The 71,318-nt window shown below is 50.0% G+C and overlaps 1 protein-coding gene across 1 annotated transcript; it reads right to left on the reverse strand.

Moving 5' to 3' along the window:
• Nucleotides 1–18,682: 18,682 nt before the first annotated feature.
• LOC135882503 (LON peptidase N-terminal domain and RING finger protein 1-like) lies at nt 18,683–46,453 on the reverse strand. Its single transcript, XM_065409432.1, has 12 exons — nt 46,147–46,453; nt 39,979–40,097; nt 35,644–35,766; nt 34,369–34,512; nt 33,382–33,532; nt 32,030–32,141; nt 29,057–29,171; nt 28,138–28,259; nt 27,491–27,649; nt 26,282–26,444; nt 24,410–24,556; nt 18,683–22,201 (listed from the first exon to the last, which is right to left on the reverse strand). Exons 1-12 carry the CDS (start codon nt 46,451–46,453, stop codon nt 22,004–22,006), a joined length of 1,860 nt encoding a protein of 619 aa, XP_065265504.1. The 3' UTR covers nt 18,683–22,003.
• Between the last annotated feature and the right edge of the window lie 24,865 nt (nt 46,454–71,318).

Raw genomic sequence — 71,318 nt, forward strand, 5'->3', positions numbered from 1 at the left:
TAATATTCTTCATTGATTCATTTCTATCTCCCTGAAGGGCAGGAGGATTTGACTAAGAGCCTACAAAATACCTTCCTCCAGTCTCTGCTGATGCCCCTCAGTCTTCGCTTCCTGTTTTCGGCCCTGGGCCCTTCTCCCAGCTCTGCCAATGCACCTCACTTTTGGCTTCCTGCTTTCCGACCCTGGCTGGCCATCTCTTGAGCAAAGGTGGCCAAACATACTCCAGTATAGAGGTGACAAAGAGTATGTGTGGATATTCCTTTAACTTCCATGGAACTCCATTGTGCTCCATGTCTGGGCCTTTCTTTGTTGGCTCTGCACAAACATTCATGAGCATCTGGTTTTGTTCTCAGGATGCTGGGGGAATAGCTGTTCTTCAGGGGGACATCCTTTTTCTATGTGCAAATGATATTGTTTGCAATGTTTTGCTCATCCAGTCATGGAGCAGAAACAATACCAGGTGACTCAGGTGACCAATCACACGCAAGGAATAATAAACAATAACAGCCAGAGACTGGTTTTGTCCTCGTGGACACCTATAAAGCCCCAGTACTTTCACTGGGGTTGCACAGGCATCAGTGATCAGAACTTAGTACATAATTCTGTTGTTGATGCACAAGGAAGAACAGACTGCAGACCAGCCATTCTCATGTGCGCTGGCTCTGAAGGGCTAACAGGAGCAAGAAGCAGTAACCACGTATATTTGTCAGCAGATCTGAGTGTGAATACGTACAAAAGGAGCCGAAGAGAAGCTGCTGCCATCAGTTGGTGCTGACTTATTTCATATAACAGGGTGCATAAGTTATACCCTATAACCATTTTCAGCCATGACTATTGCCATGTGACCAGGAATAAAGTCCAGGTTTTCCCCCTCGCATTCCTGTACACCCACTTGGTCTGCTGCACGTGCAGAGAACCCTTCAACCCAACCATGCATGGGGACTTCCTCTTCCGCTCTTCAGACTCTGAGTAATATCTGTCCTTGCACAGATACACACTTCTGTGCGCCACACCTGTATTAGGAGCAGAACTGGTGAGCAAAAAGGCATCCATTTTAGAGCCTGTTTAAGGGTGCAGCTCCTCAGAGACACGTTTAGCAGCAACAGAAATAATAATAATAATCAATAAAAGGCTCATATCCCCAGAAGAGCAGCCATGACTGGGCAGATTATCCTGCATGGTTAATAATTGCTTGTTCTCCTGATGCGCTTTCCACAAAACTCTCACTCTCTTCTTTCTGCTGAGTCATATATAGGCCAATCCCCACAACTCCCAGCGTAGTTCTCTGTCTCATCACTGTTTTTAAGGCCTTCGTTTCCTGGGCCCTGACGAATGCCTTTGGGGATCTCGCTTATGAATTTAATTTTTTCAAAAACTATTTTAATTACTTCCTAATGTTCCGAACGTGGGACCAGCACTCAGCATCTCTTCGGCGCTTTGCTTTGTCGCTCAAAGGTGCTGTAGGCAGCATTTGCTACGTGACTGCTAGGGAATACCATCGCTACCCTGGTGCTGGAAGACAGCACAACAGGAGATGAGGCTTCTCTGAGAAAAAGCCCTCAGAAGTAATCAAAGGCTTCACCCCACCCCATTTCAGGACTGTGTATAAGTGGGCAGTATCTTGCAATAATGCAGCTGAAAATGAGTGACTGTTGTTATTCTTTATTACAGTTGCATCTAAAGGCCTCATGTGAGATCAGGGCCCGTTTGTGCTAGGCTTTGGGTATCCATGTAGCAAGAGACTGTTCCAGCCCCAAAGAGATTACAACTGAAATAGACACATGGTGCGATGGGATTTGCTCAAAATTGTGGCAGAATTAAGACTGGAACCCAGGCCCCTAGATTGCCAGCCCAAAGCCATAGCCACTAGATCACACTGCCTATCCCTAAGGCAGCCTACTGTCCGGTGCCATGCAAGCCTCTTCTCTCTCTCTGTGATGCTTGGGCCCACCTGCAGCATTTCCTCCTACTATTTCTGTGTAAAGACCAGCTGACTGAGCGGAAGCTTTGGCAGTATGTGTAAATAGATGCAAGGGAAAGACCAGCAGATTCTCTTTCTCCTTTGAGCTTCAGCTGTTTATTTGAAGCTCCCTCCCTAGAGACTAGTTTATTAACCCCTTTGACCATTTCCTCTCGCCACGCCAACATGGAACTCCCCTAAAGGCAGAGATGGCTTGGGAATCCATAAAGCCTGCAGCCGTCCTCCCCATCCATGTCTATCAAGTTGCCGGTCGCAGGACAGTGATGCCGGGGCTAATCTCAGCTTTCATTGTCTAGTCTTTCTTCTCTGGCAGACAACGTTGGTGTCAAGCGATGGCTGGGTCTGAATGTCCGTTACTGATTTTTCAACAGGTCGTAGGTTAGTCAGTCACCATCTTCACCTCGCCCACACAGGCCTGGCAGTTTGGTTCTGTGCCATGGAGCAGGGCCCCGTGCTGTACTAATGCAGAATAAAGAGATGGTCCCTGCCCCCAAACTGCTTATGATCTGGGTATGTAAGTGGCTTGGTTCTCTTGATGGGGCTGTCAGCTAAAGCCTGAGTGTGACTTCTATTTGGGCTGGTAACCCAGCCACTTTGGAGTGGGAATGCCGGTTAAATCACTCAAGTGTGGATAGCTCCCCAGTGCCTTCCCACAATCCCCCCCACCCCCATGCCCAGAAGTGCAGACAAGTCCTCCCACAATTCACTGGGCAAGCATCATAGAGCGGCTCAGTTTCCTGCAGTGCAAAGACCCAGGGGATATGCCCTAGAAGTCCTAGCAACACACGTGGGGGAACACAGGACCAGTCAGGTCGCAGTAACTTGGGTAGGGCTTTGCAGTGGAGGTGCTCACACCCGGGCTATGCTAACCCAAGTGCCCAAACATGGAGCCAATCACCCGAGTTAAGTCTGTACTGAAGACCTACCCATAAACAAGTCAAACTCAGCCCAGCTGAGCGGGGGAAGTCAGCACTTTTGGACATGCCGAGCTCCTGTCTGTAAGCAAATTTTAGGCTTTCTGTGAATCTGTTATTAGCAGGGAGAATGGAAGCAATTCCCCCCTGTCCCTCGCCTCCAAAACAAATCACTCCTGGACATTCCCAGGGTGCATTGCTTTCTGCTTTTCAATGATTCATTCCCCCATCATAAGCTTTTCTAAGTAGCCAGCGTTCTCAAGCGGCTGTTACACTTATCTCTTGTGAGTGTCTCTCGCCCCCTGCCTGTTCTATACCTGCTATAATGCTGTGTTCATTAACAGGGACCTTCAGCCGGCAAGGTTATGAAGCAGCTTCCCTCTCTTATATAAGCTCTTATCAAGTCTAAAGAGTAAAAAGCAGGAGCAGTTGGGAAACTGGAGAGTGTTTATGCTTTTTGTTTTAAGTGAAGTCGTTTTCCATTTTCAGGAGTTAATTTGATCGAGGAGGAATAATAACAACAGGAGATAACGTATAAATATTGAACTATTAAGAAGCTCCTTCAAAGCGATCTCAGAATATTTTTTTCAAAACCCGTGGAAATATCCCTGCTAACTCCCTTATCTTTTCGGGTGCACCTGGCACTGTGAAAGATTTAAACTTGCAAATCCAAAGCTCAAACAGGGTAAATATTCTGGCTTCAATCAAACTGCCTTATAAAAAAAAAATGACTCACTATATTTGGCCTTTGGATTTGTTGCATGTCTGTGGGAGGGAGGGCTTTGTGGGAGCTTATGGATTTGTTTGGGAGCTGAAAAGCTTGCGCCTGCTTAGTAATCTTCATAGCAACGCGTTTAGGGGAGAGACGCTAGTCTGCTGCTTTAAGTAGGGTTTGCTGCTGTTTTCTTCAATGCCCTCTTTAGCAGAGGCAGCGCTGGCACTGACTGCGGCGCTGTATTTAAAGGGTCCCTGCTGGCACGGGAATGGTATGAAAGGGCACCCGCCCAAGTCATTCGTGATACTCCATGCCTGGGAAAATTGTCTTAGGCAGCACTTTTTCCAGTGCAATTCTGGCCTGCTTCCTCCTCTGTCTCTTCTCCCCATTGTCCTCCACTGGCTGCCTCCTGCCCCCTCCTCTGTTTGAGATAATGGGCTTGAGTCGTGCTCCTTACAGCCCTTCGCGCTACTGTAGAGGACAGCACGAGGGCCCGTGTTTCCAGGTGCCCAGCACCCAACATTTAAAGCCAGGTTTCCCTCAGAGCTCAGCTCCCATTTAGGCAGCTCACCAGGGGGCAGGTTTTCAAATGCTCAGCACCCAGCCCTTAGCTCCGTGCCCAGGCTAGCATTGGCCACTTGCTGCTTCGTTGGGTGGCCCTTGATGTGGGGCCACGGCGAATCAGGCACTGTTTCTCCCACATTGGTTATTTGAACGCTACCATCCCTCACCCACGCTCCACACGGATGCTTGCCAGGGAAATTTTGGCGGCAGTCCCTTTGGCTGGAACCTCAGGCTATTTTTGGAAGCTTTAAAAAAAAAACACTGTGGAGGGAGGGGTCGCTTTTTACTTTAATGCATAGATTTCTCCTCCCCCCCATCCCCCAGCCCACTCCCCCAAAAAGCTATAACCAGCTTCTGCATTTAAAAAACGGAAAGCCGGGTGATTCCAGAATGGGCCAGGAAATCACCCTTGTCCTTTGCCCAGTGCAGTCCCAGGAATCTGTTCCAAAGAAACCCTGTAACAAGAAGAGTTCACCCAAGCGCTGAGGCCGTGGGCCTGAGATGAGGTGCTTGGAGTGACTAACGTCAGCTGTGGAGCAGAGCTGGAGCTGGCGTAGACTGTCACGGCTGCAGTAAAGTGCTATGACGGTTTACACCAGCTGAGGATCTGGCTCTGTGCCTCCCCGAGGTGAGGGGGTGGGTCTGGGGTTGGCTCTCCTCTTGCTCGCACCACTGTGACTCCATTGCCTTCAATGGAGCTGCACCAAAATTACACCAGTGGGAGGTGACAGAGAATTAGACCTTCTAAGGTCAGAGTCATCCGGGGCAGGCTGCTTATCCCTCCCCTATTCTCCTGCTGGGGGCAAAGATACAGGCTTGGACAGCACTAACTTATAACTCCTACTGCCATAGTCCCTAATGGGGAATAGCAGGGGTGCAAGACTGCCTGGGCCAGGCCTTCTAACCCCATTGTGCCCTTCCCTCCTCTGTCCCACCCCTGCTTTGCCCCAGTCCAGCGCTAGAGCGCCCTCTGCAGCAGGGCAACTGTGGAGGTGGCACACAGCTGGGTGGGGGGTGTATTGTGTGTTGGGGGGGGGATATACCAGAGAGCTGATACACAAAGGGGACATAGCATGGGGGGGGGCATGTCTGCAGCCCACCAAGGATGTTTCCTCCGCCCGGTTGACCAAGGTTTTCTGCTCATTCCACTCCAGGATTAAACCCAGCTCAGTGCCTGCCAGAGACAGTCAGGGGTGTCAGACAATAGCCTCCCCAGCTAGAAATGGGGCTGGTGACCGAAGTCCCCCAAGACTCCTGGCCACCCTCACTTTTTGCAAAGCATTCAGGCAGCTTTTGCCACACTGCCAATTTCTGCACACATTAGCAAAGCGAAACTCCGTGCAGACAATAAATCATTCGGCTTCTGAAAGCTACTCTCCCCAAGGAGCCTCTAGGGTGTCCTTAATGTCCTATCTCCAGACGGGCAGACTTCAGGGCCCTGAGACAACATTCCCATCCCCATAGACCACAGCGGCACAGGCCCAAACCACTGTGAGATGACCCCTGAGCAAACATATCAGCCTCTTGCTGTTAAAAATACACCACCCGAGGGCTCGGCCCGAACAATAAATGTAATGGGATGCACTTAACGCAGCTAGATGCAAAGGGACTGTGCCAGCTGTCTTTACTGAGGTTAGTGGGACTTTTGCCATTGGCTTCAGAGGGGACAGGACTGGGCCCACGGTACTGGAAGCAACCTTGTCTCCACTAGGAAAATGACCTATTACTAATGAGAGTTGTGGACGAACCAGTGCTGAGCAGAGTTTAATTGCAGGCAAGGACAAAGGCAAACCACAATCAGCTCCATTTCAGAAACTGGGGTCAGACCCGCCCACTGCACCTGTTGTCAGCAATGGGTCATTTTCCTAGGCTGAGGGGTCAGGAAGCATCACCATGGCCACTGGATCCATATACCTTGACTCCTGCCATCGCAGTGGGACATGGGCCCTTTTGTAACCCTGATCCAGGTCGTATGACGGGAGCCAGGAAATGAAAACCGAGGCTGGGATTTTCAAAGTAGCTTGGGAGTTGGGTGTCCAACTCCCTTGGGCCATGTTTGAAAATGCCGTGCAAGCTCTCCTGAGTGTCAAATGGGATTCATGAGGTCTGTGTCTACACAGAGGACCATGCGCAGAGGACCATAAGGCATTCCAGGTACAGCCATCATGTCAGTCATTCCCAGTGGAATGACTCTCATAATTTGATCATCAGTCTTATGACATTTGGTTTGTTTCTTACAGCCCCAGCTCCTGGAGTCCTGTGAATACATAGGGATGCCAGCTTTCATTTTAAAAATAAGTAAGTTTCTAGCCCACATTGTTTCATAGATTCATAGATTCCAGGCCAGAAGGGACCATTGTGATCATCTAGTCTGAACTCCTGTATAGTACAGGCCAGAAGACTGCCCCGAATAATTCCCAGAGCAGATCTTTTTAAAAAAAAACAACCAATCTTGATTTCAAAATTGTCAGTGATGGAGACTCCACCACAACCCTGGGGAAATTGCTCCAGTGCTTAATCACTCTGACTGTTAGGAATGTATGCCTTATTATTGCTGAGAAAAGCTGGAACAAAAGTCATCCAAGTTCACCCTAACGGCCCAGAAACCTGAAGGCAAATAAAAAGACCCCTCCATGTATTGTTTTGTTTGGGGAGGGTGGGGGGCTGACTCATGAGTTTTGAATGCGTGGGGTTGGCAGTACAGCAGTCCATATCAATGGCGTGTCGGGGAGAACGGGTGTTTATATCTCAAAGGCGTGGAGTCCACAGGAGGGATAAGGCAGGTCCGGAACTGGATAGGAGAAACAACTGTTCCTCTGCAGCTCAGAGAATGGAGAGAGAGACAGTTGAATCAGAATCACAGCGTCTACCTGCTGCCTTTCAGTAATTACACAATTTAGTTTCCATTACTTTCTCCCTCTTCTTTTTAACATTGAGGTTTATGGGAAGCAACCTGCCCAGATGAATTTGAATGTAACAGACGTCTCCCTGTAGGTAGAAGCTGAACAGATCTATTCCTCCACCTTGTTAGCAGTAAGGAAGAAAGAGGAAGGTGGAAGAAATTCAGGGCGGCAAGGGCTTCTAATGCCTCACTCGTCATGGCTGAGTGCAGTGCTATTTATGATGCAATTATTACCAGGATGGAATCCTTTATGTTCCAGCTAACAACCTGAGCAGAAACCCCAGCCTCCTCCAGGCTTCCTTAGGTGTCACCAGGACGCAGGCAACCTCCAGAGCATGGGGTTCTCTTTGGAATCAGACAGTGAAAGAAATGTGTATCTTCGGGGTACCGAGACACTGGAATCCTGACCAGCTGGTTTATGTTATCTCCTGCATTTTAGACTGCAAGCTCTTTAGGTACTGACTGTCATTTTCTTTAGCTATATGCAGCGCCGAGCACATTGGGGGCCAAAATGGAGGCAGTACTCTAGGCACTTCTGCAATATAAATGTTTCTTAATAATAACAAGGATGCAGAACTAGATGGTGGTTCTGGGAGGCCTGACCCTGTGGGGGAGCTGGTAGAAAGGCAGGGAAGGGGAGGTAGCCTAGCTGATGGGTTGGTGTATTGATTATTGATTCATCTCTTAGATTGCAGTGGGTCGATCAGGGTCAGGTCCCCTGAGCAGCTACAGCATTAGGAAGATTATTACCAATATTATTAGAATGAACGAGAGACCCGAGGCGCACACGAGAAACAATTGCAATTTCACAAGGTCCTTTATTAACAAATCCATTAGGCAGATAAACAATCCTGCGAACACTGAAATACAACAGCAGATACAGAGCTAATACACAAGGTTTAACCCGCTGAGTGCCATCACGCCCAGGAACCCCGGAGTGTCAGTTATCGTCTTCCTTATCATCTTCATCATCATCATCCTCACGAGTGCTTGACAATCTGGAGTCTCCCATGGCCTACAGGCCAGGTTATACCTTTTTAAAGGCGTTACGCTGACGCCCACTGGAGTTCAGACATATTCATGAGGGTTTTAACCCCTTTTTCGTATCTGTACTTCCACACCCCACTAACTTTGGGGTGCCCCGTTTTTCATAGGCAGGGTGGGGAGAAGGCGTAAAAATGCAGCTTCTTTTTCCCTTGTCAGAGTTGCAGAAGGGGAAGCAATGGGCAATGAAGGATGCTGAATACCTTTCACAGGCCCCTCAGCTGCCTTTCCTTAGTTTTCATTGCATGGCGTTGGAAGGCATCACTTCTCCAATTGCCCCTCAACGGTGTGTTATTCCTGCAGAAAGGAACCAAAAATGATGATTGTTCATAGAGCTCTTTTGCCGTCTAATTGTCACTGATTCCGGCATGTTCACATTCCCAGCACTCCCGCAAAGGGAGGAGGTAAATCTAGGAAACATAATTAACTACCCCAAACATGCCAGCGTAATTGAAAGAAATTAATCAAATTTATTTAGGCTTTTGTGCGCTGACTTCTGTGGATCTCAATTTGTACAAGTCTCCCTCTCAAATGATAATTAATGGGAGGAAACAATTAAGGTAAACAGAGAGCAGCTTAGAGAGTTGTCCTTGCTAAAAGTCACATTTGATTTTAATAACATTATATTTATATAAGTCGCCCACTTTTAACGAGTTTCCCATTTTCTCGCCATTTAATCATCTTGTAAATATTTTGCTTCAGCTGAACAGTCTAGTGAAATCATAAATCAGCCGCAAGGGAGCTCTGGGGGAGAAGGAATGAACAGCTGATGGGTGCCTAATGGTACGTGAGCTGCGGGTTAGGGACTCAGGAAGAGGCAGTGTTAGACAATGGTCAGAGCAGAGTCCTAGCAATTGGCCGTCCTGGATTCTACTCCAGTTGATTTCCTGGGGCAAGTCACTAACCTCTTTGGGCTCCTCCTTGCTACAAAATTAGCCTTAATTAACACTTAATTGCACTCACATGTAGCCTCCGCCTTGCAGCACAGCATGTGACAATTTGCAGGCAAGAGGCCTGGTTGCTCACTGAAGGAAGAAAAGGGCAGGAGCTGAGGTAGGATTAGATATGTGGCTAAAGGGTTAATGGTCTCCCTGTGCAGGCAAGCAGCTCCATGTAAACTGCTGTGTTCCTCTTGCCTAGAAGGGGCTACGAACAAATGAAAGATATTTTATTGCAAGCAGTGTTCTAGCCTGCAGCTGTCATAACTGTGTCTGAAATCAGAGCTGTGAGAGCTACTGCTGTGAAGCAAGCTGGTTTCTCTGCTGGTCATGCAGCTGCTTGGATATCTCGCTCTTCGAAACCCTTGTTTGCAATTAATAAGGAAACCCACCTGGGTGCTTGGAGAATCTTCAGTGCAGACCAGCAAACCTCATTGCTCAGTATTAGTAAAGTCCCCAGCAGTAGAAACCTGAGTCCAAGCTTTCATTGTATTGGTACACTCTTTTGACCCAAACAGTTAGGTAGTATTTGGAGTCTTGGAGGTTGTTTCTGTTAGGGGAAGAAACTGATGATGGAAACAGGTATTTCTTTGATGAAATCCTCTTTCTCTACAACGAATGTTCACAAAGTTCTGTTTCCCTGAACATCGTGTGAATCAAACAGGAAACCATTTCCTTGGTCAATACTCCAAGCCTCTTTTTCCAGCCAGCACTCTGCCCAAAAAGCTCTCTCTCTTAGCTTTTTCCCAGGGTCTCACTACAAGTGCTTCTCTGGCTGTCCTTGGCTTTCTGCTTGCCTTCTCTGTCTGCCTCTCCGGTGTGTTTGGCTGCCTCTCCTCATACATGCAGCGCCTCTCCTCATACATGCAGCTCCTCTCCTCATACGTGCGGCTCCTCCAAAACAATACACAGCCCTCTGCATTTGCATTCAGTCCCCAGTGAAACCCCTCTGCCTATGTAGCTCAGTTTCTGACTCCCACTCCTAACGGAGTGTAACTATGTCTTACATTTATTGTGAATGAAGGGTGGTTATTACACCTACCCGCTTCAACAAGGTTTCACCTGACCCCCAGAATAACAATACTGTCAGCTATTGCTCTGTGCTGGCTCTGGACTGAAGCATTCAGTAGGATTTAAATGGGCTCTTTATTTAAGCAGCTGCTCCTAAATCTCAACTCTTTGGCATGCTGAGCTCTTCCTTTTGTGTTCCCTTCCCAAGGGTCCCTCTGGTGTTCTCTAGCATGTTTTGCATGTACCCACTACTCTACTATTCAATGGCATTAGCATAATATCATGGACTTCTAATCTGTCTCCCTGCCTCCTGCAGCCAGGAGAAGCCTGGCCCTGGATTACTCACACCAATACATGACCTGCAGTTTTGCTTGGTCCAAGGGAGCCGTGACCATTCACGTTATGGGGCCAGACCCTCAGCTGGTGTAAATGCATGGAGCTATGCAGATTTACACCAATTGTGGAGTTGGGCCATGAGTTCTCAATTGCCGGCACGGATAGAAATGAATACCAGAGAACTATCCGATCCTGGGCCGTAAGGTCATGTCATTCTGCTGTCTGTCTTGCCTCTATGCACCACTTATCTCAGTCAAAACCTGATGTAAGCAGCCTGTGCCTCACCTGTCCCTGAGCCCCTGCAGCATCCAGGAGCAATTGAGGGGTGTGTGTCTGGTAAGTCAATAGCCTCCTGGCCCCTGGGCTAGCCCCTGTCTCAAATGCCCAGTGACTGGTCCATTCTGAATCACGCAGCCAGCTGACTCTTCCATTGCCACCATAGCGGTCATGGTTCCCTCTTACTGCAACATCCAGGTGCGGAGGCCCTGAAGCATCACGAGAACAATGAGACTGACTTGTAAAGCCGTCCCGCCGCACGCCCCTTCTCGTCCGTTTTGTTCACGCCCAGCTTGGCACCCTCTGATGAGCCACATGACTCTGCAAAGGGACGACTAGTGGTCCAGCAGCTTCGGCTCATTGGCATTTCTTTGATCCTGAGGCTGGCTTGTTATGGGGTAGGTGCTTTGGGCTGCAGCCTCTGTCATTGGAAGGCACCCTGATGCAAGAGAGCAGTGTGAACTAGTTGAGAGGACCAGAAACTCCTCTCTGATACAGCCTACTCCTTTAGACCAGTCACTGGCAGCCAGGGGTGCTGGCACTGAAGGTGCTGGGGGTGTGACAGCACCCCCTGGCTTGAAGTGGTTTCCATCACCTACAAGGTTTACAGTTTTGTTCAATGGCTCTCATCACCCCCCCCCCACTATAAAACCTGTTCCAACACCACAGCTGGCAGCCCCCTGGACTGGTAGGCTTCAAATCAGTTGTTATTACTATTTATTATTTCTATTGCCATAGCATCCGAAGGACCCAGTCATCTGGGTCCCCCTGTGCTAGGTGCTGTACATACGCCTGCACCAAGGAGCTTAGTCAGACCTTCCTTGTTCATGCACGTCACTCCGGGCGTTCGTTCCTTTCCGTGCTCTCGCGGCTCCGATACTGTGCCTATCACCCTTGTGTCTGAGGGTTCCCAGCATGGCATCTTGTAGAACCGCTTCCCTGCCCCAGGACACGAGAAAACAGGAGGAAATGGGATGAGCTCTACACGCCCCCCTGAGAAAAATCACCTGATCAGGAGCCTCTTCCTGCCCTCTCCAACTCCCCGTGTTTTTGCTATCGCCTCAGAAGCCCCTAGCTGTTCCCTTTCCCCCTGAAATGCCCAAGTGAGGTAATTCATTGGTGTGTGAGCACAGGGAGGAGAAGGAGGCTGCTCTGTAATTCTAGATAAGCAGCCGAGCGTGCCAGGCTATTAACAGCTGCCTGGCTCTAATATGGGGAGGGAATGAGAGGCTGGCTTTTTTAAATGCCTCTTACAGGCACTTCTCATGTCTGTGTTTTCGGGTTTTTTAATCAGCCTTTCCCCAGTCTGTGGTGACCTCAGCGACCAGGGGAGCGCTTTGGCCAAGAAGCTGTGGGAAGCTGAAGCAGAAGAGCAAAGTGACAGCCCTCGAGTTCAGTCTTTCATGTTCTCTCTGCCCAGGGCTTTCGCCCAGCGAGCTGCTGTCCCTTTCTCACAGGAAGGAAAGCGCCACAATTGGAGAGCTGGCACAGAGAGGTGGGCCTCTGATGACAGAGGCAGTGGCTCGAATCTGAAAGGAGGGTTACGGACGGACACCTCGTGCGAACCGAAGCACTGAGGCCATGCAAACAATGGCATCGCGTCACTCTGTGGCCTGTGCATGGAATTGCCCTCACTCCCTTGAGTCTCACATGTAGGCTTTAAATACAAAACAGCAAGTGCCAGAGAACATTATGTGGGATGAGTCAAATTCTGCTCTCTCAGCCACCCCAGGGTAGCCCCATCTGACCTCAGTGGTGTAACCTTCGGAGATTGTTTGCTTTCCACCATCTTCATGGCTCTGGTATAAATAGCTCCTCCTTTCTTCAGCCCCCTTCTGCCAATACAAGACTTTCAGTTTGGTTCTGTGACGTAGGCACCTGGTGGGGAGTGCCCACTGCAATGCTTTGATACCTCCACGCTGGGCAAGCCGGAAAGCCGATAGATAGAAAGAAGCTAGAGACGAAGAATGATCTTATGGTGAAGACACTGAGAATCAGGAGATGTCGGTTCACATCTTGGCTCTGGCACAGGCTGACTGTGAGACCTAGGGGAAGTCGTGTGAAGCTGGATTTCGAAAGGTATTTAGGCAGCTAAATAAACAGACAGGAAAGCGCCTAACTCCCACAGAAATCAACAGGGTGGGATGCACAGGGGCTGGCTTAAAGGAACTTAGTCCGGCCCCTGCTGGCTTGGCCAAGGTTGGCATTTGTGAATCATCTGACACGGCAGCTGCCTGAGGACAAGCTGGGGCCTGTTGTAATGTGTAGGATGCCCAGCCCGGCCCCCGGAGGGGCTCTGCACTGCTACGGACACTAGAAGCGCAGGCTCAGAAGAATACGTCATTTTCAGAAGAGGGAGGTTTCATTTGTCAGTGGCTGGTGCTCTCTCTCACACACATCTTCATTGACATTAGCGCCAGGATAAAGCCAGAGCTGTTACCGCTGCCCTGTGATGACTGGCGTGCCCGTCAGTGGAGTTACTCCTGATTTACACTGAGTGTAAGCGAGGTGAATCAAGATCAGGGAGTGAGCCCCATTGCACCCAGGCAGTGCCAGCATTTTAATACCCCCGGACAAAAGGGAGCCGTTTTTTCTCTCTGGCCCTGGCAGACAGTCGCCCTGGGAAGGAGGGGCGGGGAGTCTTGCCCTTAAGGACAAAGCCACTGTGTTACAACATTGTGTGGCCGTATTGCCAGGACGTCACAGAGCAAATGCTAGCTGCTGACCTGTGACCTCAGGGTGCTGTGGGTATCCAGGAATCCCACCTCGCTCCATCAGCCCGGGCCCATCCTGGCATCACTCCCAGGAGATGGCATTGCTGGAAGTGTCCTAAGGAGCTGGCAGGTCCCTTCAGTTTGGAATCCCTCATAATATTAAGCAAGGACCCGAGGCTGCAACCACTCGCACAGCCAGACCCAGTGAAGGCCAGGAGTGCTCAGGCAAACGGTCCCATTGTGTGAGGCCTGCTCACGTCCGGTCAGGGTCTGAACAGCGAAGGGCCCCCAGCACATTTCAGCCGCACTCGCTAGACGGATGTGTGTGAGCTCTGGGACGTAGCCAGACCTAGCTGACTTCGGAGCTCCCGCTACATACGTCTCCATGGCCCAGATTTCAAACCGCCACGCCCCAGAGCTTCATGCAACCCGCAAGCCGCCTCACGGCAGCTGCTGCCTCCTCTGAGCTCTCTGTTTGCTTCTTGGGGGTTCCCTCCTGAAATGGTAAGGCAGCGGCAGAGATAAAGCAAGCCTTAATAAAACCCAGTAGAAGGCGGAGGAGGGACGTCTCACTGCGGGACTCCCGGGACTCAGCCCCAGAGGACAGCAAGCCCCTTCAGTTCAGTGGGGGAATCAATGGGGGCCATTTCCCCCGAGGGTGCAGGCAGCTTCTGTTCAAACAGCTCCAGCAGGGGTTTACATGGCCTTTCCGTGGCTGGTGGTTGCTTGGGTTTGAGTCTATTCCAGGGGTGGGCCTGCTTGGAAGTGAAGACACATCCAGTTGATGTTATTTCCTCTTGCTTACGTAAGGTATTTCAGAGCACTGGAGGCCAAGCTACATCTCACCGCAAGAGATGTACGCTCAGTCTTGAGTTATACTCATTTTTTTCCCTATGATACATAGGAAACTAGGTGGCGGTTTGGTTTTGGTTTTCCCCTCTGGTTGCCTCTCTTAACCTTAAAATGCAATCTGGTTCACGTTAGGCAAAAGCTTGTCTTTAACAAGCAGCGGATCTTAACCTGAACAATCGTCTGTTTATTTCCCTCTATCTCAAGAACTGGCCAGTCTAATTAGTTGGGAGCCATGCCAAACACTAACGAAACACAAGACCCAGCCAGACACCTGCTGTATTAATTACTCACCTGCTTAGCTAATTTCTCGCCCAGCCTCTTAGACTGGGGAAGTTGCTATTGAGGTTTCTTCATGAAAGCAGCTGATGGAAGAAAAATAAAAGTTCCAGTTTAGGTGAGATGGAGAAATCCAGTTGGGGGGTTTTCTAATCTCTTTATTATTCCAGAGTGAGCAAGAGACCTCTACGGGTCTGGTAGCTCATAGCAATAGTGTTATACCTCCAAATTGCCACATGGTGGGAGTGTTCCAGAGTTTTGCATGCCAGGGTGTTGCAATTCACATGCAGTTTGGCATTAAGGTTTTTTCCGATGTAAAACTCAGGCTGCAGAAGGAACATCTCCCACCAAGATTAGAGGAGGAGAGGAATTGGGTGCGGTGCCGGAGGCAGGCGAAAGGACTCAGGAGATCTGGGTTCTGATCTCAGCGCTGCCGCTGGCCTGCTGGGCAATGTAGGGCACTTCTGTGCCTCAGTTTCCCCATCCCTGAAATGGGGAGACTGACACTGACCTCCTTTGTGAAGCACTTTGAGATCTACTGAAGAAAAGTGCTACCTAGGAACTAGGGATTATTAGGACTATTTGTTTTGCGGGTTAAAGGGGAGCCTCAAATCACCACGAGGAAAAGACATAGAAGGAAGCAAAGAGAAAGGAAAAATGCTGGAGAAGTTAGGAGTAAAGCAGGAGAAGAAGCCCAGAGTGCCAGTCCTCACCACACTAATTAATCTTACTTGGACTGTAAACTCTTTGGGGCAGGGACCATCTCTGTGTTCTGTGTTTATACAGCGCCTGGCACAGGGGGTTCCCCAGAACGTTAAAAATAAGAACATGGCTGAGCTGAGTCACTGCCGTGAAGGGTGCCCAGATCTTCACTGTCAGCTCTTTGGGGCAGGGAGCTTTTCTTTCCTGAAAAGAGCCTGGTACACACATAGTGGCCGGCACAGAGCTGCGGGGCAAAGCGGTTGGTGCTGCCCGTGGCCCCTGTAGGCCTTCCACTAAATGCCTGCAGCTGGGTGTGGGGAGCACATTGAACAGGGATGGAGCGCGGGGCTGTGCCCACCTCCCCAATGACCACACCTCCAACTCCTTGGTGCGGCGGTGTGTGCGCCACGCCCATCCACGGCTCCTGGTACAGGGGGTGAGCAGCGAAGTACAGGCAGCTTGGAGAGGTTGGCCTGTGAGTTGCCCCTTTCCTCCCTGCTGTGCGCCTACTCAGCTGTAGTCTCTGCCTAGGCATGTGTACCCGCCCCGACCCCATCACATCTGAGCCCCATGCACCAGATGGGCTGATCAATGCAGGGACTGCAAAACATACCTAGAGACTCACGTTCAAGTCAGAAGAGAGCGCGGTAACATGGCTCCGGGTTGTCACTGCCCTCCTTTGCCTTCCCAACCATACCGGCTCCGTTTGCTAACAAAAACAATTGGCCAGGACTACACCCCAGGCAGGAATAGGGAGATTCATTTTCAGATCACATAAGAAATGTACCATTAATGACATGTAAAGAGCTGATGTGTGTGTGTCTGTTGTGTAAATATATAAACATGCATATCTCTACACCCATATTTATTGAACTGTATATATAGTGATGCGTACATGCATAGACATCTGGGGGACTCCTTCATCCTTACTGTGACTGTACTGTTGATTTGGGGGTCGGGGGCACTGATGTTTTAGGGGGACAGGATGCAGAAAATAGGGTGACCAGATGTCCCAATTTTATAGGGACAGTCCCAATATTTGGGGCTTTGTCTTATCTAGGTGGCTATTACCCCCCAGCCCCATCCCGATTTTTCACCCTTGCTGTCTGGTCACCCTAAGAATGAAAGGAGCAGGCATACACTAGAGCAACTTAGTGTACCACTTCTTTTCTCTCCCACCCTTCCCTTTGGCCTGTCTTCAGCCCCCTCGTGCCACCTAGTGGAAACAGGGCAGCACTGTAGGGAAACAGGAACTCTGAAACTTGCATCCGGTTTGGTGACACGTTTTCAGCGCTGTTTTTGAGGGGAAACCAGGCAGAACATAGTGGAATGTACAGCCACTCATGCCAGCAAGGACCGGCTGCAGCTGGGGAAGTGGCAGATGAAACTACAGGCTCCCCCTATCTACCTCTCCCCCATGCAAGAGTGAGACTTGAACTCAGGCCCTGCTCCAAAAGATGGAGCCCCCACCCACGTGTGCTAAAGGAAAATCCCCATCATCGCACACCAGGGCATAGATCCTCTTTGTAGGTTGCAGCCCCTAGAGGGCGACAGAGTCGCAGGGCGTGAGCAAGTCCGACATTCCACCCAATAGGGGGCAGAGGGACAGACACGCTGCCGTACAGAGAAGCGAGCTTGCAAAAGCTTTAATATTATTGTTAATCCTCCATCGCTGAGCTTCCCTCCTCCCTCCCTAGGCTGAGGGAGAAGGGGTGGCTGTACACGCAGAGTAGTTGAGACACTTGGGCTACCTCAGCCTCAGGGCTGATTATGCTTAGATTTCCGCAGCAAGTGGCGTACCCAAGGCACAGCATCCTTGTGCAGGGAAGAGAACTTCCCCACCGCTTGCCTTTGCGTTGTACTGTGGCAAGTCCTTGCAAACAACCTTTAACCGGCCTCCCCTCCTTCCTCTACAGCGCAGGGAACGCTCCCAAGTGTACCTAACCCGGCGTTCTGCTCCCAAAGCATCCACCTGGTTGTTCCTCTTCTCTCACTGGAAAGTCCTGGGGCCCACCCAGAGCATTTAGTGAGAAGCCAGCTCCTGGGAACTGCCCCACTCCTCTCCTGTGGCAGGACCGTCTCCACCCGGCTGCAGGCATGTAAAGGCTCAAACTATGTCATTATTTAACTAATGCCAAAGACCCTAACTCAGCAATGTACTGAGGGTCAAGGTCAAGGTGGGGGCTACTTGCTGAGTCGAGGCCTGAGTGAGCTGCCTTTGCTCCTCCTGCCCTACCCAAAGGGATTCTGCAGCCCTCAAGCCCTTTGATGAAGATTGCAGAGAGCCTCCTGCAGCGATAAGCCTGATACTACAGGCCAGGCTTGGGGCAGGAGTACCTGTCCCAGGGGACATTTCCTTAGAAACATGCTGCAGCACAGTGGATTCTCCCACCCTTTGTGGCGTTTCTTTTTAAGCTTTTACCTGAAAAGCCCACACACGTTTCCCGCTCTCCCCAGTTGCTGAGTGGGAGGCAAGCCCTGGGCTAGCGCTGCTCTCTGCACCAGGCAAGACAGGAATAGGTTTTCTTTCTCTTTTTCGTGGTTGGATTTTGTGGGTGGAGGATTCCAAGAACATCGCCCTTGGGGAATGGGTGGGCACCAGGCCGCCACATGCCATAACACCCAGGGTGGCATTCCCTGGAGATGGCATTTCTCCTGGAGCTTTACTAAGGGAGAGGTTGGGGGGTGGCTCTTTATCAAGCCGCTTCTTAGCACACGATCAGTGATCGCACTGGGCTAAGTGGTGACCCTTGGTCCCGTAGGGGGCGCTGTGGCACCTAAGCCCCCAGGAGCTCACTCCCACCACAGGAAGGTGTACAGAGGATGTGTGCAGGCAGGACTGCCAAGTTCTGAGAGCTGGTGGATCTGGATGATGCTGTCTCCCTCCCACTCCTCTCTGCCCTCTTTGGGGCAACATGTGCCCCAGCATGCATGGACTACCATTGTCTCTGGCCCTTTTGCAGGGCACCTAAGGTGCAGGGAAGCTCCTTGCACACCCTCCCTCCTGCATTGGTGGCACAAGAGCTGGGGAGCTGTTTGCAACTGCAGCTCTGGCTTGGGAAGCAATGGGGACGCTGTGGGCACGGGGCTGCCCAGCACCTTGGTTGGAATCAGTGGAACGCCCCCCGTTTCCCAGCAGCCACCTCCCTCAGAGGAGCTGCAGCTGAACTGAGCCCAGGACACAGCTCCAGAGCGTTTATAGCTCTCCCTGTGTACCAGTCCTAACACTTCCTCCTTCTTTGAGCCAACCTCCCTTCCTATCCTCCCAGTTCTTCCTCACTCAGCCTCCCACCCCGATCCTCTCTCCTGCCTGTGCTGTGTCTAAGCCAGACTGTGAATGTCTTAGGGCAGGAGCGTTACCGCTCCATGCGTCTGTCAAGGGCCCAGCTGCCGCATGAGGGCTTCTGCTCAAGCTTTGGTTGAGAGGGACTCAGAGGAAGGAATCAAACCAACCCAGTCAGTGTTCAAACAGGCACAACACAAAACACCCTCCTTTATTTCTTTGACAATATGGAAAGTTTTGTTCAAAGAGAAAAATCCTGCTCATAAAAATCCAAATGGACTCCAAGCAAACTGGAGCGATTCCAACGAGTCTCTACCAGACGCAGACATGGAAGGAGAAGAGGCTCCGGTGGTCACCCTCCATGGGGCTTGCCAATTCCTAAGCTAGATCACTACTGCTAAATGGCAAAGTCTTAGCAGCAACTTCCAGACACTGCCCCCGCCACATCTTACCTGTGCTGCCAGAATAGGCATGACAGCAAACCGGGGGGGGTCCCAGGGGATGAACAAGGTGTAGGGTGAACACGCTGGCCAGTCGAATCTGCAGCTTGAGGCCACAGGAAGGGGCTGGGGTGGCGAATGGAAACCCCAGTGCTTAAGAGCCTTCTGATCAGCTTGGTGAACCGATCACGCCCGCCACAAATAAATTAAAGGCACTTCCCGAAGTTCAGTGGAGACAAATCTGTGCGTTTGCCATTGGCTTTCAAACCCCCTTCATTATTTCCATTCCCAGCAGCAGCAGTAGCAGCTAGTCCCTTCAGGAATACACTGCGGCCCCCCGTATGGTCACCCCTGCCCTCATCCTACCCAAAACTCTGGGGGTTCCCCCACAGGCCAGGCAGCCAGAGCCCCTCAGTCCCAGTTGTCGCGCCACTACGGTCGCCTTCGGGGATCACCATGGGCCCAGTGCTGTAGTAACAGGTGCAAAGCATGAGAGGGAAAAGCCAAGTCCAGGGGTGAAGACAAAAATCCAGCTTTGACCCATCCTTGCCAGCCACCCCATTCTGTCTTTAGCTTCTCAGGAACTGCAGGCCTCAGCTAGTCTGGACTGTCATCCCCCAAGCAAGGCACTTTGTTGGGAAGTAGGGAATCAAACCTCCAACGCTGGAGTGGTAGGGGAAGAAGGGTGCTGAGGGTGAGCAGAGATGCCTGAACTAACTGAGGGGATCAGGGTGGAGCTGCAGAGGGGCTGGAGATTCTCAATCCTTTCCTACATGGTACAAATAATACCGAACCCGGTGAGAGATGATCACCTGAACCATTCTAGATCCGAGCTCATACGCCAGATACTCTGCTGATGTAAATGGGAGTAGCTGAGGATGAGGCCCAAAAAGAAAACAGAGGAAGAGCTCCTCCAGTGCAGAACACCACAGCCCCACCTTGCTCCAGAGATCATGAGGCAACAGGCCAGGCAGCATGGCCTAGACTGGCCTCTAACGATAACACATGGAGCCTCCTGATGGTAGTTGGGGCAGATGGGACAGGCAGGGATGAGATCCTGGCAAATCTGTAACCCAGCGACTGATTATTTTTTAAATAAAGAACTAAATAAAATTACACCCAACCCCTTAGAAATAATGTTGGGAGAGAAAACTACCCAGCCTAGATCATCTGCAGAAAAGCAGCCACAAAGTCCTAGCTCATTTCCTCCACCTTTCATCTCATTCCATTGTATTAAGTGACAAGAGGAAATTAGTCATAGGCACTCAGACTCTTGCTCGCCTGCTACGGAGAAGTTTAGATCCAGATCAACCTTAGCATCATGGGCCCATCACTAGCCAGAAGAATCCCAGATCAGCTCAACCGAACCACTCTGAATTTATGGACATTTAGATTTGAAGCCCCAGACCCAAACCTGTCTCTCTCGGTTTCATTTGAAGGTTGCATCCGAAACTGGAAGAACCTCATCTTCTGATCTCAGTTCAAACTGCAGTCAAAATCTCAGGACAAAAGATTTCAGCCCAAAATGGCAGAAATATCACAAGAAATGCTGATCTCACAAGATTTCCACCCCTCAAGATGTCAGAAATCTCATAAAATTATTTGTGGGCCAAATTGCCTGAGATTTTGGTGCCTTCAAACCCAAAGCTTTTAATGAGCCGGCCCAGAAGCAGAACCCCAGCTTAAACTCAATCCAGATCCAACCGAGGCCTCTTTGGCACACCTCTCATCTGAGCAAACTCTCCCTGCCTTCCTCGTTCCATGGCATTCCTCTTGCAGCAGATGGAAACTACATGTGGAGGTCTCTGAGTCCCTACAGAGAATTCTTTCCCAGGTCTCACCCACATGCCCAGGGTCTAACTGATCGCCATAGTTGGGGTCAGAAAAGAATCCCCCCCCCCCCCCCCCGAGTCAGATTGGCAGAGACCCTGGGAGGTTTTTTGCCTTCCTCTGCAGCATGGGGCATGGGTCACTTGCAGGTTTAACCTAATGTAAGTGGTGGATTCTCTGTAACTTGAAGCCTTTAAACCATGATTTGAGGACGTCAGTAACTCAGCCAGAGGTTATGGGTCTATGACAGGAGTGGGCGATTGAGGGTCTATGGCCTACAACGTGCAGGTCAGACTAGATGATCACGATGGTCTCATCTGGCCTTAAAGTCTCTGAGTCCATGAGAAACGGGTGGCTGACCCTTGCAAGAGCAACGCAGCAGCATCTCTTAGCATTGCCAGACTGAATAAGGGGCAGAAGCTTTCTGCAAATTCAGACACCCAAACAAAAGCAGAGAAGGAAGCAAACCTGAAAGACAGGAACGTACTGAAATGGGTATATTAAAGTAGCAACTTCTCTTTCGGGATTTTTGGCCATAAGCAGCTGTTAGAAGCTGACCTGAGAAGATCCGATTATTTAATTTAATTTAATTAATTTAACTTAATTCTCTTTTTTATGGACTATCAGATCAAACTCATGATTAAAGGCACCAACTCTAACTCACGGGAAGCTACTGAAACCTCCCCCCTCCTGTTACAACGCTTCCAATGATTTAAAGCCCCTTTTCCTCACCTAGAGTGCAGAGACTGGGACAAGCTAGCAAACGCTAGTGACGCTGAATGTGGAAGAGTCCAAAACAACGCGACACCTGGCATTCATTTCTGATTGCCCTCGAGATTTCTTGATACCAAAATAACTTGGCATGGGGCTTTGGTTCATAGAGGCAAGCCAGTGTCCTTAGCCTGGCCCCACCTTCAGACATGCTGCCTTCCTCAGACCTAGTGAGATGCTCCTAAATCCCCTAAGCAGCTTATCAAGACTGCATGGACGGCGTGGTATCACTAATCGATCAAGGACTCTAGCTGCCACTGCATGCCCTTTCCAGCTCTGTTTGCCGGAGAGGCTTGCGCGCGGCCGGCTGCTGAGGTCGGTGTGAGGAAGAAAAGACAATGAAAACATGGAGGCCAAACACAGAAATAAAACGGGCGACATCTCCATCCCACCCGTGGGCGGCCCTCCCAAAGTGCTTGTCGACTTGGCCAAGGCACCGGCAACGCCCTGGATTTTAGATCCTGCCTCTCGGGCGCAGGTCTGCGAGTTGGTGGCCGTAATCGCGGCGCTGCAGGATGCCGGTCAAGATGTGCTTCAGCTGAGTGAGGCGGGCCCGCAGCGAGGTGGTGGCAAAGAGCCGGAGCTGGTCGGATGGGTCCAGGGGCAAGATGGAAATAAGCCACCAACACCAAGCTGGTCCATCTTTGGTGGCCTAGGGGAGAGAGAAGAAAGCTGCGGTTCAGAAAGAGGACGGGAGCTTGACACGAGCTCAGGCAGTAGGGCCTGGGACCTGTGGGATATCCTGTAGGAGGCATTATGCCCCTGGTCGACAGGATCGCCCCGTCAGACCATTTTTAGTCAGATGTCCGCTTGGACATCTTAGTTACCCGTCAAGGGCCAGGCTCATTGCAGAACAGAATCCAGGCTCCAGAACTGAAAGACTCAGACAAATATACCACGCGGTGCCCCAGAGTGCAGTTATGGCCGGAAAAGGGGCTGCAAACATGGCAATTCCTTACTCAAAACACCCCTTTCTGGGTCTTCAGATAAGCTCCTTGCTTTGCTGAGCAGGGGGCCAGATCCTCTCCTCTGTAATACCCACACAGCCTCACTGGGGCTGCCCCAGAGCAGTGTGCACTGTGTCCAGAAAGGAGAGTGTTGCCTACAGCAGTTCTCAGTGGGGAAAGCCTTACCCAGGGTATCTTTAGGACCTTATGTTTGCCCTTTGTTTGGCCATCTGCACATGCAGCTCCTGGACTTGAATGCAGCACTGCAGCACCTATTCATGCCATGTAGGTGCGCAGTTGGGCACCTAAGTAATCTGAAAAACACACTCTTTAAAATGTAACCAGGTTTAAGAGAAAACACCCCACGCAGGGGAATGAGGACAGGGCCTGCCTCTCGTTTCAGGCTGTCTAAGGCAGTGTAAGGTCCAGTCACATCCAGAAGAGAATCTTTGCAACCAGTAGAAATGTACTTGCTTAAGAAAAGTAAAGCTTGTGTTCTGCAGAGTCTGAATCCATCAGAAGCATGTGACAAGCGAGTCGGACCCAGCCCCTGGGGCACCTCGGCCCTAGCCAGAGAGGCCATTTCCTTGAAGGAGCCACAAATATTTACTTTTTTCATTTTGATTCCAGGAACAGTTTAAAAATACCTGTGGGCCAACTGTTAGATAGCTGAGGGTCACAAACCAGCACTAAAAATGATGCTGGGCAAGGAAAATCCTCTCTAAATAGCAATAGGAGCAAAAACTAGACGAGGCAGGACACACTGACTTATTTGTCACCTCTAGGGTCCCCACCAAACAGCAAGAGCTTTGTGGGGAATGGTTCGTCCCGCAGCGTATACTCTAAAACCAGGCAAATGGGTCTTACAGTTGATATATTCACCAGGACAGTGAAAACTCATGGTCGTGCACCTGGGATTGAGATATATCCACTGAAAGGATCTCCCCGCTCCCCCCCTGCCCCCACTCCAGCTCAGACCCCTTGCAGGGTTTAGAGATCATAGTAGGTTCCCCAAGCAATTCATCTTGGCATGCAGAGGACCTCAGTTTCCCCTGTGACCATATCACTATCCTCAACCCTGTTCTTGTTTTAAAAAGGAGCGAGTAATAAATTGCTCTTTGGGGCAGGGACAAGCTGCAGCACCTAGCGCAATGGAGCTTTGATCCCCAATTGGGACTCCAGGCACTTTTACAACAAACAATTAGGCAGAAAATAGCCACCCAAGTATTTTTGGTCAGTAACGTGGAGTGCAAACTCCGCTCCCCCCAGCTCTGCTAATGTACGATGGTGTGACCTGCTGATCCAGTCCTGGGCTCCCCCAATGCACTTCACTCTCAACCTGCAGCGCCCTTTGCTGCTCCTGCCCGGGGCACCCGTCCCTTTTATTTTGTAATGGCAGGCTTCTGCTTGGTGCCGGTTAGATTTTGACAAGTCAGAGAGGATTCAGAGTCGATCTGTAAGAGTGACTCAAGTTCGGGAGAACACCTCACAATGAGAGACTAAAGGAGCTCAGCCAGGAGCGATTTCATGACATCTCTAAGTGCCTAGACAGGAATATCTCTGCTATGAGAGGTCTTTAATCTAGCAAACAGAGGCATCTTGGGATCCAATGGCTGCAAGTTGAATTCAGCTACATTCAAACTGGAAATCAGATGCAAATTTTTAACAGTGAGGGTAATTAACCACTGCACCAGCTCCTCAAGGGACATGGCGGATCCTCTTCCGCTTGGAGATCAAGACTGGATGTCTTTCTAAATGTCTGCTCTACTTCCACCACGGGGCTCCAGGTGATGCAGGAGCTCAGATGAGAGATTCACGATGACCCTTTCTGGCCATTGCAGCTGTGAAATCTATATGTGTATTTCTAAGAAGGCAGCCTCCCATAGGCGCCCAGCCAGCAACTCCCACATTACCTGGATGTCCTCTTCCTTCTCAGGCAGGGGTCCGCGGTGCATCAGAATCTGCCTCAAGGCGGCATCCCCGTGTTCACAAAACTTCTGCGCCTGCTGGTAGGTGCATTCGTGCAGATGCTGAAGCTCAGCCAGCTCTTCCCCTTCCACCTGGCCAGCGGGGAGAAGAAAGCAGCGTGGAAGGAAGAGTGAAGGGGAGCACACAGGGGAGGGGGTGAGAGATCAGGGGGAGGGAGTTGAAAGGAGAGAGTGTAGGAGTGGTGAAGACAGGAGAGGAGAAGAAAGCAATACAGGGATTTTAGATAGAATATCAGGGTTGGAGGGGACCTCAGGAGGTCATCTAGTCCAACCCCCGCTCAAAGCAGGACCAATCCCCAACTAAATCATCCCAGCCAGGGCTTTGTCAAGCCTGACTTTAAAAACCTCTAAGGATGGAGATTCCACCACCTCCCTAGGTAACCCATTCCAGTGCTTCACCACCCTCCTAGTGAAAAAGCTTTTCCTAATATCCAACCTAAACCTCCCCCATTGCAACTTGAGACCATTGCTCCTTGTTCTGTCATCTGGTACCACTGAGAATAGTCTAGATCCATCCTCTTTGGAACCTCCTTTCAGGTAGTTGAAAGTAGCTATCAAATCCCCCCCCATTCTTCTCTTCTGCAGACTAAACAATCCCAGTTCCCTCAGCCTCTCCTCATAAATCATGTGCTCCAGCCCCCTAATCATTTTTGTTGCCCTCCGCTGGACTCTTTCCAATTTTTCCACATCCTTCTTGTAGTGTGGGGCCCAAAACTGGACACCGTACTCCAGATGAGGCCTCACCAACGTCGAATAGAGGGGAATGATCACGTCCCTCGATCTGCTGGCAATGCCCCTACTCATACAGCCCAAAATGCCGTTAGCCTTCTTGGCAACAAGAGCACACTGTTGACACATATCCAACTTCTTGTCCACGGTAACCCCTAGGTCCTTTTCTGCAGAACTCCTGCCTAGCCATTCGGTCCCTAGTCTGTAGCAGTGCATGGGATTCTTCCGTCCTAAGTGCAGGACTCTGCACTTGTCCTTGTTGAACCTCATCAGGTTTCTTTTGGCCCAATCCTCTAATTTGTCTAAGTCCCTCTGTATCCTATCCCTACCCTCCAGCGTATCTACCACGCCTCCCAGTTTAGTGTCATCTGCAAACTTGCTGAGAGTGCAGTCCACGCCATCCTCCAGATCATTAATGAAGATATTGAACAGATAAACTGGTTCAGTAACATAGCACATGCAGGAGCATTGTGAGTACTGTTGAAGTTCCTCTCAGCAGCAGGCAGCGCCCACCCAGCATGATACTGCTGTCATTCCAGCCACCCACCCCCACAGCACTGTGTCCATTTAGTGGCTCCTCAAAAGGCTGCAATCAGTAGAAGTTGGCCTGGGTCAGCTCACCCACGGAGGGGGCAGATCCCATGCTCACCAGTGCACAGCACTAGTTCCTCGTTCACCACCACCGGTGCCATTGGTGAGCGATACGGCCAGCGGGGGGAAGGGATGCCCTCCATGACAAACCTGGCTTGCAGCACAGAGGTGGGGATAGCCAGTTAGGCGTTGGGTGCAAGGAGGCCAACGTGGGGGAATGGCTGAAGTCCGTTCTTGGAAACCCCAGCACGCTCTAAGCCTGGGAAGATTATAAAGCAGCAAGGGATGAGCCAGCAGCAGATGGCTGGAGCGAACGGACATTCTGAGCCCCAGAAACGCGCCTGGAGAGAACGTTCCCATGCGCCAGAATTCACCGTTCTGGGATTGCCCCATTTCAACCGGTGGTCTGCCCCGCTGAATGACTGCTACTGCCCCTGCTGCGCATTTATTCAGCAGCCCTCCACGGGCTGCTCTCACCTTCTCATCCTCCAGGTACTCGATATCAGCAGTGTTGTAGCCGTCCCTGTGCCCCCGTCTCAGCACCCGGAACCGACGCCTTCCTATCGTGTCCACCAGGGATCGCCCGTCGGCCAAGAACTCTATGTGCTGAATCTCCAACATGCAGCCGTAGTCCGCGAAACTGGAGCGGATGAGAAGGGAGTGGGGGGGGGGGGCGGGGGGGCGTAGGCATGAGAGCAGTGAGAGAGCATCTTTCCACACAAAAAAGAAGAAAAAGCCCCAGTAACTGGCTGGATGAAGGCCCCACGCACAGAGAAGATCCCTGTCAATCTGTAATACCCTCCACTAAGCCAGATACATCTGCAAGGGAGTGATTCCTCCAGTGTCCAGGACACCAAATTATGTCCAAGCTACGCTACCGGTGACTATGAATATATTTTACTCAGGGCTCTTCCACATCATTGCTGGAGCCCTGAGCATCTCTGACCCTTGTGACCCAGGTGGGCAGTCCACAAGCTTCCCACCGGCGGGGAGGGGTTTTATCTTTTGGAGCCTGTCAGTGCTGCTCTGAAAGGAACTACAGGACTATAACGGGGTTTAAAAGAGAACTGGATAAATTCATGGAAGTTAAGTCCATTAATGGCTATTAGCCACGATGGGTAAGGAATGGTGTCCGTAGCCTCTGTTTGTTTGTCAGAGGGTGGAGATGGATGGCAGGAGAGAGATCACTTGATCATTACCTGTTAGGTTCACTCCCTCTGGGGCACCTGGCATTGGCCACTGTCGGTAGACAGGATACTGGGCTAGATGGACCTTTGGTCTGGCCCAGTACGGTCGTTCTTATGTTCTAACTAGAGAGGGGCCTCTTGGAGGAACTGTGGGGCTTCTTTTCCCCACCCTCCAAACTCCCTTCACTGTGGGGTCATTCTCCTAACAGGGTTTCCAACAGATATGCTGGTAGAGTTTTAGACCACAGCACTGCTGCAACTGGCCCTAACCACTGGACCATCTTTCTTCCAGCATTGACTGGCCCCTCGTGGACGTCACAGGGCCCCTAGACTGACAGCTACTATTTTGGAAGACAAAGACACAGGAATTGACATGGCTACAGCAAAAGGTGGGGTAGTTGATAGGTCTGAGAGAATGATGGGTGGGTAGCAGGAGGAGGGAGTTACAGATGGAGGGATGAGAACGCAGCTGCAGTTGGTGCCTTGGTCTGTTACTCACCTCTTCCCATTCTCATACATACACATGCCAAACATCTTCGTGCCGGTCTCCTGGCACCTCCGCATCATGAGACGGTAGCGAGGTTCAAAGACGTGCAGCGGGCACGAGATGCCCGGGAAAGACATGGTGCACACGAAGATGGGGATGTTCTTGGTCAGGCTGCAGGGAAGGGGATGACAGGAAAGAAATTCTCGGTCACTTTGAAACTTCACCCCTTTTCCGTGCGGACATGGCAAGAGCAGCACATGGAAAAGCGGAGGACACCAAGTCTCAAGGAGTCAATTTATATTTAGCAGGACCTGGCCATTCTCACACACCAGCTCTTTAATATTGCATTCCGCCAAGAGGAAACATGAAGAAACAATGCTCTGGCCTCGCAGAACAGTAAATCATCGCCTCAGATTATCCAGGGGGTATAACTCTGCCAATGAAGCAATCCAGCTGATCTGATATGGAGGCCCAGTGGCAAGAACCCCACCAACCCACCAGGCAGCAGCTTCTCAGTGGGCTCCTCTCTGTTCTCTGAAGGCCCCATTGAGACTGAAGGTCTCCCCTGGCCACATTACGGTACATGCACATACACTCGCTCTCCCGCCCCCTCTCCCCCGCGCACATACACACACATATTGAAGACGTTCTTTGTTTACTTTGAGAGCTCTGCCATCTCAGCCTCATGCACCCGTTTCCTGTCTGCCAGCTGCGAGGGAAAGGTGGCCACCATGATCTCCACCAGCAGCACGGTGGGGTTGTACTTCCCAGCCTTCAAATACTGGAAGAAAGAGAAAGAGAAAGATGTACAACCTTGGACAAAAACATTCAGGGAAGTCCAGGGGCCCAACTGAAGCTGGGAACTATCCCCACCCCTCATGGAGCCAAAGGCAATTTCAGATCAAAGAATGGCAAGGAGAGAGCCCAAAATCTTCTCCCAGTGACGTGGGCTCCTCCCATTCCAGCTCTAGGAGGGTTTCCCACAGATGTAATAGGATTAGGTGTTATAGGAAAGGAATTGCCAGAGTGGATCAGACCTATGGTCCATTTAGTCTAGTATCCTGTCTCTGAGAGTGGCCAATATCAGATGCTTCTGAGGAAGGTGCAAGAAACCCCTAAAATAATTTGCTTCATGATGGTCTCCTCTTAATCCCTGTCATTTAGAGATTCCCTTAATCCCGGAGGCATGAGGTTTTAATCCCCTTCCATTTTTGTTAGCCTTCACTATTATAACCCTAAATGCATATAAATGCGCAGTTCCTCTGTGAATCTAGCTAAATTCTTGGCCTCAACTAGTCTTGTGGTGATGAGTTCCTCAATCTAATTGCATGTTGTGTGAAAAAGTATGATATGATCACACGTACATGTGCAGACCCAGTACCCCATCTGGCAGAGAACACTGCTTGCCAACGTACAGCACAGTCCTCCTCTTACACCCTCCTAGCTTGGCCAATATTGCCCCTGCGAGGGGGGCACACCCTTCCAGTCCTGCTGCTTTCCCAGCTGGAGCATGCTAACAGCAGTGCTCCGATCTCCCTTCTGCTCCAACCCATAGAGTCACCAGAGGCTTCCTCTTACCTCTCTCAGGCTCTGTTTGCAGAGTGGGCAGTTGGGCCTGTGGTCCAGACTGCGCTCCAGGCACTCCTTGCAGAAGGTGTGGCCGCAGGGCGTGGTCACTGGCTCAAAGAACATCCTGCGGAACAACGGGCACAAGGGTGAGCAAACCAAAGGAAGGAGGGTGGAAGAGGGGTGCGTGGAGTTAGTTACAGGCCACGATTTGGCCTTAGAAGAGGTGAAAGCCCAGGGAGGAGAGCAGGCCCCCCCAGGTAGCTGGGTCCCAGTCTAGTTAAGGTTTCGTATGCCAGCAAAGTGCGTCTGCTCTCTGGGCAGCCAGTGCAAACGACGCGTGGGAGGCTCACTATCAGCCCTTCTCTCCCTCACGGGGTGCTGGGAGGATACATAGCTTTAAGAGGGTGAAGCAGTCAGGGGCTATGGAAAACGGAGCCATAGAATTACCATAGACAGAGAGAATTCACCCTCTGACACCTGCCCAGCACCTCCATCTTACAATGCCAGCCAGCTCTCCTGCACCTGGTGCTCACGCCCCTATCAGCCTCCTAGCGAGCAATTGACTGTAGAGGAAACGTGCAGTGCCTGGAAGACAACTGACCCCATCACGCTCAGTGACTTTGCCCCAGAGCCTCACATTCGCATTAAATAACATCACTGAACATCTCCACTTTCATATCAGTGGCCGTCTCCCCTTCGCCAGGAGCAGCCAGCCCAGCAGGTTATTCCCAGAACTTGCCAGCACTTGACAGCCACTTTGCCAGGAGGCCCGAGCTCCATGCGGCATCTTGGCTCGCACAGACCATTTCCTCTCGTCGAACTGACGTCTGCCCTAACGGATTAGTCGCATTGTTATTTTTAATCGAGGGAACTCAGGCTTAAAAAATAACCAGCCCTCGAGCTGCAGACCAGGGCTGGGTCGTCCAGAGGGATTAGCGCTTCACGCCACCGCTCCTGGGTTCAGAGGCTGATCTGAAGTCCCAGGGTGGTCGCGGGGGCATGGCTCAGGGACAAGTTGCCCACGTTGCAAAAGCGCAGTGCGACCGTTGGTCTCTGCTGAACAGAGGCCCGAGGAGGGAGCAGCAGGTTTAAGGTCAAGACTGAGGAGCCCTGGCAGAGCTGTTTGCTCAGGTCCTGTCTGCTGCTGGCCAACATATCCAAATACAAGGCCTAGTTCTCCTTCCGTCCCTGGTGGTGGGCGTTAAGGGTAGCTCCGCCGAGCCAGTGCACAGTCATGTGACCATGGCTGCCTCACATGTACCACTTCCCCTTCTTACAGGGATGAGCCATGTCCCAGATCTCCTTTCTCGCTGCTGGGAGAGGCCAGCCGTTTGTGAGGGATCACGCCGACCTTGGCCTGCTGCTTAGTTAGCTGAATGCTCCTGTTTGAAGCCTGTCTGTGATGCTGGCTTATTGCTTAATCAGAAGTATAAATCACCCGCCCCAGATCGGCAGCCTGGGCTCTGATCGATGGAGTTAAACCACTAAAACCTCGGAGGTCAGCCCCACAGCATTCTGCTCCAGGTGTGAGCTCTGTTTCCGTCCCTGCTGGAGTCCTGGTGATCCCACCCCACGCTGTCTTCTCACTGCACCTGCCTAGAGGTAGGGCAGGGGTTTCCTCTGGAGGCAACCGGGGCGGTCAGCATTAGGCAATGTAAGAAGCTCCATCCCACCAGCACCGACGAAGGCCAAGCGTGCTGCCTCCAGAGCGTTCCCAGGGATCTCCTCGCCCAGCAGAGCGCTAATGACTGGCCTATGTGACTTTCTGTAGTAGGCAGCAGGGACCCACCAAATGGCCCCGACAGCCTTCCCCCAGAAGAGGGGAGGGTCCACCCAGACACGGAGAGTAACAGATTACTTGGGACAAACCCAGGAGTGCAGGGAAGGGAGGGAGGTCATGGGCCAGCAAGAGAGTAGGGACCAAAGAGGGACATAGAGCAGAGAGCCCTGGACCAGTGCCCGCTGCTCGAAGAAGATGTTAACGGGCCAGGACGTGCTGCCCAATGGAAGCGCCAACCATTGAGCTAACACTTCTCTCCTGGCTTCTTTCTCCATTACAGTTTGGGCTTCTGGACACTTGTACATCCCTCGTTCCCCTCCTCAAAAAATAGTCCTGGGATTAAACGACTGGCAATTTTCAGGTCCATCGGGCCAAATTCACCCCTACTTTAACTCCGCCCTCCTCAGTTCACTTACACGGGGGATGGTACATTTCCCAAGCTGCCCATTTGCTGCTCTGAACCCCCATGTAGCTACTAGGAGCAGGGAAAGGATTAGGAGCAGCCTCAGGGCCAGACTGCAATGTGCAAAGATCTTTGTCTTCTTGTTGCAGCACACGAGCTAGCAAAACCCAACCCCACCATTCAGGAGAGGCGAGGAGGACAGCTGTGTAACGGTTCCAGGTACTCGAAGAGTTAAGTGGATAATGAAGTTAATTTTAACACACCCTTTGGCAAGTTTCACTTGGTTTCACTATCAGCTCATTCAGAGACATGGCCCCAGCCCATTCCCTGCTCTATATTATCCAACAATCTGGTTGCGTGCTGTCTTCTGTACCAGTTTCCTCCCCTCTGCACACACAGCTCTGCCAATGCACCTCTGGTTAGACTTGCATTGCCCCCTGCTATTCCAGTCCTGGAGTTTCTCTCCAACAGAGATGCCCAATGGTCCCCAGTTAAAGAAGGTGCCCCTCACTTCCGAGCCTACAGGAGCCTAGTGTTTTCATTACAGTGAATTACACCGAGGGCACTAGGAATGCTGACTCAAGAGCCGGTGGTAACAGACTCTGTTATCGACATCAAAGGGACCAACCACACATTGTTATCCATGTCCTGCACGCTTTACCGTGCGTTACTCGTTTAGCTTTGCCTGTGCTTTGGCATGCAAAATTTTGCAGCAAGATGTGAGCAAAAGATCTGGGCCAGCAAACTGGGCCCCCGCTTGGTGTTTATCCGTCACTGCAAAAGCCCTTTGGTGACTCACCGTATGCAGAGGGAGCACTCCAGGTCAGACACGCTCAGTAGGTCCCTAAGCTCTGGCTCGTGGCGATGGCTAGATTTTGCTGCGGCTGTGTCTGCCATTTCCTCCCCAATACCTAGAGCAGAAGGAGCACAGGAATGAGTGATGCCCTCTGAGAAGCGCTTGGGAGTTTTCATAGATTTAAGGACAGAAGGAACCTCTATGATCACCTCATCTGCCCTCCGGCAGCAGACAGCCGCAGGGTTTCAGCCGGGTGGATTTCAAATGGAACACTTTAGCAGGCAGCGTGGCCTGGGTCTCAAGTCTAGTGAAGCAAGCGTAAAACCAGAAGCAATCATTTCTGCCCTGCCACTGAGTCACTGCACGGCCTGAGTGAGTCATTTCATCCCTCTAGGTCTGTTTGCCCGTTTGGAGAATGAAACTAATCCTCTCCCCCCACGGGTGGTGTGACGTGTAAGTCGTTTCTACCCAGACAATGCTTTGAAGAGGAAAAGCCAAAGTGCTAGGTAGCGTTATCTAAGTGCGTGTACGTATCGCAGCAGCCGACATGCCAAATGCTGAGGCCAAGTTCCTACTTCGGAAAAACTTTCCCCCCCCAGTGTATCTGGGACGGGAAGTGTTTCTCACTCCGGAATGGAGGGCCTGATCCAGAGCCCCTGGAAGACATTGGGACTATTTCCACAGACTTCGGTGGGCTTCTGGTTTGAGAGCAAAGTAGCTGCACTTGTCTTTTAAGCCTGTCTATGCGGAAGACACACTGTAACTGGAGCCGGCATTAACAGCCGCCTTTCTAAGTGAGAGCATGCATGGGGAAACCACCCTACTAAATACTGGGTGTGGGGGAGCGCAAGCACATGCGCTAGGAGACGGGAATTCACAGTACAAATGGGATGGGATGGAATTCACAACCACATGATGCTGAACATCCAAATACAACTCCAACCTGAATCCAAATACCAGCCAGTCTCCCCCAGCCTACGAGACCAGGTGGCGGGGATAGACACTGTCCAGTTCAGGTCATGGCCTTCTCCTCTGTACTTCCTATGAGGAGGGGATTGCAGCATGTGACTCTAGGGTGGAGTTTGACCACATACAGTCAGAAGTCCCTGGAGTAGACTCCTCTCCACGGCTCGGTGAGGGGACACACTCTAGAGGAGACTGACAAAGCCTCATTAAGAAATGTTGGGTTTCCACAACCACTGAGATTCTTCCATTCTCCATGAATATTAAGCCCCATCCACCTTGGGTACCAACGGCAAGAGAAAGGCTGCAAACTTGCCCTGCAATGGAGGATGGGGTGACACACACACTCGCGGCATTTAGATGGGCTTCCAGGTGCCTGCGAGGCCACCTACCTAATGATCTCCCCTCTTGCCTCTCTGCTGAAGTCCCTGAGTCTTTCCTTCTCCTCGGCCACCAGGCAGGCTGCTGGGGACTTCGAGGCTCCAACTGGCTACGTTCAGACAAAGCTTCCCCCTTCCCATCCTCCGTCTCTCTCTCTGGATCCTAGATCACAAAAAAATAGAAAGTCAAGCCTGATATCCTTGCCTCCGGTGCATTCTCCATAGACACGTCTGCGCTACTGAGTCACAAGGGGGAAGGATTTTCCACACATGCTGGGGATGGGAGCTCCAAGGGAAGGATTTTACACACACACACACACAACAGAGGAGAACAAAGATGCTGTCCCCTTGTTATCTAACCCGGGCACCTATCATGCATGCAGAGGATGGCCAGTGTTGTGCTCAAAACACGGGCCGACACTCTCCAAGCTCCGCCCAGTCCTTGGGTGTGTTTGAACCCACACTCCCGCATCTCCTCATCCCTCCTCAACTAGCAGGGTCTCCCAGAGAGGGTAACGTAACAATAGGAGCTGGCCTGAATTTTTCCTCACGTAAAGCTTTTCACCAAAAAATCCCACCCCTTTTTTTCCCTCAAAGAATAAAACTTGGGGAGGGGGAATTGCTGACACGACCCAAATTTGCTGTCACATCTTTTGTTGCCTGAAATCAGTTTGGAAATATTTTGCTTACCAAAAACACGGCAGGGGGGAAAATCTATGGAAAATGGGGGAGTTCTCATCCCTACCCAATCCCTTCACGAGATGTGGGGGTATCGCTTTCCTGGTGTTCAACCCGCCCTGTTCACTCCTTTGCGGTGCTGAATCTCTACTAGCTGCAACTCCCTCCGTCTTTCTTTCATCCCCTTCCCAATACCAGAGAAAGACATTGTGCACATGACAGCACTCTTGGTTACCACACACACACCCCTCTGTGTGACTATCTTCACCTGATCTTTGCTCCTGCACCCATAACCATAGCAGGCCCAACAGGCCCCCTCACCTGCCCGTACTCTCCTCCGGAAGAGGGCCTCAGCAGAGGGTCTGCTCCTTCCTTCCCTGAGTTGGAGCTTTTAAAGTCCAGGCTGGCAGCACTCAGTAGCTCCACGACAGTGCCTGGGAATGGGGAGTCAGCCTGTGTGAGGATCTGCAGGCGGAGGAGTCGCGTTACATTTTTGGTGCAGGGAAAGCAAACCGTAAGGTGCAACGTGGCTTCTAGATCGCGGTGGAAGAGTCTAAGCCCTCAACACCCTCTGCTCCTCCCCTCTCCCCACCCCAACCCTATATATTCTAGAAAGCTAGGCAGGACCAAACTCCAGCCATGCCTGATGGCTATAGACAGGGTACAGAGGAAGATCCAAGCCCAATTTCTCTTCTCCAGAGCCTCTGGGCAGAATCCTGGTTTCCTGCTGCAGTGACACACCAGTTCTACCCATTGCCCCATGAATGCCCGGGCAGTGCAATGATTTGGGAAGAAAGGGTGGGAGAAGAGAGTGAATATGGCAGTGGTGATTAACAGCCGTGGGGACATTGCCAACAGAACTGATACAACACAGGCAAGCGCAGTGCAAACTGCCCCACCCACAACCATGTTCCTCACCCCGGACTCGGACGGAGGAAACATCTCTGTGCCAATGGAGGCTGCCAGGGGTAGCAAGCAGTGCCAAAGGTCATGGTGATTTCTGTAATGGGAGGGACGCCGGCCAAACAGGATCTGCACTGAGATCCCCCATACGCCGGGCTGGCTAGACTGCTCTTTCTTAACCAACCTGGGAGCAGTGCTCAGCTGAGAATTGCCCAGGCAAGAGACTTGGAGATGTGGCTCTAGAGGCAGTTTTCTGGACAGGAAAACTGCAAGGCTTTTGCCTGGGGAAGGTGGTGGGGAGGGGAAGGAAACCTGTTCATAGTTGCACTCAGGAACAGTCTAGTCCTCCCTCCTATGCTGGCAGGGATAGCTCAGTGGTTTGAGCATTGGCCTGCTAAACCCAGGGTTGTGAGTTCAATCCTTGAGGGGGCCATTTAGGGATCTGGGGCAAAAATCTGTCCGGGGATTAGTCCTGCTTTGAGCAGGGGGTTGGACTAGATGACCTCCTGAGGTCCCTTCCAACCCTGATATTCTATTATTCAGTCTCCAGGAGAAAAGGAGCGTATCATGGCTTTATTTTACTGCCTAATTCAAGGGCACTGAAATCCATGCCCAGATTTCTACCTCCTGGGGAAATGGACAGGTTTAAAGTGGAGCCTGGCTCTTGGATGAAAGGCCCCGGGGCATGTTCACCTTCTCCATCTCGTGCTGAGCGGCAGGGAAGCTGGGATTGAGTGTAAGGCAATGGTGGAACTGCAGCAAGGCTTCGGACTTCTCTCCCAACTCCAGCAGCACCTTCCCTTTCCGGAAATAGCCCTGCAGAGGAGCAAAGCAAATAGGACCGAGCCATCCGGATTAGTCACCAGCTAGTTGTTTTCTTTTAAAGGGAACCTTAGGCCCCTGAGAGGCACTAGCTTGGCATCCCTAGAAACCCAAGTCCTCATTGTATCAACTCATCAGGCAGCTCTAATACAAGTTTCCCCACCAACTCAGACCTTGCGGAACCCCCTAAAAAAAACCCCAAATGGCCACCTAGGCTTCCCTCTAAGAAGCCCCATGAACTGAGCTATGAATCCCATGAATGTCCTAGAGAGCCGCGTGCGGTGAAATGTGAACTCTGTACTGCTGCTACCTCTGAGAATCACAGAAATTAGAAATGGAAAAGACAAGGCGGCGGCTAGTCCTGCTGAGCAGTACGGAATGTTTTTAACACACTGCCAAAATGGATATTGCGTGATGTGGCTGGTTTTCTATAGGATAGCAACCTACTACTGCTGCCTGCTCATAACTTTACTCCTTACGCTCATGTGCTAGTGTTTGTTCTGTGGTGCTAAAGGATCCAGCTTCAAACCCTGCAGACGAACCGTTACACCTTCAGTCAGGTTTTCTCATAACTCACATCTTGATCTATTTACCCTACTCCCCCACTTACCCTTCCTGTGCTTTATCAGCAGATGCGCCAACGAAGGAAACAGATGTCCATAAAGGTTTCTTAAGGCACAGAAGGGGCTTTTATTCCAAAATGCAACATAGCAAAAGCAAATCAAATTAAATTGTATGCTGAGAAACTGGAAAATCCTTGACAAAGCAGCAATAAGTCTTCCCACTTTCCCATTCCTTCCATTAAGGAACAGACCACTCTGACATATCAGATCCAGCCATTGCTACCCATCCACACACCTGACACTGTCATGCAGGCTCTCCTCCTCCCGCATCTCAGTCCTGCACTATCCGTCTCTCTGGCCCTGACAAATGCAACCTGGCCCTGTTCAGATCTATTCAGAATGCTGCTGCAAAGTGCATTTTCCTCCTTGCCCATCCCTTTGACCGCCTCACCCCTCTCTTTGCATCCTTCCACTGGCTCCCCTCCTCTGTGGCACCAAACATAAGCTGCCTGGCTTCGCTTTCAAGGCCCTTCGTGGTCTAGCCCCACCCTACCCATTCTCTCTCATTCAGCACCGAAACGTCGACTCCTGCCTCCATCCGGTCCATGATGCCAGCCTGCATCGCCCACTTGTGAAATTTTCAAACAAGCACCTCCATGCTTTCTCTCGTGCTGCCCCTCGTGCTTGGGAGAAGCTCCCGATGCACATCCACAAACCCACTTATCGTCCCTCCTTCAAACTCGCCTTGTCCAAGATGCCTACAAAAAAAACTTGACAACAGCTAGGCCCCTGGCATGCTGAGACCACTGCCTGTCATGCTGACCAATGTCGCCTCATTGTTTCCTCGTACTCCCCCATCTGTCTCTATCCATCTGGCATCTTACTTTGATTGTAAGCTCTCTGGGGCAGGGACCATCTCTGTGTTCTATGTTTGTAGAGCGCCGAGCACAATGAGGTCCAAGCCCATGACTGGAGCTCCGAGGGGCTACAGTAACCCAACTAAGTAATAGTAATACTGAAAACCCCTCCGCCTGCAGCCCAAAGCTGTGTCCCCACTAGCCCACCCTGTGATCCATGCACCAGTCCAGCAGGAATCAACCTCTCCCTTCCACTCTGCTGGAAGCTCTGCCTTCATTACCTTAGTTCTATGCAAGCCATGAGTTTGCTTGAATGAAGATTGCCTTTGACAGGATGCCAGACACTCCTGGAGTGCTTCACTTTGGGTTGGGTTTTTTTTTAACCCAATAGAGTTATCTAGGTGCGCTGGGCTTAATGAGATATGACAGATGGCCCGATTAGCATAATGGAGTGTTTACATTCAATAATTGCAACTTGCCACTTAATTTGGTTAGTGTGTTTCCAAGCAAGACACACCCAATGACTGTGCAGAGAGCAAGCGTGTGAGTTCAGAATTAGCAATGGACCATGATCCCGGCTTGCTAACCAGCTGCACCAGGGCTGCTGGCAAGGTGGTGGCATTCAAAGGCTGGATCCTCTGTATAATGAGCACATTTTTCCATCCACTCTGTGGATCTAAAACTCTTGCCACCCTCTGCAAGCTGTCCCTTTCCCAGACACCCCCCAGGGACACAGGGAATGGCCACCACGCAAGTTTTCCAAACTATAGGCCAAGGGAGGCTAGGAGAAACCCCTTAGTGGCTACTGCATTTCCCCTGCACTGCCGGGACCTGGCTCCAAATTGAGCTGAGCTGAGGGTAAGATATTTGCACTGGGGGAAAATTTGGCAGTTTTGGATTCCAAAGAGAATTTGTGACACTGAAAAGAAAAACCCTCTCATCTTTCTGTATAATTTGTATTAGTGCCGCCATTAAAGACACAGCGCCGCATGGTGCACTCCAGCCAAGCAGTGCTGAGTGCAGGAAAGGAGGGGACAGAGACACCTTTGTGCTCAGTCCCCAGTGTAAATTAGAGCAATCTCAAGGCTGCTGTAATTCACACTCCGCTGCCCACAGCCCCCAAACCTCCAATTCACTCCAGCCAGGCTCTCTTTTTTCCTTGATGTGCCCCTGGTACACAGGGGGCTGCAAGGGAAGCCGGCACAGAGCCAGCCATGCCCGGTCTTCCCCTGGGGACCCAGTTGTGCTGAGAGTATTCCCTCATGGGGAGATCTGGCTGCCTTTGTGTAGCTGGAAAAGTATAAAGGGGCCACAACGCCACAGGAAATCCAGCCCACACTGTACAAACACACACAGAGAAACCAGATCTCTCCAAAACCTGGACAAGCGAGCTCAGAAAAATCAAACAGCATTAACATTTGTCACTGTCATATTATCCAAACTGCAATGCTACTCCCTTGCTCACAGGCGCTGAACGAGGTCCAAAGAAAACGAGGTCAGCTCCACCCGTGGTGAACAGGAGCCTGTGTCATAAAGAAAACATGGGCCCACAGTCTGGCATAATCAGCCAGCTCGGTTTAAGCACGCAGGCTGGAGGCCGAGCTGCCTTTCCCCTTCAAGGTCTGGCCTGAAATCTCTAGCAGGGCACTGGAGGCGGGAGGGAACCATGCATCCAGCTCCTTTTATAATGGGCTTGTCTAGCAAATGCCCAGTTGTACCTGGCCTGTGGAGGGAATGCCAAGAAGAAAGCACCTACTTCCAGCATTCAGTGAGCCGCAGGAAGATCTCACCATAGAGAAAACAACTCTATTTTGTTCGGCAACATACAAGGGAACAACAGCTGTGCCAGCGTTAACAAAAAATGGCCTGGTCCCCATATGCCTTTACAGCACTAACTATATAAGGGATGAACTTCCTGCCAAATGCACCTTGGAAAACGCCGTCTGATTTCCCAGGAGAAGGGATGAGGGAAGAGTTCCCACCTCTGAGTGTTTGTCCTCAAAGGCTCAATAGTTTACAGCGTCACATGACAATGCTGCCTCACTGAATGATGACGGAGTCGTCGCACCATGACAGAGCATTGCAATGCACGAAACAAACCGCAGGCACTTGATGGCATAGCAAGTTAAAGCCTGATCCAATGCCCATTAAAGTCAATGGAAAGATTCTCAATGTTTATAACAGGCATTGGATCAGGCCCTAAGACTCATGGGATGCTGACCTGCCCATGAATTTCAGGAAGAGTGGCAAAAAGGCAAAGCATCCTGGAGCTGGAGGGGGGAAGAGGCTTCATGGAGAAGACCCTCCAAAACCGCAACAGCTGAAATCTGAGTGGGTTCCGAGTCCCAGAGCCGAATCCTAGTGCACCAGCAGAGAAGTTGCTAGGTGCATCCTGTTCACTCCTGGCGTGGTTTATGTTTGAGAACAGATTCCAATTGTGCTCTTAAATATTTGTAGAACCCCCCTCCCCATCTCCTTTGGACAGCTCTAAATCTCTCCAGGGAGGTAGGCGGGTTCGCAGAAGTGTGGCAAAACAAGATCAGGGAGATTCCTGGGGCCAAATGAAGCCCTCTGGGAGAAACGGGGAGGAAGAGCCCGCCAGCATTTAGAGTTCTAACAGTCCCAGGAACAAAATCCCCGTCCCTGTGAGCAGACAGCTGCAGTCCCACAGCTCAAGCGCAACATTTCGCATCACGTTTCATTTCAAGGAGCCCTTGTAGCCCACAGCAGGTGCCCTGTCCACCTTCTTGTAGCAGAACCAACCCACCAACCACGCACTGACTCACCTCACACTCTTCTGGCTCACTCCGACACACCACCTCCAAATCCTCCAGCGCCTCTGAATACTGCTGCAGGGCCACATACGCCTCCGACCGGCACAGCCTCAGCGAAACATCATCAGGAGCTGCAGGCAGAAGCCCTCAGTGCCGTTAATACAAGGTCTACAGTCAATATCGCCTATACACGGTGAATTCTGACCTAGTGCAAACAGGTGCAAGTCCTATGGAAATCTCCTGGACAAATTCAGCTGGGGGGGAGGATAACATCAGAAAACAGGTGTCGGGGTAAAGTAGTGTAACTTGCACTGACTTGGCACTGGATGGACAAGGCAAAATAAGCATAACTTGCACATCAAAAGCGTGGTGGAGAAGGTGGAGAAGGAAAGCCAGCTAACAGGATAAAACAGTTGTGACAATTGTTTTGCACACTCATTGTATGCCAAATCAGTGAGACTTGCACTATTTTATCACATACACTCGCATTTGCATTTTGATCAACTTACGCCATGATTTTGTCACCACTAAATTCACACTGTTGGCACTAATTATTTTTTGTTAATGACTTCATTTCCGGCCAGGATGCAGAAGGGTCCGTAAGGCAATGAATATACAGGTTAGCACTCTCACAGTGGAATATCCACATCAGACACATGACTAAGAGATCTAATCCAGCTAACTAGGTGATCTAGTCTGACACTAGTCACAGATGTTAATATTTTATAACAGGAACTGGTAATGCAAAAGCAGGCTTGGATTAAACTAGAGTTAGTCAACAAAGCTAAAGACTTTATAATTCCAGACCTTAGCTCATGAAAACTCTGAAATTTTCAGAGCTGGTTTCATTCTGCTGGGTTTCAAAATGGGCCCGGTTTTTCATTTTTGATCCCCAAATATTTGCAAGGAATTCTTTTCTCTACATTACTGTATTCACATGTTTTGGAAATTTCTCCAAAATGATTTTTTTTTTCAATTTTGAAATAGACGCTTTTCATTTAGGGTGTGCTTCTGATTTTTGTAGAAGCCTGCCGCGTGGTGAATTGGTCTGATCCAAACAGGCACAATCATCAAAAGAAAACAAACTGAAAACTGATAAGTAAAAAATGAAAATGGTACATAAAACGAAGAAAACTGTTTTTCAACTGAACATTTTTGACCAGTTCTACTTAAAACCACTAGGGGTATCTCAGGTTAACTATCCGCCCTTATAATACTGAATCATGTTTATTATGGTAGTGCCTAAGGACCAGCAAAGATTGGGGCCCCACTGTGCTGGGTGTTGTACAAACACAGAGTAAGAGACAAACTCCATCCCGAAAAGCTTCTGATCTAAATAGATGAGCCAGACACAAGCTATGGGAAAAGGACAGAATAACAAGTAGAGCAATCAGTTACAAGTCAGACTGCTTAGAGACAGGGAATCAGAGCTTCCATTTCATCTAGTCCCTTTCTTGCTAATGCTGAACTGCTCCCTACTTTTTAATCTCAGGTGCTTGGTGGAATAAGGCTGAATCACAGCCAGCATCCCTTCAGAGACTATTCAACAATCTAAGAAACCTAAGGATTCCCCTCTCCCACCCCTTAAATTTCCCTTCATTCCAATATATCCTGATGTACCCAATCTCTTAGCAAGACCTCAGCTGAGTGGAATCTGACAATGCATATTAAAGCTGCCTTTCAAGAACAGGACCTATTGATTCGAAGGTTGGGGGGGGCTGTTCTCCAGACATCCAGAACCACAGCTTTTGGGACACAGCTGTGCTTCTGTGGCTGGAGAAAGAATAAAAATAGTCCCTGTGGTGTGCTGTTGCCATAGAAGGCCCAGGGGCGTCTGCTGTGAGTCACTGAGCGATGCTGCTGTGAGACATTACAAAACAACATTTCGGCTGAGGACCCATAGGCTGCAGTGACACTAGACAGCCTCTCAGTCCGTCTGGCCAAGTGTTTGCCATCTCCGTGTCAAGGAAGATGGATGGAGGAGGAATATAGAACAAAGAGAGGGAATCTGTGTCCCTTATTGGCTCTATGTTTTCAAGTAGAAATTGAGACTGAGATTCCCCAAAGCCGCCTACGGGGGTGAGGAATTCAATTCTTGTTGACCTATTAATAGCAGTTGGGCACCTTTGAAGTTCCCCGCTTTCGTACCAATGAAATGTGCCGTAGTGCCAGTTCTACAGAGCTCTGCTAGCGCCTGGACAGACAGCACTGCAGAACATTCCCTTACACTGGGCCTCATCCACTGACCTGGTGGGATCAGCTCTAAGGTTTGTCTTTCTTCCAGCACTTCCATTGTGGGTGCCAGGGGTATTGCTGGTGTCATATGGCAACTTGTTCACTAACACCCCCAATTCTAATTTCATAGAGGTTACCGAATAAGCACAAGATGATATTGCTTTCAGACCCTACTGACCTAGGCTGGATTTCAGCTGATTACTTCTAACTAAAAGTCTCCCTGGGACAACCTGTCATACCATATATTAATTTGCAGAGGGGGCCACCTGTCCCCCAGTATGCTGGTAATTTTCCTGGCCAAGCAGTCTGTCTACGAATATTTTCTCTCTTTCAGTCACTCCTCATGAGAATGTTACAGGACTGCTGACGGGTACAAGCTTAATCAATGAGAAAGCCTGGCTGTGAACCTCAGCGCATCTCTGCAATCCACAGCGGGCGAGAGAAAATACTCCTGCACTAACTACACTGCTGGCTCTCCGGCACTCCCAGGAAGGCTCATCTCCCCGGCCAGGATAACATCGCCTCCAAGTCTGTGCTGGGGAAGCCGTCACCCTGCTCAGATGGGTTTCGTTTGGGCTGCACTGGTGCGTTAAAGTGAGAGATTGACAGCAGCGACCCAGAACCAAGTGATAACAAGGACAGGCGCAGTGCCATCCTTCTGAATGAACACAAACGCAGTGGCCAGGCATCCACCTCAGGAAATTCATTTGCGGACTAAGAATAGTCTTGAGAAAAGAAGACTGGGGAAGGGGGGAACTGATGACAGTCTTTAAACGTGTGAAGGGCTGTTCTAACGAAGACGGTGATCAATCGTTCTCCATGTCCACACAAGGCAGGATAAGAAGTAATGTTAATCTGCAGCTTCAGGTTAGGTATTAGGAAAACTTTCCAACTACAAAGGTAGTTAAGTTCTGGAATAGGCATCCAAGAGAGGTTGTGAAATCCCTATCACGGCAAGTTTTTAAGAATAGGTTAGACGAGGGATGGTCTGGGTTTATTTGGCCCTGCCTTAGCACAGGAGGCTGGACTGGACTTCTCGAGGTCCCTTCCAGTCCTACATTTCGATGATTCTATGATTTTAAGACTAAGGGGGGCAAAAATCTGCAGCTTGATGTGAGTGTTAAACACCAACGCAGCCCTAAGAAAACTCAGCCAAGGACTGCTCTGTAGCCAAAGGGGAAAAGGGCCTTGGGCTAAAATTGAGCAACAAACTAGAAACGCTTTCCAAGTACTTACAGTTATTTAACTCCAGATAAGAGATTCTAGCAAAACCGCTCTGAAGAAGGCATGCTGGTGAAATGTTAGCAGCGCTCTCTTCTCCATAATAAAACAATCGTAAGTGCTCTGAACATACGCTCTGGTGCATTGCTCTGTGTAAGCCTGAGGGTGTTCAGCAGCTTTTGGCTTGGTTTGCTATGGAAGTTTCCCACACACACAACACTGCCAGTGCACCTGAATCCTCTGCCATTCCAGACCTAGGCTTTGATGCAGTTCTGCCAATGAGCCGCAGTCCAGGCAGGCAGACAGCTGTGACTATTTATTCACGCAAACATACCTGTCTTTACTGTAACCTTGCCCACATCCCCATGTGTCTCTTTATCCACCTGCTGTGTCTTGTCATAATCCTGGAGAATGAGCTCTCTGGAGTAGCAGTTGCCTTTCCTTTACTTATCTACACGCTGCCTCACACAATGGGGCTCCTCTCTCTTACTGGGTCTCCTCTCCCTGGTGCTACTGCAATATATATAATAGCAGTAGCTGCAGCCCCTTCTCCCAGTGCTAGTCTTTGAGCCAGGACTGCCAACCAAACTGAGCTGTGCAGTGCATTTTGTTAAGAGGAGAAATGGAAACCACGGTGAAATCACAACTCATTTGTCATTTGGGGGCCTGAGCCGAGCTCAGAATCCAGAGGGGAAGAGCGAGGGTGTGACTCCTTTGCACTACGTCACCTGTCCCCTTCAAGTGTGTGTAAAGACAGAATGCCATGGCCAGTCGTATTCACAGGTTTAATGATGTCTACGGATCAGGTTTATTTGCCACACGCACAGAGACACACATGAACTTGAGCTTGTGGGGGAAAATAAGATACTACACCCCAAGTTCAAGATCTGGCTAGATGTTCTTTTTGTGACTGCTCTGTGTTTTCTTTTAAGTCTGTAGCTTAATGGTATTTCGTTATCTTGATTGCCACTATAAGTTAAGAAGATTCTCACTGATACACTAGCTCGTTGGCAGAAGAGATATAAGGCAACAGATGGATTGACAAAGCACTGCCTTTGGTTAACTGCGAAGTGCTTTTGCATTTCCCTTGAAAATAACACGTTTTAAAACTTTGTTTATAGACAGGCAGTATCCATAACCAAGATGGGAAGTTCTTCTGGGCAGGGATCGAGTATTTCTTATGTGTTTGTACAGCGCCTAGCACCAGGAGACTGGCGCAACAGCAGTCCAAATGATAATAAGAATAAAGACAAGCATAGAACTGAGCACTTTTGGAGCACACATACAGTGTAACAAGGATTTGGAGCTTTGAACATTTTTATCAGTATTTCTTCTACAGAAATCCCATGATGTAAAATAAAACAGTAATGAAAATGTTAATAAACACACATGCATGCATTTGCTTCAAGACTTGATCAAGCAATCATGATGCTGAAAAGTGATGCATGTCTTACGTTAATATGTTGGATAAAAGGATCTGCTCAGGACACAATGAGGATGTATTAGCCATCAGCAAGTCACTTACATAGATACACCCCATTCCCATGCTCTGGTACTATGGTGATCAATGAATTAATGTTTGTGCCGTGCACTGCAAATGCAAAGCTCTCGCTAAGCGCTAAGTGGGTACTCAGTATTGTTGCTGTCCTAGGAGCAATCCACATTCCCTCCTATGTTCAGAAAATCCAGGGCCTGATCCTGCCGGCAAATTTCCCCTGGAGATCAATCCTGAAACAAGACTGCAGGATCCAGCCCTGGCCCTCGGAGTCCTGGGAGAGTAGAGAATTAGTCAACCCCTGGCTAAGAGTCTTTGCCAGGGCTGCATTCTCCCAAGAGGCAGAGGTGGCTCCGACAGGTGCAACTGTGGGTGGATACACTGTGATGGTCTCACAACCCTGCTGATCATTTTCCATCTTCATAGCCCTTTTCCACATTGCTCCAGCAACAGTGGCACTGCCCCTGTGTCCGGCAAAGCTGGGCCAAGAACTTCCTCTGGGACTGACACATCGCTGGATGTGAGCACTCTGTGCTACTGATCTTCCAACTTCGAAAACAGCTATTCCCCTCCCATCCTCTCAGAAACTCACAGCTCCTCCTGCAAATAATGGCTCGAATTCTGCTGCCACTTACACACCCGAAACCCTTCGGATTAGAGGCTGACAGCAGAAACTATACCCCTCAACCTGCTAAAGAAGTTGGTCATGAAGGAAGAGCAATGACTGCTCATACGCATGGCGGGAAGCTATATATGTGCAGGTGAATAACTGAAATAGTGCCCAGGGCTTGCAAAAGAAAATATCGGCAACTGCATGAAAAGCAGAGGGCTGTTACTATCTGACTTTGGAGCTTTGGTACAGATGATAATAAACGTGCCCTTTTAAAAGTCCTGGGGGGTGGGGTTTGGAGGAATTAACCCCTTCATCTGTGCAAGCTGGTGAAAACGAGCTGCATCCGTTAGTGACACCGCGTGAGGTCACAGCTTCATTCACCGGCTTTGATGGTGGGGTTCCCCTCTCGGCGAATAAAGCGGCTCTTTATTAACAGGAAACTAATAAGGAGAGAGACAGTGCAGCCTCCGAAGCAGTCGTGCCTGGCGGTTTCTGGCGAGAAGTTACATAACCAGGAGCTGGTGGGGGGTTGCTTTGTTTGGGTGCGTGGATCCAGACACTGACCAGCCTCCCTCCCCTCCCCACCCCCAGACCCTGGACTCCCCGCCACGCTTACCCAGTTCGAGTCCTTTCTGGGTTGTCCTCAGAGCAGCCCTGTAGTCCCGGCCCCGGAGCAGCTCTTGCGCGTGGCTTTGCAGCCGGGCCAGCTGGGTGTCCCGGGCCAGGCACTTCTCCAGCAGGCTGCCCAGCAGGACGTTGCAGTGCACCGCTCTGGAGCCCAGGAGTCTCAGCCTCCCCCGGCACACGAGGCAGCGGGAGGGCAGCGCCTCGCCCAGGCACCGCTTGCAGAAGGAATGGCCGCAGGAGACGGTCACCGGGTCCCACAGGACAAGCCGACACGCGGGGCAGAGGAAAACTTCCATCGCTCCGGCGCTGGCCCCAGCCCGCAGCGGCGGGGAGCTACCGCGACCCTCCCCGGGCAGCAGGGCGCCGGGATGCGCCCCTGGAGCCGGACTGCCCGGGGCGGGGAGGACAGGCTGGTTCCGCCCCGCGACAGGCTCCGGGCCCCCGCAGTGCCAGGGACACTGGGGCGGGGGGTGCCCCTAGACAAGGCGAGGGGCTGAGAGCCGCGCACCAGAGCGAAGCGCCCAAGGACCCTCCACGCCCCTCAGCCCATCCTCGCCTGGCTGGCCGGGGGCAGCGGGGCTCGCTCGGGCTCCCCGCGGGTGACACCCCCTCCCCGGCCTGCGTGTCGGGGTCACCGTCTCGGACCCGCTCTGACAGCGCGGCAGCAGCCCCAGGTTTCCCCGGATCTCCCCTTTCGCATCCCTTCTGCCGCCCTGCCTGGGGGAGGAGGCTGCTCCTCCCACCCTCCTCTTCCCTGGGAGGAAGGCAGAGGGGGGGCCAGGTGGGTGCAGTCACTTCCCCGGGGGTGGAGCAGCCCAGCTCCATCCCCGAGGAGCGATTTGTCGGGGGAAGGGGAGGGGGCTTGGCCCCCTCCCCTCCCCCTGCTCGCAACCGCTTTTGTTGCTTGCACAAAACGACATTACGTAAAATCTAGAGCAGCCCCCATGTGATGGGGCTCCGGCGCCTGCCTATTGGCGGCCGGCTCAGGCCCGCCCCTGTTGTGAAACAGCCCTTGCAGGCTGCGTTTCATAACCGAGGGGCTGGAGTTTGCTTGGAGGGAGAGACCGGGAGCCTTGGGGGGAGGGTCTGGGGGAAAGGAGTCACTGACCCCGCGCCCGCCTGCAGCATCCCCCTTGGGGCGGCTCGGGCTGGTTCCTAACAGACCACCTGGCAAGGGACTGGCTGCTTATGCAAGTGCTCCGCTTGCAACGCCGGGGTTCCTGCCTGCGCCCAGGTCACCCGGCTCGGTTGCAAGGCACTGCCCCCTGGATCAGGGCTTGGCTGCCTTCGGGGAGTTCCTTCGAGCCGAGGAGACGTGTGTACATGCGGGCGGAGGACTGGACAGAATGTCCCGAGAGAGCGCGAGAAAATCATGCTGTTAAATAAGGATGAGTGTGCGTGTATTGCTCCTGTTACGCACTCGTTTTGCATCTGCTTGTTTGCATCGCAGGAGCACCTGGAGCTGTGAGCAGTCTCATTATGCCAGCTCCTGTAAAGACTTCGTATGGTCGGAGGAGACCATCCCTGCTCCAAAGTTTGCAGTTTAAAGAGACAAGCCAGACAGAGGGTGGGAGAAAATAAGCATGATATTATCCCTGTTATCCAGATGAGAAACTGACACCCAAGGAGATCAAGAGATTTCCTCCAGGGCAGGCCACACACGAGTCTACACCACAGCTGGGAATTGAATCCAGATCATACCAATCCAGTTCTGTAGTCATAAAACCATCCTTCCCCTCCACTGGAATAGAATTGGAAATGTATAGAGACATAGTCAAATGACATTTTTTTCATATTTATTCATGTGTCTCTGTGTGGGGCATGAAGGCGATATGATGTTCTGTCAAGCCTGAAGAACTATTAATCTAGTCTCCTGTCATTCTACAATATAATTATGTGGCAAAGGCAGTTTTATATAATGTATTCCTGAGGAAATGACAGAACCATATTAACTTTATTGTACTCTCTGCGCTCAGCAAATCGTACATTATATAAAGTATTTTTGCTTATTCAGCCTGCTTAGTTTGTCTGTTCCTTGTGGGCTCCCTGAGTTAAAAATTAAAAAAAAAAAGACTAATCAAATAGATAGAAATAATGACTAAATGTGCGGAAAGCTCCACCTGTTCCCCGGTATTCCAAACACAGAAAAAAGGGGGCTCTATTCATTGGATGAATTAGAAATAGCCATCGCAGATCAGACCAGACCAACCCTGTAAAGACGGCAGAGAGACTGTGTGATAGGTTGCGAGTGCATGGAATTTGCTCACCAGATCTCATCTCTGGGTGTATGTAATGCAAGTGTTTTATAACTGGGTGGACTGTGCCCTTTGGCATTTAAAGTTACACTTAGCGTGGAGCACAAAGGAGCTAGTAAATGTTGTTATAATTTCAACCAGAAGAACGGGGACAATATTCAGTCACCGTGGCAACAGACACCGACACACTGATTCTTTATGCAGATCCAGGGCTAGAACAGCAAGCAGCACTAGAAAATCAAAGCCTTTATGTAAAGGTCGGATATTAGGTATCTGCTACCCATGCTGTTCCATTTATCGGCTAGCCCTAAGAGCGGGGGTAACTACTGACAATATAACAAGCTTAATCCCAAGATATTTTTTCAGATGCATTTGTTCCTCCCGCTAGGCATGTTTGGGGACCGCATGTGGGGTGGGAAATTCATGCAGGGCAAAGGAACTGTCTTCCCTCATATTGACCTGCCCCTGGTCAATAGTCCACGCCCCTGAATGCATATTCAATGGAAAGGAAATATATCCCTGATCACCATGTGGTTGCCAAAAGTGGCAGGTCCTGTTCTCTGGATCCAGGGCTACTTAGCCCCTTCTCTCATGAGTCATGACACTGCTGTTGCTGGCGATGTCATCAATTGTCCCACACCTAAGGCTGTGCCCAGGGTTTGAATGGAAGATCTATTACTAAAGACCCTCCCCTTCTGCTCGCTCCTTCATTTAGCAAGAGCGACCTTCGTTCAGCAGTTCTCAGCACGTGCTTCAGGTGGGGGTTGAATTGAGAGGGATCTATGGGGTATGGGAATACTGTGCCCATTGCTGAAATAATTAGTGATGGACTGGAGAAAGAGGGAAGGGGAGTTCCTTTGGTTAACTGTTTGTCATTCAATGCTGAGCGCAGCCACAGGTGTGGGGCTAGTCATAGCTTTGAAGCAGGCCTGCAGGTTGGTTTGGGCTATTTTTTGCTGTTGGTTACAACCAAATAAATAGGGTCATATGCATAAAAGCCACCAAAGCCCATAGATTAGCTGGACCCGTCATGCTTGGTTTGTACCCCGTGCAGTCAGTAATAAATCCTCTCTCGGGGAGACCTTCTCCATATGGAAAGAGTCCCTTTAAAAATTTCTGAATCTCTGGCCCAGTCTCCTTCACAGCTGATTACTTCCTGCTGTTCACGGATTGGACGGCAGGGCAATCAGCCAGAACTCAGACCATTCATTGCTGATAAGTTTTGTTTCCGTTTCCCCTAACCCCACACTGGATGGCTTTTTCTTCATATCATAGAAAGCCAAATGCAGGCGCTTTCCTGACATCAAATTCCTGTTCCTTTCACTGAGTTTCTTGGCCTGACTCAGTGTAAGTTTAAAAACCACCTTAAATACCCAGCAGTGACCATGCCATCATTAACCAACTGAGTGAGAACTTCCTGTTTTGCACAGTGGGTTACACAATACAAATTACATTGATTTACTAGGTGATACTTGCAAAGCACAGTGGGAATTTTAATATGGGGCACAGTCCAGAGCCAGTTTAGGGTAGAGAACTCGCGTAATATTTACCATCTTAACTGATTCCTTTCTCCCCAGATGTTGTCTATGCAATCAGTGTGTGCGCATGCTATTATCCTGGATGACATGGTCCAGATTGTTCCCTGGTGCCGCATTGGAGTCAACGGAGTGACACCAGGGATGAATTTGGCCCCTCTGTGTTTACGTGAAATCTGATATCACAAACCGGCTGTAGAGAATTTAACAAGAGGAATGAGGGCAGAGGTGAATTTAACAGCACCAAGCTCAAGGCACTGCCTGTGAAGGCAGCTGTCCTAGGAAGTCATAGAATCATAGAATATCAGGGTTGGAAGGGACCTCAAGAGGTCATCTAGTCCAACCCCCTGCTCAAAGCAGGACCAATTCCCAACTAAATCATCCCAGCCAGGGCTTTGTCAAGCCGGGCCTTAAAAACCTCCAAGGAAGGAGACTCCACCACCTCCCTAGGTAACGCATTCCAGTGCTTCACCACCCTCCTAGTGAAATAGTGTTTCCTAATATCCAACCTGGACCTCCCCCACTGCAACTTGAGACCATTGCTCCTTGTTCTGTCATCTGCCACCACTGAGAACAGCCGAACTCCATCCTCTTTGGAACCTCCCTTCAGGTAGTTGAAGGCTGCTATCAAATCCCCCCTCATTCTTCTCTTCTGGAGACTAAACAATCCCAGTTCCCTCAGCCTCTCCTCATAAGTCATGTGCTCCAGACCCCTAATCATTTTTGTTGCCCTCCGCTGGACTCTTTCCAATTTTTCCACATCCTTCTTGTAGTGTGGGGCCCAAAATTGGACACAGTATTCCAGATGAGGCCTCACCAATGTCGAATAAAGGGGAACGATCACGTTCCTCGATCTGCTGGCAATGCCCCTACTTATACAGCCCAAAATGCCGTTAGCCTTCTTGGCAACAAGAGCACACTGTTGACTCATATCCAGCTTCTCGTCCACTGTGACCCCTAGGTCCTTTTCTGCAGAACTGCTACCTAGCCATTCGGTCCCTAGTCTGTAGCAGTGCATGGGATTCTTCCGTCCTAAGTGCAGGACTCTGCACTTATCCTTGTTGAACCTCATCAGGTTTTTTTTGGCCCAATCCTCTAATTTGTCTAGGTCCCTCTGTATCCGATCCCTACCCTCTAGTGTATCTACCACGCCTCCTAGTTTAGTGTCATCTGCAAACTTGCTGAGAGTGCAGTCCACACCATCCTCCAGATCATTAATAAAGATATTAAACAAAACCGGCCCCAGGACCGACCCTTGGGGCACTCCGCTTGAAACCGGCTGCCAACTAGACATGGAGCCATTGATCACTACCCGTTGAGCCCGACGATCTAGCCAGCTTTCTATCCACTTTACAGTCCATTCATCCAGCCCATATTTCTTTAACTTGGCGGCAAGAATACTGTGGGAGACTGTGTCAAAAGCTTTGCTAAAGTCAAGGAATAACACATCCACTGCTTTCCCCTCATCCACAGAGCCAGTTATCTCATCATAGAAGGCAATTAGGTTAGTCAGGCACGACTTCCCTTTGGTGAATCCATGCTGACTGTTCCTGATCACTTTCCTCTCCTCTAAGTGTTTCATAATTGATTCCTTGAGGACCTGTTCCATGATTTTTCCAGGGACTGAGGTGAGGCTGACTGGCCTGTAGTTCCCCGGATCCTCCTTCTTCCCTTTTTTAAAGATGGGCACTACATTAGCCTTTTTCCAGTCATCCGGGACCTCCCCCGATCGCCATGAGTTTTCAAAAATAATGGCTAATGGCTCTGCAATCTCATCCGCCAACTCCTTTAGCACCCTCGGATGCAGCGCATCCGGCCCCATGGACTTGTGCTCGTCCAGTTTTTCTAAATAGTCCCGAACCACTTCTTTCTCCACATAGGGCTGGTCACCTTCTCCCCATATTGTGCTGCCCAGTGCAGCAGTCTGGGAGCTGACCTTGTTTGTGAAGACAGAGGCAAAAAAATCATTGAGTACATTAGCTTTTTCCACATCCTCGGTCACTAGGTTGCCTCCCACATTCAGTAAGGGGCCCACACTTTCCTTGACTTTCTTCTTGTTGCTAACATACCTGAAGAAACCTTTCTTGTTACTCTTAACATCTCTTGCTAGCTGCAACTCCAAGTGTGATTTGGCCTTCCTGATTTCATTCCTGCATGCCTGAGCAATAGTTTTATACTCCTCCCTGGTCATTTGTCCAATCTTCCACTTCTTGTAAGCTTCTTTTTTGCGTTTAAGTTCAGCAAGGATTTCACTGTTTAGCCAAGCTGGTCGCCTGCCATATTTACTATTCTTTCTACACATCGGGATGTTTTTTTCCTGCAACCGCAATAAGGATTCTTTAAAATACAGCCAGCTCTCCTGGACCCCTTTGCCCTTCATGTTATTCTCCCAGGGGATCCTGCCCATCTGTTCCCTGAGGGAGTCAAAGTCTGCTTTTCTGAAGTCCAGGGTCCGTATTCTGCTGCTCTCCTTTCTTCCTTGTGTCAGGATCCTGAACTCGACCATCTCATGGTCACTGCCTCCCAGGTTCCCATCCACTTTTGCTTCCCCTACTAATTCTTCCCTGTTTGTGAGCAGCAGGTCAAGAAAAGCTCTGCCCCTAGTTGGTTCCTCCAGGACTTGCACCAGGAAATTGTCCCCTACACTTTCCAAAAACTTCCTGGATTGTCTGTGCACCGCTGTATTGCTCTCCCAGCAGATATCAGGGTGATTAAAGTCTCCCATGAGAATCAGGGCCTGCGATCTAGCAACTTCTGCTAGTTGCCAGAAGAAAGCCTCATCCACCTCATCCCCCTGGTCTGGTGGTCTATAGCAGACTCCAACCACGACATCACCCTTGTTGCTCACACTTCTCAACTTTATCCAGAGACTCTCAGGTTTTTCTGCAGTTTCATATCGGAGCTCTGAGCAGTCATACTCCTCTCTTACATACAACGCAACTCCCCCACCTTTTCTGCCCTGCCTGTCCTTCCTGAACAGTTTATATCCATCCATGACAGTACTCCAGTCATGTGAGTTATCCCACCAAGTCTCTGTTATTCCAATCGCATCATAGTTCCCTGATTGTGCCAGGACTTCCAGTTCTCCCTGCTTGTTTCCCAGGCTTCTTGCATTTGTGTATAGGCACTTAAGATAACTCATCGATCGTCCCTCTTTCTCAGCATGAGACAGGAGTCCTCCCCTCTTGCGCTCTCCTGCTTGTGCTTCCTCCCAGGATCCCATTTCCCCACTTACCTCAGGGCTTTGGTCTCCTTCCCCCGGTGAACCTAGTTTAAAGCCCTCCTCACTAGGTTAGCCAGCCTGCTGGCGAAGATGCTCTTCCCTCTCTTCGTTAGGTGGAGCCCGTCTCTGCCCAGCACTCCTCCTTCTTGGAACACCATCCCATGGTCGAAGAATCCAAAGCCTTCTCTCCGACACCACCTGCGTAGCCATTCATTGACTTCCACGATTCGACGGTCTCTACCCAGGCCTTTTCCTTGCACAGGGAGGATGGACGAGAACACCACTTGCGCCTCAAACTCCTTTATCCTTCTTCCCAGAGCCACGTAGTCTGCAGTGATCCGCTCAAGGTCATTCTTGGCAGTATCATTGGTGCCCACATGGAGAAGCAGGAAGGGGTAGCGATCCGAGGGCTTGATGAGTCTCGGCAGTCTCTCTGTCACATCGTGTATCCTAGCTCCTGGCAAGCAGCAGACCTCTCGGTTTTCCCGGTCGGGGCGGCAGATAGATGACTCAGTCCCCCTGAGGAGGGAGTCCCCGACCACCACCACCCTCCTCCTCCTCTTGGGAGTGGTGGTCGTGGAACCCCCATCCCTAGGACAGTGCATCTTTTGCCTTCCAATCGGTGGAGTCTCCTTCTGCTCCCTTCCCTCAGATGGGTCATCTAGTCCACTCTCCGCATTAGTACCTGTGGAGAGAACATGGAAACGATTGCTCACCTGTATCTCCATTGCTGGTGCATGGACGCTCCTCTTTCTCCTTCTGGAAGTCACATGCTGCCAAACCTCTTCACAATCCTTCTGTCCCTGCTGTGCCTGCTCTGAATCTTCAGAACATTGTGGCCGTAGAAGCATCTCCTGACGTCTGTCCAGGAAATCTTCATTTTCCCTTATGCAACGCAGTGTTGATACTCGTTTCTCCAGCCCTCGAACCTTCTCTTCCAATATGGAGACCAGCTTGCACTTTGTACAGACAAAGTCGCTTCTGTACTGTGGAAGAAAGACAAACATGGCACAACCTGTGCAGGTTACAACAGCTGATCGCTCACCTTCCATATCACCTTCCTCTTAAGAGCTTCCTCAGCTGTTGCAAGAACTACTCAGAGAAACCTGCAGATGAAAGCCTCAGTGAGCTCTCTCCAGGCAAACTCCCTCTGTTAGCCTCTGCTGTTCGCCGCTCAGCTGGTTCGCTGCTGACTGCCCTTATATACCAGTCAGGCCCACTCAAGGCCCACCTGGAACAAAGCACTCCCAATTCACACTTTTCAAACAAACAAGCAAGCAATCAAGCACACGGTCAAACTGACCAACTGTCCCAGCAGCAGACACTCAGATACTCACCAACACAGCCCCCCTAATGCAGCACTTAGCGTACCTCCTCTCGGACAGCTCCCAGGCAAACTCCCTCTGTTAGCCTCTGCTGTTCGCCGCTCAGCTGGTTCGCTGCTGACTGCCCTTATATACCAGTCAGGCCCACTCAAGGCCCACCTGGAACAAAGCACTCCCAATTCACACTTTTCAAACAAACAAGCAAGCAATCAAGCACACGGTCAAACTGACCAACTGTCCCAGCAGCAGACACTCAGATACTCACCAACACAGCCCCCCTAATGCAGCACTTAGCGTACCTCCTCTCGGACAGCTCCCAGGCAAACTCCCTCTGTTAGCCTCTGCTGTTCGCCGCTCAGCTGGTTCGCTGCTGACTGCCCTTATATACCAGTCAGGCCCACTCAAGGCCCACCTGGAACAAAGCACTCCCAATTCACACTTTTCAAACAAACAAGCAAGCAATCAAGCACACGGTCAAACTGACCAACTGTCCCAGCAGCAGACACTCAGATACTCACCAACACAGCCCCCCTAATGCAGCACTTAGCGTACCTCCTCTCGGACAGCTCCCAGGCAAACTCCCTCTGTTAGCCTCTGCTGTTCGCCGCTCAGCTGGTTCGCTGCTGACTGCCCTTATATACCAGTCAGGCCCACTCAAGGCCCACCTGGAACAAAGCACTCCCAATTCACACTTTTCAAACAAACAAGCAAGCAATCAAGCACACGGTCAAACTGACCAACTGTCCCAGCAGCAGACACTCAGATACTCACCAACACAGCCCCCCTAATGCAGCACTTAGCGTACCTCCTCTCGGACAGCTCCCAGGCAAACTCCCTCTGTTAGCCTCTGCTGTTCGCCGCTCAGCTGGTTCGCTGCTGACTGCCCTTATATACCAGTCAGGCCCACTCAAGGCCCACCTGGAACAAAGCACTCCCAATTCACACTTTTCAAACAAACAAGCAAGCAATCAAGCACACGGTCAAACTGACCAACTGTCCCAGCAGCAGACACTCAGATACTCACCAACACAGCCCCCCTAATGCAGCACTTAGCGTACCTCCTCTCGGACAGCTCCCAGGCAAACTCCCTCTGTTAGCCTCTGCTGTTCGCCGCTCAGCTGGTTCGCTGCTGACTGCCCTTATATACCAGTCAGGCCCACTCAAGGCCCACCTGGAACAAAGCACTCCCAATTCACACTTTTCAAACAAACAAGCAAGCAATCAAGCACACGGTCAAACTGACCAACTGTCCCAGCAGCAGACACTCAGATACTCACCAACACAGCCCCCCTAATGCAGCACTTAGCGTACCTCCTCTCGGACAGCTCCCAGGCAAACTCCCTCTGTTAGCCTCTGCTGTTCGCCGCTCAGCTGGTTCGCTGCTGACTGCCCTTATATACCAGTCAGGCCCACTCAAGGCCCACCTGGAACAAAGCACTCCCAATTCACACTTTTCAAACAAACAAGCAAGCAATCAAGCACACGGTCAAACTGACCAACTGTCCCAGCAGCAGACACTCAGATACTCACCAACACAGCCCCCCTAATGCAGCACTTAGCGTACCTCCTCTCGGACAGCTCCCAGGCAAACTCCCTCTGTTAGCCTCTGCTGTTCGCCGCTCAGCTGGTTCGCTGCTGACTGCCCTTATATACCAGTCAGGCCCACTCAAGGCCCACCTGGAACAAAGCACTCCCAATTCACACTTTTCAAACAAACAAGCAAGCAATCAAGCACACGGTCAAACTGACCAACTGTCCCAGCAGCAGACACTCAGATACTCACCAACACAGCCCCCCTAATGCAGCACTTAGCGTACCTCCTCTCGGACAGCTCCCAGGCAAACTCCCTCTGTTAGCCTCTGCTGTTCGCCGCTCCTAGGCGAAGTCCTAGGAAGTCTTCAGTGAGCACCTTGGACAGCTAAATAGTTATATACTAAACTGGAATAGATAATATAGAAATAAATTTTCAGTCACTTTTTAGGAAAGCAGATCCCTATTTCTGTATCTCTATTCAGCAAATAAATTATAGGATCTATCTATCTATCTATCTATCTATCTATCTATCTATCCACACACACTCCCCTACCTATCTACCTAAATATCTAGCTATCCCCACCCACACTCCTATCTATCTACCTATCATCTTGTATGATCCTCATCGCCATCATATCTGAGTACCTCATGGCATCTATTTTGTCTCTTACATTTCCTGGGAGTAAGCTGGATTGAAGATATTGTGCAGCAATGAAAGAACTGTCTTCCCCATATTGAAGGCACTGGAAATCAGAAAACTTGTTTCTGTAACCATTGTTTTTTAAGGGTTAATTTAATAGTTGGCGTAACCAATTATTTTAATCCCAATACATGCAAATAATTGGCATGATTCATTTAGCCTTTTTCTCCACTGCCAGGGTGTCTGCAAGTGGATCATATGTCCCTGGAATGTATTCGTTTCTTGTGTAAGGATAAATTTACTTGCAGTACATAATTCAACCACTAGATTTCTCCGATTGCCATATAAGAGATCCAGACAAGCCATGATAAACAAAGACCAGCTGTGTGGAAGCCTGTTTGCTTATGTCTATAGTTGCAGTAGTTTTCTTTAATAAATGCCTCCTCTTTGTGACGGGCTGGCATTTCATGTATCACGACAATTTGAAAGCACTTGAATTTGGATGTGAATGTTGTTCTCTCTTGGGCTGATCGCAGACAGTTTGCTGCAAGTGTTTGGTATTTGATATTCCAAATTGGAGCTGTTGATTAGCTGTGAATAGTCATGTATGTTCAGTGGTAGTGTTTCAAGTCCCTGAATGTCTTATCATCTGGAGAAGAACTCAAAGAAGCCACTGCAGCTCTGACCTTCTCAGTAAGAGGGATCGGATAAATAGGATTAGGGAATTAAAGAAAAATTTAATCTTTTCCTTTGCTAAATCGCATGGACTTTGCTTGAAGTGACATCATTCCTAGAAAAAAATCAGATTTCGTCTCCTCCCAGCCACACAGAGGAACTGTGCATTCATCCGAGGTCCTGGCGACCTGGCTCAGATCCACATCTGGCTCCTTTAGCTGCCTCTGTGCCAGGGATCTGGTGAAGGGCTTGAAGGAATTCCGTCCCCCTGCTCTTTGAAGCAGCTTCCCATCTATTATTAAACTCTCTGGGTGTGACTACTCCAGCTCGCAAGCTTAGCACACGCTCTCCGTGGGCATTCATGTGAATAAAAATGTGACCTCTTGAGAGTTCCTGGAAAGTGAACCCAGCAGAGCTCCAGGCATGGCCACAGCTGACTCATTAGTCAGTTCAGGGAGATTGTTATGAAATGTATTTGCCCTGCTCTGACACATACAGACACTTCAGATGCTTATAGTGGTTCTTTCTTCTTTGTAACGGGATACAGTGATGAGAGCCAGGTTTCAGAGTGGCAGCCGTGTTAGTCTGTATCAGCAAAAAGAACGAGGCGTCCTTGTCCTCGTTCTTTTTAGTGATTAGAGCAGCATTTCTCAAATGCGGCCACCAGGAGCTTTTCTTGCGGCCACAGCTTCCTGGGCAGTGATTTGGGGGGGGGGCAAAGCAGCGGCCCCCTCCCCAGGGGCCCCCAGAGTGTTTGGGCCCCACCCTCCTCTGGGGAGACACAAGTGGCAGGAGCAGGCAGTCAGTGAGTTCCCCACCTTCCTGGGGGTGCTGGGGTTAGACTTCAGCCCTGGGGTGGCAGTCTCCAGCCATGGGGCTTCGGGCTCTGTCCCCCAGGCTCTTTCCCCAGGGTGTGGGGCTTTGGGATCCGTTCCCTGGCTGCCTGGTGGCAGGCTCTGGCCCGAGCTCACCCCCACAATCACCTCTGGTCCCCACTGCCTCCCCCAGTGCCCCATCGCCCATGCCCTCACTGCCTCTTTACCCACCTCCCCATCCAGGGCTTAATTTGTCCCTGAGCTTGCCAGGGCTGAGTAAGTCTGCTGTGAAAAGTGATATTAACAAACATACAAATATCACTTTTTGCAGCAGACTTCCTTATAGCTAGCAAGTCTTAAAAACAGCCCAACCCAAAAGAAACAACAAGAAAAAAGAACGCTCAAAGCACCTTATTTGTGTTTCTATTCTGTTTAGGTCCAGTAAAGAATAGAGACAACTGTACATTATTTTTATTATTGAGTCTGCAAAAAAAACCCACCCCTACATAGACAAATTACAATGATTTGGGTATGTGTGTGTGCATATTTATTTGTTTTTTCTAAAGTTAATTATTTTGAGGCCACCAAAAAATTCGTCCTGAGAACCCCTGGATTAGAGGATCTTGTGTATGTCATTGGAGATTCCCCTTCACGCAGAGAAGCCCAGTTCATTCGTCATTCCATAATCATTATGGTTTGTATCGTAGTGTGGAGAGAACCTAGCTGTGATCGGGGCCCACGGTGCCAGGGGCTGTACATATACATAATCAGAGACAATTCCTCAGCTCCTGTTCCAGCTGCACTAAAAGGGCCTGATATAAATCATTGTAGCTCCACTGAAGTCAGCAGCTGAGGCTCTGGACCATGAATCTCAGTTGTCTTTTCCTGTCTGTACAGAGATAGGCTGAGTGGGTGTTTTCCCGTCACTTTGCTGTGTTTCTGGACAGGTTTGGCTTGATACATAGTCAGTGGCCATAGCCCAGAGCTGCCATCTCCACATGGGACTCTGGAAGGCAGGGGGCGAGAGGGGCTCTCCAGCACCCCAAAGGTTGAGCTCCTACAATATTTGGAGGATGCTTTTAGCTAAGAGATCATTCGGAGCATGTCACTGTGCCACAGCAGCACAACCCAGCAGGATCAGGGAGACCTATGGATGGTCCAACTCTGCACCCCTCATCCTAGCAGGATCAGCACCAGTGAGCAAGTGCTCAATGCTGTGAACAAAAGTGCCTGTTAAGCTTGATTAGCAAGACAGCCTACGCCCCTGCCAATCACAAATGACGTATTAAGACAAGAGCCCCCTTCTGCTCTGCTTCCACACCGGTGGGACTCCACTGATTTTGGAGGAGCTACTCCTGATTTAAAGCAGTGTGACAACAGAATCAGGCAAGTCACTTAATCTCTCGCTGTGTGCCTCAGTTTCCTACCTGTAAATTGGGGGTGATAGCACTTCACTGCCTCCCCGGGCTGTTGAAAGACTATCTCCATTCAGAGACGCTGCAGGCATGGGATCTGTGTAAGAACCCAGAGAGATTATGGAGCATCCCAGGGGATCAGAACGAGGTAAATCTGGTTGCACATATATGCCCCCAGGGCTAGCAAAGGCAACGACACCCCCTACCTGTGCAGATTGCTCTAGCAGGACTAATCTGCGTGGGAAGTCCAGGGAAGGGTGTGTGCTGAACACAGATGCCCAGCAATGCCTCTTGTATGCTAGGCTTGGTTTGGCTGGATGACAATCTTACCACAGCTGACTGAATAAACAGAGGGCTGCCTTAGGCATCGAATCCAGTGATTCTTAATGTCTTTGGTCCGTGACTAAGAAAGGGTCAACAAACTCATCCCCCACTCTACAGAACCCACACTCCTTCTCAGCTGGAAAACACTGCGGGGCTTCGGCATGTGAATAAAGTCTGAGAGGTTCTTAGGTGCAGTGGGATCAGGAGATGGGGTGGGGAGTGAGGCTGCTGGGACGGTGCTAGCTGTTTCTGCTGGGCTCCCACTCACCCGTCAAAGGCCTCATGATTCCCAACAGGGTACACGTCAGCAGTTCGCACATGGGCTCCCTCCCCACCCGCCTTCGGCTTTGTGTAGCGAAATTGTGAACGGTGGGTGGGTGGAGCATGTGGCTGGGAGACTGAACAGATGGCCAAGTCTTTGTCTGGAGTGATGGCTCCATTAAAAAAACTGCTTCAATTGCCAAGGAACAGCTCATTTACCAGGTGAGCCATTAAATACAAAGGGCCAGTGCCTTTGCTCCCGCTGAGCTATACACAGGGCAGGATGGGGTGGGGGAGCGAAGCGTCTTTAAGCCACCTCTGTGAGCCCCCGAGCCAGGAGCTGACAGGAGCAGTCTGGTCCCCAGCATAAGGTGGAGCATCCCATTTGCCTCCATCACATGCCAAATGTATGTGTGTGGTCAGAGGTATGTATACATAATGGGCCAAACGTGGCTCTTAGTTCACTCAGGTGTAAATCTGCAACAGCCTATTGAAGTCAATGGAGTCACTGTGGCGAATTTGGCCCAGGAAGAGCTAGATTGCCCAAGCCTTACTCCCCGTTGGTGGGCCCTTACTCACCCCAGAGGCCTCACTGACTTCACCCAGGCCCGTTGGGTGAGGACGTGCTCACCATGTGAGTGTCGCCTAGTCCTGCCCTAAGGTTTTGCTCACGCTCTCCCGCAGCCTCCCATCTCCGTGCAAAGGAAACGTTCCAACGGTAACCGCTGTCCCACTTCTGCGTCTGTGCAGAATTCCACACACAGGTGGCTTCTTGTGCTTTTACATGATTCAGTGGGTGGGGAGGGGGAGAACACATTAGTTGGGCTGAAATTTCATGGAAAAGCAACATTTCCAGGTGGAGATTGGAGACATGATTTGCTTGAGATGGCATGAAAAAAAAACCCCCAAACCCTTCACTTTCTCCCAGCTCTAGTATTAACATACACACCAGAGTGACGGTGAACTACATCAGACCTCACTAGAGGCCCAAAATCCCCTGTGTGGACAAGCTAGGCTTCCTCTTTGTCCCTGCTCAAACCATAAATACCCACCTGCATAGTCTGTGGCTAGGAATGTTGGAGGCGGCCAGGGCAGAGTCCTCAGACTTCTGAAGCCTGGATGTGCGTTAGCAGCACATTGCAGATTCTGCAGCCCTGGTTCCTTTTCCTTTGGTGTTTGGCTTTTTTGCCCATTTTATTTGCATGTTCCTCTTCCTGTACTTTAGACTGCAGGTGAATCATGCTTGTATAAGTGACTCATGGCTCTCTTCAATCAGATCGCTAACCAGCACGCCGGCTTTCATAACGCACCGAAGAGTCGCCTTTTAAAGGGCACCCGGTTGTTTTTTCCCACTGAGGTGACTCCATCAGGATCTTGTCGTAGTGAAACCTCTCCTAGCAAATCCCCTGGAACAGAGCACGAACCTTCCTGGATATTTCAGCAAAGGGGACAAATTCCTTGGTGGATTTTAAAAATGTGGTATTAAGCGTTAGAAATCATGAGACGTCTCCATTCTTCCAAAAGACCAAATTCAGAAATCCAATAAAGAACTGTAGGGAAAAGACAATTTGTTAAACAGTATATCAGATTCTCCTAGAAAAGTTGACAAAAACAAGCCCTGGGCAAAGTGCAGTGGAGAAAAACTAGGGGGCATCTTATAGTTGGTATTTAACAAAAAAAAAAAGTGTAATTTAGGGATTCTTGTTATAACCACATGCAAAAAAATTAGAAAGATATAGTATGGGGGGGACGGGAGAGCACCACAAGGTATAACTGACATTCAGGCAGCGAAAAAGGCAGCAGAAATTTCAGGTTCTTCAGCTACAAGAAGTGAGTTCTGTTTTCTCTTATTGTTTAGCTCAGACAATAAAAAAGACTTTGGTGTTTCCTAGCAAGAGGGAACAAATGACCTATCTAATTAAACAGAGTTTATAGTGGGTAATAAAACAGAGGTTGGATGCTCAGCGCAAAGAATTCTGATGATAACATGGATCATTTTCTGACTCCGTTAAGAGTTACTTGAGAGCAGTGATTTTCCAACCTGTGGTCCGTGGCCCCCTGTGGGTCCGCAGACTATGTCTAAGATTTCCAAAGGGGTACGCACCTCCAGTCAAATTTTTTGCAAAGTAAAAAAGGTTGAAAACCACTGCTTTAGAGAGAGCAGAAAAAAGGGACATTTCTTTTTGCCAAACTGCAACGTACCTTTTCGTTGGCAGACCTCACTCATTGGCTGATCTTTGTCATGTGCTGCTACCAGGTGACTGTAACAGTTCTGATGGCACTGGAAGTATTTAGCCACCGGGGGGGCTTGCTTTGAGGCTTTGTGATACCCTTGCAGTAGAGGAGGATCAGCTGCCATCAGTGAAGCTAGAAAGGATGAACCTTAAGCTGGGAGACCAAATCTTCAAATACCCCACATTTGAATACCGTGAGGCAGGCCCTCCCTTGCGCCCCACACAGCCATTCACCTGGGTGCCTAGTCCTGGGTTTCAACAAGCAGAGAGGGACACCCGAAAAGGTGCTGGAACATTCACGCACCTGTGATGTAGGAGCAGACTTAGACAGACCTCCCTTCTCGATGTTTCCAGTGGATGGCCAAAGCATCTCTGAATGGAACCTTGCGCTGGCTGGTCACTGGAAGCGGAGAGCCGCCAGCATGCTGGCGAGGAGTGAATGGGAGTTAAATCAGGCAGCTGAGCAGAATAAAGCAGGTTTCAGTGGTGCCGTTGAGGTGTGTGAGTAATGGGAACACTAAAGCAAAATGGCCTTGCTCTCTCCCACCCAAGCAAAGATGGTCTGTGTATAGAAAGAGGGAGCCAACCTCAGCAGTTGTTCAGCTGCATAAAATCTGGAGCAGGGAGCCAGGCCAGGTGCTTTTGCTGTTGAGTTAATTCGATGTATTTCATAGCTTCAAGGATCAGGACTCCCAGGCTGACCTCTCCTTTCCCCCTTGAAATAATCCCACTCCTGCTTCTAGAATTGCAAGGACTGTAAAATGTATCCAACCCCCAGCGCTGGCATTGCAAGGCTATGGAGCGGAGGACACTCTAAACAAGCGTCCTCAGTCTCCTCGTAAACACCAATCAGTCAGACCACCCAGCAAATTCTCCTGAAGCGCACTGCGCACTGGGAAGATGGTAACATGGGAAACCCTGGCGGGGTTGAAATGTGGCTCAGATAAACGTGCCAAAGTTTAGCTGCTCATCCTAAATTATCCATGTCCCAGGAGATCCCCCCACCATGCTCCTTGATCCACCATCCACAGGTAGCTGCTGCCCATGGACAGACTAAGCCCAGTGCCCCAGGACCAAGCCAGGTCAGCCCAATCCTGCTAATTAAAGAGGGCAGGGCTGTCCCTGGGCCTATAAATGGCTGCTGGTGGACAGCTGGAGGGGGAAGGACTGAGACAGGCTGGGCCCTGGGGAGGGAAAGCCTTGCTGGGATGCAGCTAGCTCCTGTGGTGAGTCCCTGGAGCCGGGGCTCTGGAAAGCTGCCAGGAGCTGGCGTGCCAGAGACCCCTGGGACTGGGAGGGGCCGAGGACAGAGTTCAGACTGTTTTCTGTTTGTGTGATAGCCTTGGTTAAAGAGAGAAACCTCCTTGGCTGAGTCTGGGTGTGGCAGCACATGCATTGAGGCTGGAGAGAGGCCTAGCCCGGTGACAGGCCCATATCCCACGTCTCACTCCTAAAGAGAGCCTAGTGCAATAACACTAGTGTTATATAAACATGAGTAAACTTATGTAAACAAGATGGGACTTAAGTAACTATGGCTCTGCCGGTTTCTCTTGTTGTTCTCCTTCCGACACCCCACCCAGGAGCCTTATATAACGTGGCTTTTTGGTTGCTCTAGTCATTCTTTTTCACAAAGTTCCTTCTCTGTAAGGCCCGGAGTCAGCACTTTGAGGCATCCCAGGGGGACCACTCAGGCACTTCGACACCTGATTAACTGCATTGATGAATGAGGCAGTGTTGCCTAAAGGATAGAGCACTGGATTGGGACTCAGGCATCATGGGTTCAATTCCCTGGTCTGCTGTGGGAGCCACGTCCCTCTCTCTGCCTCAGTTTCCCCATCTGTAAAAAGGGGCTAATGATACTGACCTTCTTTGCAAAGCACTATATAAGAGATGGGTGTTAAATGAAGGCCTCAATAAAAGGCTAACCTGTCTTGATCAGAGATCTACAGGGCATTAGCTGAGTTTACCAAATGGTTGTGGGGTGGGTGGGTTTTATCCACGCGCTGCAATCTTATAGTACAAAACTACATGCAAGACTCGGTACCGTTCACAAAATCATTGAGGCAAGTGAGGTTTTGCAAGAGCAAAATGTTTTGCATGGTTTTTGCATATTCAGGCCCCAATTCAGTTAAGTCTCTTTATCCAGCAAAACTCTAATGTGCATCGTTAACTCTAAGCAAGTGTTTAAATCCCATTGGCTTCAGCTGGATTTCAGCACGGGTTTACTCGCATGGGTGAGCTGGGACGTCAATTAATTTTAAATATCCCTCTTGTTTGCAAATCACTGAAGAAATCATTCTGATTTGAACCAAATGCATGAGCCATGCCCAGTAATCCCAGGGCGTGGCAATAATGGAGCTGGCTACTTCCACAATAATTCTTGGAATACGGGGGGAGAGGGAATCTGTCATTGCCTGGAGAGAATTTTTCTGAATGAAAGCAAAGCGACTGAATGATTTTGCTCCTTCCTTGTGCAATGATAATCTGGGCTGCACATGCTGTGTCTGTACAGCTAGGGTGACCAGATGTCCCGATTTTATAGGGACAGTCCTGATTTTTGGGGCTTTTTCTTATATAGGCGCCTATTAGGCCCCCGCCTCGCCTGTCTCAATTTTTCACACTTGCTCTCTGGTCACCCTATGTACAGCACCTACCACAATGGGGCCCTGGTCTCTAACAGAGGCTCTAAGGTGAAAATAATGTCTGGTAATACAGTGTGGATGGTAGTCTGCACTTGCCATGATCTAGCCAAGGCCATCGGGATGCTGGGGATTTGGGACAGGTTCAGCTCCTGAGGAAGAAGAACGTGTATAGCAATGGCTCCTGGAGAAAGTCCTCACTCACACGACAGTGCCTCGGTCCAGGAAACCTTACACTGCTTGCCAGAGCAAAAGCCTTTAGTTGTAGAAATGATGTAGCGTGCCGAGCACGAGCGGCCTTTGAAATGTGCTGGGTTTGTCAAAGCAAAACAAATTAAACACCTGGTCCTGCTTTCCCCACAACAGTGATGTTTGTACACATGTAGCAGTGGATTTGGGCAGAATTTAGGCACAGCTGGAATTAAGGGCGGGGGGAGAAGCTGCACAGCCCCAAGAGCAGGGGGAAAGGGGGACTCTGCCTCCTAAATCCTTCCCCATGTTGCACCGCGGGGCAAGGGAGAATAATCTGCAGCTGGGCCCACTGCTGGCTGGGAGATGGGGTGCAGAGCTGTGGCGCAACCTGCTGCCCACTCCCCACCCAGTTGTCCCCAGAGCGACTTATCAGAGGAGCAGCCCCGGCACTCTCTGGAACACAGGGTCTGTGATGCTGGAGAATCCATCACCAATGGGGCGGGGGCATCCTCATGGTTGCATGAAGCAAAGGCACACTGACGCTAGAAAGTATCCCCGCAGAAGCCCATTGAGTAAGGCCTCCGCTGAGCATAAAAATGCTCTGATGTATCAAATATTTGGCTTTAGGCCAGACCTCTGCCACGCGTCCTGCACTTTAGAAGCGAAAGCTGAAGTGGAAGCAGAGAATGCTGAGTAACGGGTCTTTTCTATTGAGGGCTCCGTGTTAATCTGACAAAACGGACCTAGGCTTGGGAGAAGGCAGTCGTTTTCGTAATAATATTGACAACTAACATCTGTTTATTTTTCAGCATTTGTTTTTGGTTCTATCGCTTTACATGTTCACAGATGTGCAGAATTATGGAAGGATCAGACAATGGGGGGGGGGGGACAGACAATAATCATTTAACGACAGTAGCTGCTGCAGGTCAGAAAGTTAAAGTTTTATAACCAGTAAACCACAAATGGTCAGCATCACATGTCAAAATATACACAGTAAGTATCCTTCAATCGAATGCTGCATTCTCAAGCAGCATTTCACTTACTTTGCCTCTCAGTTTGGTTTGATTATTATCAGTGGAAATATTTTTCCATCCATTTGTGTGTGTATGGTGAAATTGACGTTTACCAATTAGAAATCGAATCCATCCAAGCCTAAATATAACTAAAGCACAACGTTTAGACTTGGTGTTTGCTTAGTACACCACAACTACTTGCAGTGCATTGAGAAAGCAATTCAGCTCCTCCCCCCCGCCCATCCCCATTCTATAATATTATTAGTTTTTTCACCAAAGTCTATAATTAGTGCAGTATTTTGTAACTTATTTCCTGCTGTTTGTGGTGACTGTTTCAGATCCTGCTGTGTAAGTTACATGGAGACAATATTTGAAGCTGTGTTCTTTGGTTTAAATAAAACCTCAGTGATCCTGGCTTTTAAACACTTGTTTGTCTGAAATCCACTTTAGCAACACATTCTTTTTTCCCCCTTTGCTGAGAAAAGTAAATGTAAACTATACTTTTCATCGTAAAACAAGCAAACGGATAGTCCACATTTGGAGAGCGCTTGCTTTGTTTTGTAAAGATGGTGTTTCTTCAATTCATGATGATTCGTACGATTGATTTGTATTGCAGTCGTGCCTATGGACACCGATAATGAATCAGGACCCCATGGTGCTAGCAGTTGTACAAATGCATGACAAAAATATGATCTTTTCCCCTAAGACTTTACAGTCTAAAAACTGCAATCAGTATTAAAACCTAGGCCTAGTTCTCTTACTCTAAGGCCTCTTTACAACACTAGAAAGGCTCCTCGTGGAGAATATCCCCTCCTGGCACAGCAATGGCACAATGGTGCTACACTGAATCCCCTCAGCATAGGGCTGTACTGGGAATGGAAGAGGGGGAAGGAGGGGATCTGGCACATTTGACACCCCAGCTGCTCCTGGATGCCCATCACCGATAAGGGGCTGTGGCCAGCCCTAAAGTAAGGGCTTATTGACACAAGGAAGTAAGGTAGGTTGTGAAGTCAAAGTGCAGTGGCTATTCGGGGTTAGCTCTCCATGTGGACTTTTATTCCGCAATAGCTCTTGTGGAACAGTTTATTCCACAATAGCTTTCCGGTCAATTTCCCCAGGTAGACAAGCCTGTAGTCAGTGCAGTGTCAGTTAAGTGGGTGCATAAGACTTTGTAGTATCAGGGCCTTAATATAGATGGGTTGGAGGGGGCAAGGCCTAGCTCAGGCTGCTCCTGCTGAACAAACTTGCTCCTGCCGCTGGTGGTCTTTAAACGTGCCAGCTGCCAAATTGCAAAGCCAGCAGAGATCTGTGCCAGGGCTCCCCCTTTGAAATGGTCTGTGGTGTGTTAGGTAAGATCATACCGCATATTAATTATACAGTATTTATATAATGTACTAACTTCATACATATATAATGTACTAACTTCATGGAGATGCACTATCAAAATGTAAACAATTAGAGCACAGAGAAAAAACTCAACAAGTGCCAGCGGCCTGCTCGGCCTCTTTCATGTTTTTTTATTGTCTCTCAGAGATGGTGCAACCATGTGGCTTGCCAGGGAACAGCCCTGGGGTAATGGTTATGGAACATTTAGATTAGCTGCAAGAAACCCACTTCACCAGTAGATGGAGGTGATGCCTCATTTTTAATGACAGGTTTCAGAGTAGCAGCCGTGTTAGTCTGTATCCGCAAAAATAACATCCGAAGAAGTGGGTTGTAGCCCACGAAAGCTTATGCTCTAATAAATTTGTTAGTCTCTAAGGTGCCACAAGTACTCCTGTTCTTTTTGCTCATTTTTAATGGCAGCTCCCTCACCTTGGGTGGTGGTTATACGACTATGGCTGGATTGCCATAAATAAATCAAATGCTGTCAGGAGCGGGGCGAGTTAGCTGTCAGCTGTGTGTGTCACCTTGGGCTGAAGACTGCCCTATAATCTGGATAATCACCTCGGTGCTGAGCCCATCGTTAAGTTTTCAAAGAGCAAAACATTCACAATTTACCCATTTTTCACTTTAACATAAAAGAGCAAATTTCAAAGCAGATTTGGTTTTAACAGCCTGGTAGCCTTGAATGTTCTGAGCCCTTTTGAAATATCTGGCTTGTGCTTGGGCGTCTCTGACTGACAGATCCATCACAGACCATGATGTCTGGATTTCCAAAGGAGCTGCCCAGGCTGGCTGTTTCCTTAGGAGCCGTGTGAGTGCCGGAAGGAGGAGGAACCAGTAACTGAACAGGGGGAAAGAGAACACATGCAAAAATCAAAGGCAGCCTAATCCAGTGGTCTAAGCACAGCACTGAGCAGCAGGATCGCTTGGGTGAATCCCTGGATCCTTCCATGGTCTCTGGCGAGCACCCAGCTATATAAATTGGGGATAACAATATTCACCCATCCCATAACCTTTCAGGGACAGTGCACAGTCACTCCATCTGCACAGGAACCCAGGGAAGGTCTGCGCTGCAGAAATCCATGGGCTAAATTCAGTCTTGGTGTAATTGGTGATATCTCCCTTGGCTCTGATGGAGCTTACGCCATTATTATTTGTATTATGGTAGAGACCCTGGCTGAGATCAGGGCCCCATTGTGCTAGGTGCTGTACGTGCACATAGCAATAGACAATCCCAGCCCTGAAGAGCTAACAAGCAGACAAAGGGTGGGAGGGGAACCAGAGGCATAGGGATGTGAGGTGACATGACCAAGGTCACACAGTAAGTCATAGCCAGAACACAGATCACCCGGCTCCCAGTCCAGTGCCCATTCCAATGGCCCGCATTAAATTTGCTCCACTATTAGTACAGAGCTTTGAAAATGTTACAAGCTAATTATTAGTAAAAGGAGGGAAGTGACAGCTCCGTGCAGATGGTGGTGGGGAGGGGGAAGCTTGACTGTGGTCAATAAACAGAGTCTGTCTTTTTAGTACTAAAACAACTTTATTTGGATGAAACATCCTCAGCACCAGGAGCATTTTTTGCCGATTGATCCCCTTCTCCTTCACACTACCCAGCACCTGGGCGAAGGCAGGAAACACAAATGTGGCCTCCATTGGCTCCTCAGAAGTTATTCTTTATCCTTCTCTTTTTTCTTCTTGTCGCCATGGTGACCCTAGGGGATAAGTTAAAGAGAAACAAGAGGGTGTGTCAGGGCCTAGGCAGCTGATGTGTATTTCCTCGTCCCTCTCTCTTGCTCACTCTCACGGGATCTGCATGGATAAACACCGCACTACAGTCATCCTTGGCTAGAACCAATGGGCTTGCATCACCCACTAGTCACATTTTACCCTGATACAGACTCACGACTTCCACGGACACACAACTTCGATGGGAGTGGGATGGATGAGTCCAATGGCAGAACTGAGCCCACTGGAGTTATGACGGGAAGAATGATTGTGGCACATCATCTTTTGATGGCTACGTTACCCAGACCACAAGGTTTCCTGGGAGGGTGGATGGGCTTCTGAGACCAGTGGATAGCTGTTTACATTGCATGGCTAGCTGTCATTCAGGCATCCTTTATAACAGGAGGCTTTTGGGGATGCCATTCCCCAGGGCTTCTAAGAGCAAAAACATTACACAATTCCGAAGAGTGTCTGGTGCATTGTGGGGGAAGTGGATCTCCGATCTGGCAGCCAGTCAGAAAACCTCAGGGGCGGAGCCTCTTTTCCAGCGGCTCACAAGATTCCAAGATTGCGGATGTGTTGTGAGCATTCACACTGGGTACCAGAGGCCGAATGGGGCTTGCGCTTGGAGCTGGTTCTCAGCAGCTCCTGTACAGATCTGACTTACCCATGGGGGGATTTTCAAAGTCACCCCACTCTGAACTCTTCTCATGCCCTTTAGTGGCCACCCCATGCACACCCCACCTCCAGGAAAGGGAAGAAGAAAAGTCCCCAGAACCACCTGCAAACTCCGGCTGTAGCACTAACATGGTAGCAGCAGGGCTTCCTTGCGGTGCACCCATGTGATTTTGTTACTCCTTCCCCAGACTGGCAGGGGCCAGCAGAGGCTGATCTCTCAGAAGGAGTGAGGAGGAAAGGAAAGAATTTACACTGCCACAGCAGTGACCAGACCCAGGCTGGACAAGGATGTTCTAATCTAAAGCAAAGGGAAAACAACCCCGCCCAGTAGATCTGCTAGGCATTGATCAGTTCCTGGTTACCTCTTCAGAGTCACTGTCGGAGCTGCTGCTGCTGCTGCTGTCATCTTCATCTCCCTCTCCCTAAGGGGCAAAGAAGAAAGGGTTCATGACTACAATGGGGATAGCACCACTGCACTGGGAACAAAGCTTCCCAGCCAGGGTCAATGTCTATCCGGAGGCATCCTGGCTCATCTCCTGCTGGCAGATTGGGTGGAGGAAGAGAGATCACTTGCATTTTGTTTTGTTGCTTTTACAACAGAGGACAATGTTAACTCTCACTTCCTCTGTTCCCGGTGAGCGCCTCGGCAGGGAGGGGATGGGGCAATGATCAGACAGCCTGTCTGACTCTCCCCTCCCCGAGAAATGGTTTTCATGCTCAGTACTAGCTGTAACACACACAGTGCCACCATCCTAGGAGGTGGGAAATCAAACACGCACAGAGATTCAGAGCACCTAAGGCCCAAAGTCTGCTCATAGAATTGCACCCGGGACTATCACAGCATCCGATTGCCCAATGAGCACCAGGGACGTGCAAACAGCCTGAGCGCTGGGCTGGCGGAACCTTTGTCACGCACGAACCCAACCCACAATGGCACTCGCAGCTTGCACTGGAGGGGACGCTGGGGGAGGAACATTTTCCGAAATTGAGTCAAAGAGGTTGGAATTTGTTATTCCTTAATGGCTCTGAGGTACTGAAATGGCAGCTTTAGTCACGCCGCAGCGATGGGGAATCCAAAATGCCCAGACAACACACGGAACGTGGGAATTCTCCACTAGTTCCTCACCTTTTTTTCTTTCTTCTTCTTTTTCTTGTCTTTCTTGTCTCCGTCTTTCTTGTCTTTCTCCTTCTCTTCCTTCTTGTCTTTCTCCTTCTCTTTGCCCTGATCCTTCTTGTCTTCTCTTCCGAACACTGAGGAGGAGAATAAGTGGACAGATCAGCTGGCACTCC

The sequence above is a fragment of the Emys orbicularis genome, chromosome 8 (genome assembly GCF_028017835.1).
Source record: "Emys orbicularis isolate rEmyOrb1 chromosome 8, rEmyOrb1.hap1, whole genome shotgun sequence".
Lineage (NCBI taxonomy): Eukaryota > Metazoa > Chordata > Testudines > Emydidae > Emys > Emys orbicularis.

What these genes read in the sequence shown, in the direction of transcription:
- LOC135882503 (XM_065409432.1), bottom strand. Translation starts at nt 46,453, where the DNA reads ATGGAAGTTTTCCTCTGCCCCGCGTGTCGGCTTGTCCTGTGGGACCCG. An exon ending in CCGGAGGAGAGTACGGGCAG is followed by an intron (nt 33,533 to 34,368) that starts GTGAGGGGGCCT and finishes TTTGTGATCTAG; the next exon opens with GATCCAGAGAGAGAGACGGA. An exon ending in GCAAACAGAGCCTGAGAGAG is followed by an intron (nt 28,260 to 29,056) that starts GTAAGAGGAAGC and finishes TCTTTCTTCCAG; the next exon opens with TATTTGAAGGCTGGGAAGTA.